This window comes from Arvicanthis niloticus, chromosome 9, assembly GCF_011762505.2.
Source record: "Arvicanthis niloticus isolate mArvNil1 chromosome 9, mArvNil1.pat.X, whole genome shotgun sequence".
NCBI classification, from domain to species: Eukaryota; Metazoa; Chordata; class Mammalia; order Rodentia; family Muridae; genus Arvicanthis; species Arvicanthis niloticus.
In genome coordinates this window covers 77444182-77516270 of record NC_047666.1, presented here as the reverse complement: position 1 = coordinate 77516270, position 72089 = coordinate 77444182, and positions in this window count along the sequence as shown.

The following is a 72089-nucleotide window of genomic DNA, read 5'->3' as shown; positions in this document are numbered from 1 at the left end:
TCTGAAAAGCTGTTGTGGCTCATGGACTTCATAGTAAGAATCTAGAAGAAAGGAATTTCCTCAACAAAAAGAAAGTTGGTTGGTTGGTTGGTTCGTTGGTTGGTTGGTTGGTTGGTTGGTTAGTTGGTTGGAATACAGGGTCTCACTATGTAGCCCTGGCTGGTCTAGAACTCACTTTGTTGACCAGGATAGCCTCAAACCTGAAACTTCTGTGCAGGCATTTCCTCCTTTTTCTTATTGCTTATCAGTGGTTTGGGTTGAGTTGGGGTTTTGGCTTGTTTAGGTTGGATGGATGGATGGATGGATGGATGGATGGATGGATGGATAGATGCTTGGTTGGTAGGTTGGTTGGTTGGTGGCTGGCTGGCTGGCTGGCTGGTTGGCTGGTTGGCTGGCTGGCTGGTTGGTTGGTTGGTTGGTTGGTTGGTTGGTTGGCTGGTTGGCTGGTTGGCTGGTTGGCTGGTTGGCTGGTTGGCTGGTTGACTGATTGGCTGGCTGGCTGGCTGGCTAGCTGGCTGGTTGGTTGGTTGGTTGAACACAGGGTCTCACTGTGTAGCACTGGATGGTCTAGAACTTGCTATGTTGACCAGGTTAGCATCAAGCCTGTATCAGCCTCTCATATGCTGAACTGGTAGGCATGCATCAATGGGTCTTTCAGTAAATTTGTTAAACACCTACCCTCACACAAAGCACCATGAAACATGCTCACTACTACCCTCGATGGTTACAGCAAACACAATCATCAAATTCCAGACCATGTTTGGGAAGGGAAGGCATAACATTTTATAACAATTATATTGTTAGAGCCAAAGGACTCTTGTTTCTGGTAGTCCGTTTAATTTTGTGGCTTTGGAGGACAAAGATCTTATGTATTTTGTTTTGATCCATCATCTTTTGAGAAAGGATTTTAGTCTATAACTCGGGCTGGACTCACACTCAAGACAATCCTCCTGTCTCAGGTACCCAAGTGCTGGGATCATAGGTATGAGCCACCAAGGCCAGCTGAAAGAATGATTTCTATAAGCCCAGAAAACATGTTAACTTTTATGATTTCAAAACCCTCACTGACTCAGGAGTGGGCTCTTTGTTATCTATGACCCACTTGTATTCATCGGGGCTCTCAAAAACACAGCACTGACTGACACTAAATAAGTACACAGAGAAAGGTATATATTTTCAGCCACTGGCTCATGAGGTTATGTAGTCTTTGAGGCCCACAGTATAGTATCTGAGGTGGTGACTGGCTGAGATGGGGTACAGTTTTCGTTCATACCTGAAGGTCAGAGAACAAGGGAGGCGCATGCTCTGAGCCTGAAGGTCCCAGAGCTCGGAACGCCAACATCCAAGGAGTAAGCCTATGCTTAAGCAGACAGGAAACTGGCCTTTTCTCTGCCTTTCTCTTCTTCCAAATGGTTTAGTGGGTGGCAGACAGAGGCAAGCCCTATACAAATTCACCTCTTTCCACTGTTGGATGATTACATAGGAGCTGACTCAAAGAAAAACTTGCTCAAAATTCCATAGCTAATGAGCCAGGGTACTTGAACTCCAAGATGTGTGTTAGTTACATTTCTCACTGCTGTGATGAAACGCCCAACAGAAGCAACAAATGGGAAGAAGAGCTCATTCCGGCTCATGGTTTTAGAGTGAACAGGCCATCATGCTGAGAATGACATGACAACAGGAGTGAGAGGCTGCTTTTCCATTTCTGAGCAGATCAGTGAGAAGAGAAGGAGGAGTATAAACACTGCACTGGCTCCCTCACTTTCTGCATTTTCTATTTAGCCTGAGACCCCAGTCCATGGGATCCCCCCATAATCAAGGCAGGTCTCCCCACCTCTAAACACACACACATGCATGCATATATAAACACACATACACACGCATCACATGCACACATACACATGCATGCATGCATACATACATGCACTTACACACATATACACGTACACATATACATATTCATACATGCACACTCACACATATGCATGAATACATACACATATACAAACATATATTCTCATACACATATACATGTACACATACAAACACATACATACACATAGATACACACATACATTACACATATGCATACATACACATATAAACACATGCACAAACACACATACTTATACATTTACACATGCACACAGACACACACACACACAAAGAAAGGTGTGCTTTACCAATGCTCTTGGAATGTCTTAACCAAATCAAGTTGATGATTAAAATTAATCATTGCTATGTATCTCTTGATCCTCTGTCAGCAGGTAACCAGATAAACACCTCTGGGTGCATACAGACGTGCATTCAAGCAGTGTCCTGATTGCTGCTGGTATTTTGCTCTCAGGATGGAGCAGACTCCAATGAGAGAAACTTTAGACCTACTCATGGTTCTCAAAGTGGGATGGGAGAAAATAAAATTCAAGAGACCTAAGTAACTTTTTGCTGAAAATCTTCCAATTCTCCCTATGGTTTACCGGCTCCATCATCCAGCATCACCCACCAGCATGTAGACTGTCTTAATTGAGGTTTCTATTGCTGCGATGAAACACCATGATCAAAAGCAACTTGGGGGAGGAAGGGTTTGTTTCAGCTTGCATGCACCATTGTAGTTGTGATGGTTTGTATATGCTTGGCCGATGGAGTGACACTAATAGGAGGTGTGGCCTTGTTGAAGTAGGTGTGTCACTGTGGGCATGGGCTTTAAGACCCTCATCCTAGCTACCTGGAAGCCAGTCTTCTGTCGGCCTTCAGATGAAGATGCAGCTCCTCCTGCACCATGCCTGCCTGGATGCTGCCATGTTCCTGCCTTGATGATAATGGACTGAACCTCTGAACCTGTAAGCCATCCCCAATTAAATGTTGTCCTTATAAGAGTTGCCTTGGTCATGATGTCTGTTAACAGCAGTAAAACCCTAACTAAGACAACAGTACATCACTGAAGAAAGTCAAGGAAGGAACTCAAGGCAGGAGCCTAAAGGCAGGAACTGACACGGAGGCCATGGAGGAACACTATTAACTGCTTTGTTCCTCCTGGTTTGCTCAGCCTGCTTTCTCACACACCCCAGGAACACCTACCCAGGAGTGGCATTGCACATAGTGAGCTGGGTCTTCCCACATCAACCCTTAGTGAAAACTTATCTATAGACCAACGTGATTAGAGACAATTTCTCTACTGAGGTTTCATCTTCCCATATGAGCTGTCAAGTTGAAAAAAAGCTAACACCCCCCCACACACACATACATATTCAACTCAGATTTTCTTAGCTCTAGCCATAGGTAGAATCCAATGTCTCTACCTAAAAATAAGTTGATGATATTGTCGAGATTTGCTCACTAGTTTGTTTTGTTTGCAATGGCGACTCAATTCTCGAGTTACATATGACCTTTGCTCATCCCCGTCGCCATATTTAGCTGCACTCTCTAATAAGTGATAGTGTCTCTGCTCTATAGACTTCCCATAGCCTAGAAGCTAGGTACTAGGCTTCTTTACTGCTCTGAAAACTAGTAACAGCTTGGAACATAGTACGACTTCACATTTTCTTTCATTGAATTACCTACTTTGAGGCTTCTAATGAATATAAACCAGCATCCAGAAATGAATCACTGTAGATGCTGTCAAACTGCAAGCTTCTACTCTCCTCTGCTGTGTGGAGAACTCTTAAAGAGCTTCCTTTAAACGGCACTTACTGGCCTGGAAAATAAACATGTCTGCCTAAGTGTAGATTTATCCCAGAGAGTCAATTATGGAACTCGAAGCACTTGAGTTATTTCTCCTCATGAAGTCATCTTGTTTCTTAAAGCACTACTGACTTTTTTTTTTTTAATCAGACTAATTCATTATATTTGACCTTAGAAAAATGATTGAGAAAAAAAATTAACAGCAAAGAAACTTGGTAGAAGAAAAAGCAAACAAAGTGTAAATGAGAACGGCATTAGGAGGTGGAGTAAGAGTAAGGAACTGTCCAAGGTGAGCCTCGTAAGAGCCACAAGCAGGGGTTTAGTCTATGTGAGCACGTGAGAGGATACATTCTTCAAGGCAAGTTTCCAGGATTACATAAATATGGCTCTGATTCAATGATAAGACCAGTCATCACAAGAAGATACGGATGAGGGAAATATAGTAACACAGACACAAGAGTAAACATCATGGCATGTGACTTTTTTAAAGTGGAAGAAGCTGCCTGATTTAGGGTGACACTCAGGATTCTATGTTCTTAATTTGTTTTCTGTGTAGTCAAACTAACTGGAAACTAAAATCACCTGTTAATCTAGTGATAATTGTCCTTAAAATCCTTCGTAAGTATGTCATAAAAAATAATGAGAAAACTCCTTGTACTGTAGAATAGTTTATATAAAACCTTATTTAGAGCACTAAAAGTGGTCACTATCTTCACAACTTAACAAATATTTTATTGTCCCTCTTGAATGCTGCCATTACCTCCAAATATTAAACAACAACAACAAAAAAAAAAAAACAAATATTTTCATGGGCTGAGCAGGAAAAGTCACTGGCTGCCAATCCAGAGGACCTGAGTTCAATGCCCAGGACACACAAGGTAAAAGGAAATGACTATCAAAAGTTGTCCTCTGACCTACACACACACTACAGAACACACACACACACACACACAGAGAGAGAGAGAGAGAGAGAGAGAGAGAGAGAGAGAGAGAGAGAGAGAGTAAAATGCAATAACAATAAATATACACTTTTAATCTGCTAGCAATTTCATATACAAACACACTAACTGACCATAGGTTCATTTTTTCCAAATCATATGTTTTCTGAATTCTAAAATACATATATTGAGAAGTTTAGAATGAATTATAAACATTTCACCCTTGTACTCGTATATTTTTCATTCTTTACTAAAAAGACAGCCAAGCGAGGAGGAGTCAGGATGGCAGCTGAGAAGCAAACAGTAATGACATGAAATCAAAACTGCTTGGGGGCCTGGGCGGTGACTGAGTAATGCCTGGAAGTTCAACATGAGACAGACATGGCCTAGGAGAGACCTGGAGACACTGATTTCCAGAACAAAAGAAGGACGCATGCAGTTCAGCACTGGTGAAAGGGAAGAGCTGAGAGAAAGGGGAAGAGGAAAGCTGTCCTGGGCAAAACTGGCCCAGAAACAGAAGCAAAGGAGAAGGCAGCCAGGCTCAGCTGCTCTGCAATCTGCACAGCAGATGAGTTCTCCATGTGAAATGTTCTGCTTTGATGAGTAAGTCTGCCTTGAGCAGGTCCTGCCAACAGCTTCTGCATTAGGAACCTACAAACACTGCCACACTGTCCCAATCAGCATCTCCCAGCGTAGCCCCAGCTGAACGCCACTGAACCGAGCTCACCAAAAACAAGATGCAGTGGAGCTGTCATGGTGATGGAAGAGAGTGAAGGCCACTTGGCCTTTAAGACCAGCAGCTTGAGGAGGAACTTAGCAGACTCGTGCAACGCTCCTCTGTTCCTGCTTATCACTGCTGTGGAGAAACCACTCACTGCTAGAATGAAGGTATTTGTAAAATCTCTTTTGGAAGAGACTATCACACCCAAGGTTGAATATATATATATATATATATATATATATATATATATATATATATATACACACACACACACACACACATATATATATATATATTTTTTTTTTCAGGAAGGAATTGTTTGGTTGACAAAGATGGCCCTGGAAGATTGTGTATTTTGTCTGACTACATTTGAGTAGAGTTTGTCTTTCATTTAGAGATTTAGTGCAGAAAGAGAAGTCTTCTGTGGCTGCCAAGAATAATCATTAAAGAATGAACGAACATTTTGTTGACCATTCTAAACATACGTAAAGTGGGTGACAATGGCAGAATTAGTCACCTTCATCAAGAGTGCCTATCCCGTGTATGCAGTGCTAGAGATTCTATGATTAGACATTACTGTGACAACTGTTGACTGATGAACTGCTTCAAAAACCAGTAACTGTGTATGGGCTAATCAAACATATGAACTATTTGTCCTGACCTTTCAGAGATATGTGTACAGTACCAATTAAGGGCAATAGCCAGGAGAGCTGAGACAGGGTTTACCACAAGGCTGTACCTATGCTCCGTGAGCTTCCAATCAATGGCACCCTTTCTCCTCTAGCCAGTAGTAGTGGATCCAAGAGCCAAGAGGTAGAAAAGACAATGGTACACCTCGCCCATAGTCACCCCAGTGACTCACAAGATCTTTACTTCCTGTTCCCATGACCTTCTTCTTAACTAGCCTAGAAGTCTTGATTCCAGATGAGGATGGTTTTCTGCCAGGAGGCACAACAAACGGTCCATGAAGTAGAAGCTAAGATTACCACTGGCTGCTTTAGGCTCCTGATACCCTTGAGTCGGTGGGGTAAAAAGAGAGTTACAGAATTGTCAAGGGTGACTGATTCATATGCAGCGGGAAGCTGGACTGTGCTTCCACAAGAGAAGCAAGATCGATTGTGGCTGGGAGCAGATTTTTCAGGGCACTAGTTCTCAACCTTCTTAACCTGTGAGTGTTCAATACAGTTCCTCATGCTGTGTTGACCCCCCCCCAACCATAAAATTATTTTTGCTGCTGTTTCATAACTGTAATTTTGTTACTGTTATAAATCATATGTAAATATCTGATATGTCTGATGGTCTTAGGTGACCCTGGTGAAAAGATCATTCGAACCCCAAAGGAATTGTGGCCTACAGGATAAGGACAGCTGCATTAGGGTGTCATTTAGTGTTACCACATCCTGTGATAAAAGTCATGGGAAAATACAACAATTCAACTAAAGCAAGATGATGAATATCCCAGATGCTTTACAGATGAATGTGTGGGCTATCCCCACAGGCAAAGAAGCAGGACCTGCTGAGGTACTTGATGAGGATAGATGAAATACAGAACGGATAATAGAGAAAGTTAGTTATTAATATCTTCTATGGCCACATAACCATATAGAAAACATTATTTGTGGGGTTTTCTCTATGTCTTTACCACATAATATAACATTAATTGGGATAATATCAATAAACATTATTAAGTCATTATTATTGGCTTTAAATAATGGACAATTAAAAGACTAAATATTCCTCTAGGGACTTTGCCATCTAGTCTGAGGAAAGTAAGTTGCATTTTTTTCAGGTACCCATGGGATTGCTATACCATCTTAGGCACAATTATGACCTTGTTTTTGTCTTCAACTAGAAAGTAAGCATTACATATGGAGAGGTAGTTGGGTGTCAACTTGACAAAGGGTGGATTTGTGATGGCTAATCTTGATTGACAACCAGATTAGATCTAAAATCAAGAAGTGTCTCTCTGGGAATGTCTGTAAGTATATCTCCAGTGAGAATTACCTGAGGAAAAACTCTTCCCCAGGAATGGGTAGCACTTTCCAATGGCATCACAGATACAGAGACCCAAAAGGAAAAGCAGTGTTTGCTTGCCTGCTAGCTTTCACTTCTTGCTACTGAGTGCATCTATTCTGAGGTTGCAGCAGCACAAGGCTCACACTGGCCCTTCTAGTCAGGTGTGTGCTTTGTCAACCTGCTTTTCATGTAGGCTTCCTGGGTTACCAAGGACACTGGGACAGCTCAGCTCTCAGAAGACATTAACTGAATCTGTCCAGGGTGGATCCAACACTCAGGAATTTTGACTCAATGCTATCTTCTACTAGAAAACAAAAAAACAAAGCTATTTCACCAGCTCCAACTCTAAACCACTTTTACTGATCACATGATAAGAGATGGGGGGGTGATGAATGGCTCCATCCAGCCTTTCCTTCTCCAAAAAGTACAAAGCCCAAGGAGGAACAAAGAGAAGTACAGAATAACAGGAGTAGTAAATATCCATTCTTATCTATACAACCACCACAATGTAAAGAACTGTGTGTGTGTGTGTGTGTGTGTGTGTGTGTGTGTGTGTGTGTGTATTATACTGTTTCTTTTCATAATGTTTTTGGGGGTTTTTTGGCCACAAAACTTTCTTTACTTGAAAAAAATTTAAAAAACAAAACAACAACAACAAAAACATTGAAAGAACTTACAATCTCAGTGAGAGAGGAAGTGCCTACACCTGCTGGAACTAGATGCCCCAGGGTGGGGTGGTACCCAAGCAGGGCTAAGGAGTAAACAGGAAGAAATGGCCAGTCATATTTGGAGAGGTACCTGACCTCTGTCAGCCTGTTGTCAGTCTTCCCAACTCCCGTCCCTGATTTATACATATAAACACACTGCACAGTTTCCTAGTTTTACTGAGGGATTCTCTCACTTTTAAAAACAGTCTCATATATTTGATAATATAGCTTTATGGCAGAATGCTAAAATCATTTCTCTTGCTATTTCACAGACCTTGAAACATTATGGATACACGAGTATTCAGAAACGTGGGACAACAAAACATGGCTTCCAAGTAGACGCAGAACTGTTTGTGTTAGAGTTTAGTGTGGAAACCAAGAGGGGAAAGAATGTGGGTATTGTTTTATATAACTGATTAAAAACAAATGAGAGACAAATAAATAAAATTTTAGTGGGTGTGCCAAAAGAGACAGTGTCTTGACCTGGAAGGACAATTGATTTGCAACTTCTGTGCCGTCATCTCTTTCTACCAGACAGCTCCTTTAAATTTTGTAGCAAAACAAAACACCACCAAAACCCTGCAAAATTGAAGCATATTGCTCTGTGACTTTCTAGGGGAGATGTGAATATCTATCTGCCCCAGAGAGAACACCAACGATAGACCAAGGAAATGATGTCACTGAAATCTGGTTTAGTGGGCCGGTGAGTTTCTGGAGTTTGCTTACAGGAGCAAGGATGGTTCAAAGCATCTGTATCGTGAAAAGCATGTGGATCATGAAAGCTGGACCCCTAGAGTTCCCTGCATAGTGTGCAGGCAGCTCCATAGCTGAAAACTCCTCTGGCTCCAGTGGTCGTTACAGCTTGTGTAATTTCAGGGTGGGGTCCTGTGAACCTTAGAACTATATGAACTTCCTGCATCTCTTAAATTTCAGTAACTTCCTGATCCTTACAATCCTCTCACCTTTCCCCAGGAGAGATTGTTTCAGTTAGGAGGAAATAGGCATGCAGTGTGTATGCTTTCTTTTTAAGCTCCTACATAGACTCTCTGCCTAAACTGACCATTTCTTTCCAAGCTTCACTGACTCAAGTACAGATGTGCAACTTGTTGGACCAGGGAAGAAATATCCTGTAACGGTGTCCTTCCTCATAACACTAGTAGGCAAGTCTTCCTTTGCTCTTTCTTGATTTCCTCTGCTGTAACACCAGACTCTACTGGAGTCTTCTTCTTATTATGTAATTCTGGAAAATACGAGCTCAGACTGGGAATCCCACAGCAAACTGAAATCTGATCTGGCTATGAGCTTTAGGGAGTGGGCGCATTATATGTGTATTTTTCCACCTATCTTTTTCTTTTTTGGACACTGGGTCTTACCTATGTAGCACAGGTTAGCTTGATATTTCCTACATAGTCCAACTTGGCCTAGAACTTCCAATCTCCAGGATGCCACGTTCTGGGACTGCAGGTGTATGTCTCCATGGTCCTGTCACTGTTCCATGCTTGGTTCAAGTTAGTTGTGTAATCCTTTCTTGTTCCCAGTGGCTGGTTGGGCATGAGCTGGTTACATGGTTCGGGCCAATGACATGTGAATAGAGGACTTCCCGAGAGCTTTGAACAAAGGTTTCTTCAGCTCTGAAAACCTTCCTCCTCCAGGGGCAACTAAGGGCAACATCAATAGGATGTTTACTTTGGGAATCTCTTCAATAGTCCTCACCAACAGCACAGAAGAGGGCTTCTTGTGTTCAGTGTTGGAGTTTTTATTAGCTGGTCTTTGGCTCTTGGAAGGACAAAGGTCTGGGCTCTAGATATAAGTTGTTACCCAGGGCTGCTCTCGATACATGCGTGGCCATCCATGGTGCCTACAACTCTACAATGTTTTTTTAATATTTTTGTTTTTCTTGTTCTCTCCCTTTCCTAATAATCATATTCTTTTTATCCCCTTTTATGTCCCCTCCCTCCCCCAATCTTCACTCTTCACCTTTCTTTTTCCCATTTAAGAAAATTTATTTTGTGGTTTCCACTTTCCATGTTCTTCTCTCTTAACTGTTTTTTTTTTTTTTCCTTTCTTATTATTTTTTAAATTGGGACCCATCTCAAGGGGAAGCTCCAAGGTCTGGCATTATTGCTGATGTTATGGTATGCTTACAGATAGGAGCCTAGCATAGCTGTCTCCTGAGAGGCCAAACAAGTAGCTGACCAAGACAGAAGCAGATACTCATACCCAACCAATGAAGTCAGGGTTGAATTAGGGGAAGGTTGGAAGAAGCTGAGGAGGAGGGCAACCCCCTAGGAAGACCATCAGTCTCAACTAACCTCTCAGACACTGAGCCACCAACCAGGCAGCATACGCTAGCTGATATGAGGCCCCCAACACATATACAGTAGAGGACTGCCTGGACTGACCTCAGTGAGAGAAAATCCGCCTAACCCTTGAGAGACTTGAAGCCCTGGGGAATGAGGAGGCCTGGTGGGGGACGGGGGATAGGGGATAGGGGGTGAGAATATCCTCTTGGAGATGGGGAAGGAAGAATGGGATGAGGAACTGTTGGAGGGCAGAAGGGGGGATAATTTAACTGGACTGTAAAAATAAAAGATTAAAGATAATAATAATAATAACCACTTCTCTGGATTGTGTAATTTCTGCCCCCATGGGCCTTACTGGAATTCCGTGTCATCCTGTTGGACTTAATTTTTATTTCATTTCTGCACCTGGATCATTGCTATTTGCTGCTGTTAACCACTGTCTCCTCTTTCTGTGCAGCACTGGTGATTGGATGAAACATTTCAAGCCAATTTTTTAGAACCTCTGCATCTGAATAAAACTCCCAAGCCAGCTAAGGGTTGCTCAACAACAAACCAACCACTGCTCAACATCACTAAATAAATAAATTCCAAGAATAGTGTTGAGAACCGCACTGCCCCACGCTTTGGGGCTAAGTGCTCTGGTCAAGAGAGAGATTGGGGATGGAGGGGCAAGAGACGTGAAGAATGGAGACAAGACCGGGTGTGTGGTCAAGTCTGGTTACTCCTTTATTTCCCCTATTCTCTAGTACAAGGAAATCCTGGGTGTTTATAAGCACAAGCAGGAGAACACAGGTGAAGACATTTTACCACATACACCATGCAGCTGGGGTCACTAAACAGCAAAACAAGCTATGTGGGATAAACAAGATATTTATCAGAGTGTTCTTCAGCTGTTGTAGGCTTTTGAAAAGCAAGTCTCTCATCAGGGTATATGGCTCCAGATGGCTGCAAAGATGATAGCTGCTTTCTGCTTAAAGTCGGCTCCCAACAGATTAGGAGTGACTAAAATTCTAAGCAATGACCAGGATGCAAGCAAGCATAGATAAGGGGATCCTGAAGACATGTTCCAAGACACCACCCACTACTGCAACAGCAGACAAACAAGATGACTACGGATCCCAACACTTTGAGGGGTGTCCATATAAGTTTTCCCATAGCCTTTTAGACTGTACGTGGTTAGCAAGGGTAGAGTAGTCAGAGACTGCATATCACACGTGCCCCACTATCTATACTACAGCTACATAATATGAAGGATGCAATCCATTCTTGGGAAACCTACAGAGAAGCAGAATCCTCTGGCTTTAACACAATAGACAACTAGGCCATCACACAACAATTACTAGCAAAGAAGTAACAGGGAAAGTACAGTACAAAATACAATGAGAAATATGCTCAATGCTTTGAAGAGATCAGACATCCCAAGATACAGGCAATCAGTGAGTGCTAAGAAAGAATCGGTTTTCTCCAGGTAGAAATACCCTGATAGATTATCCAATGCCTAGTGGTCATCCCAAAAATTATGTACATGACAAACATTATATGAACTCTGTAGGCTGTGTGTGTGTGTGTGTGTTTGTATGTGTGGTGTGGTGTGTGTGTGTGTGTGTGTGCGCACACGCACGTGCACACATGTGTGACAATAATAATTAAAGGAAAGACTACGCATTTGAGAGGGAGTTGGGAGGACACAGAACGTATTGGAGTGAGGAGGGAAAGCATTTCCCTGAAAGGATTTCTCATGTGGATGTGGAAGAGCTATTGATACCAACAGATGCAGAGAAATTTAAGAACTATGAAAAAGCAAAGTAAAGTGATTTTTCCAAAAGTGGATAATTCCCTAGTATCCAAAGATGCTGACTTGTATGAAGTGCCAGATTTAAAAAATTCAAGCCACATATTCTTCAACAGGTTAGTGATTTTTTTTAAAAAGCTGAGAATTTAAGGAAAACAACACAGGATAAGGAAACCTTCAAGAGGTTGAAAAGATGGCTTTAGTAGTTAAGAGCGTTTGCTGCTCTTCCAGAGGACCCAGGTTCAGTTCCCAGCATCGTATGGAGGCTCACGAATACCTCTGAGTCCTATTCCAGGGGATCCAATGCCCTTAACTCACACAAAACCTTGTGAAACAAAGCACATGCTAACACAAATAAGATGTGCTATGAGCAACAGAATGGATTTGACAAATTTCAAGTCACATTAAAAAAAACAGTATTAATTAAAAGCTGGGAACTCTTTACATTTGTGTTGCTGTTACCTAAAGTCTTGGGTGTCAGCAATACAGACATATTTTTTATTTTAGTTTGCACAAATACTTTTTTTGGATTTTTTTATTTACTTTTTTGAGAATTTCATACATGAATATTGTATTTACATCATTTACAGTCCTTCCCCTCACCCCAACACTTCCTCTGTGTCCTCCCAACTCCCTCATAAATGCATAACCTCTCCTTCAATTTATTGTTGTTACACACACACACACACACACGGGCACACACACGTATACACAGCCTGCTGATTTCATATAATATTGGTCATATGTGAATGATTTCTGGGATGATCACTTAAGATTGAATAATCTATCAGGGTACTTGTGTCTGGAGAAAATTGACTCTTTCTCAAGAGTCAATGATTGCCTGTCAATTTTAATCTAAGAGTGGGACCCTGTGAAATTCCCCCATGCACAGTGGCATATCAACTGATGCTCTCAGTATGCAGGTCTTATTTAGGCAACCATATTTCCACACTTTTCTAAGACTGAGGAGATGGCTTAGTGGGAAAGAGTAGTTGCTCAACAAGCATGAGAACCTGAGTTCAAATCCCCAGCACTCAGTGCTCACATATGACCTGTAATTCCAGAGATGTGGATGGGGTGGAGGCAGGCAGTCTGCTGGGAACTGCTGCTTGACAACCCTAGGTTCAGTGAGAGAACCAGTTGAAGCAGAAAGTAATAAGAAAGACACTGGCTATCCTTCTTAGGTTCCTACACAAGCACATGCACACCTGCACACCTATACACCTATACAAACACACACACACACACACACACACAAGAGAAGGAAAGAAAAAGAGAATCTCTTTTCTAGAAACTCCACTATAGAATTTATTTTAAAACACACCCACTGCTCATACTCTTGGAGAATTTGACACTAACACCACCAGCTGCTGGGTGCCAGCTGCAATCCTCTCTCTTTGTCTGGTTGCTGTTTACTGTCCTTTTCATAAGTTTTAACCATTTTAGGAAGACAGGAAAGAACCATGGCTTGTCACTGTACAGGACACATACATAGTTTATTGATCCATATATTTTTTAAGCATATATAGGCAGAGACAGGCTTGAGAAAGAGTATGACATAAGGAGAAGGGAAAGGATCCCTGGGAGAAAGGGTGCTGATTTGAATAGGAATGGGCCCCATAGGCGCCTAGATTTGAAGGCTTAGTCATAAGAGAGTGGCACTATTTGAAAGTATGACCTTGTTGAAGAAACAGTGCCACCGGGGTGGGCTTTGAAGTTTCAAGGGCCCCAGCAGGCCCCTAGAGAGTGATACTCTCTCCTCCTGATGCCTGCCAATCCAGATGTCGAATTTTCAGCTACCCCTCCAGCTCCATGCCTGCCTGCAGCTGTCTTGACAGTAATGGACTAAAGCTCTGAAACTGAAAGCCAGCTCCAAGTAAATGTTTTTCTTTATAGCAGTTGCTGTGGTCATGGTGTCTCTTCACAACAATGGAATACTGACTAAAAGAAAGAAAAAAGAAAAGGCCTTTACCTGGGAAGAAGCAGGGCATGACATGGGAGAGGGAAGATGCCACACAGGACCCGTAGAAGATGGTTATGAGGACCCACTATGCCTAGCCTCATTGACAGTCTTCACCAGGCAGCCAAGATCTAAAGAGCCATGGAGATTGGAGAATTCTTTCAGTCCAGGGAGAGGTTAAAAGGATAAAGGGTAGATAGCTTTCTAAGAGATAGCAGTGCCCCAGGACCCACAGGGTAGAAAGAATTGACTCCTGCAGGTTGCCCTGCTCCTTATGTGCATCATGACCCACATCACACACACAGGCAAACACACAAATTAATTTTTAACAAAAGAATTAGTTTAGAATAATAACAATAGGTCAGGTATGGTGGCACAAGTCTTTAATTCTAGCACTCAAGAAGAAGCAGGTAGATTTCATGGGTTCAAGGCCTTCTTGATCTACTGAGCAAAGTTCACAACAGCCAGGGGCAACACGGTGAAACTTCACCTCAGAACAACATTAAAATTAAATAAATAAAATAATGATGAACATAAGTAACAAAGATTTTTTTTTCCATGCAGTCTGGGCATGTAAGTCACAGAACACTTCTCTCTTGAAATATGCATGAGTTATATACAACTTTTCCTACTATCTACTGACACCCAAGATCTATAGAGTGTTTTTAAATTATTAAAAACACATCTATAAAACATCATTTTGAACACTAAGTATTCTCTATGAACTATACTTACAGTATACGCTTGTGGCTACTGCCTCAAGATAACCCAGAGAAGAGTACAAAAGTCTCAGGAGCTTTCTAATGTAACAAAACACATGTCAGCAAAACACAGAAGGCTGTGCATAAAACACAAGTAAAGTAGACAGTACTATCCATGGACTTGAAGGCAGATTCATTGTGCCAAAATTTCCACAAGCATATTTTAGTTTAACATAAAATAAAGAATATTATATTTTTCTATTTATTAGATTTATTAAGGACAAAGAGATGTTATCTACAGAGTTAATCATCTATTACCAAACACGTGTCAAATCCTGGAGGAGACACAGACTTCAGAGGCTGTGGGGCTATGTAAGAGATAGTAAAGACATTGCACGCCTCTGCATACAAGTTTATTAGCACAGAGTCAGAACCATACATGATCAGAAGGAACTCAGAACACCAATCATGTACTCGGACAATCATGAACTCAGGGACAAATCTTAGACACAGGCAGGAGGCCAGATTAGTAAGCTGTCTCCCTTACTGTGATTCTTGGCTTCTGATATTTGTTTGCTCTACCGTATGAATCAAAGATCCAGAACACTATGTCTGAGGAGAAGGGATGATTGTTAGTAACCCTCTCTGCTGACTTGGAGGTAGAGGCTACCTCAATGTGTGACAGATCCCAAACCGCACACTATACATGACAACGCACTCACAAGACGCATTAAGATCCGGAAGCTGGGAACATAGAGGGAGGGTCAGTGTCTCTGAGAAGCCCACCTCACTGCTGCTTGATGTGGCCCTATCATTTCTATTCCACCCAAATGAGGGTGAAAGCCAAGGAGTGACCACAGAAAACGAGGTCAGTCTCCAAAATGGTGGGGAAGTAACGCTGGCAGTTCAATAATCTGTAGAACTGACAATATGTCTCACAAGAAAATTAAAAAAGTGTAGAGAAAGTGAAACTCAGTTGGGAAAGAAGGGGGAAGTCTCATTTGAAAGACAGTGTCAGCCCGGCTTTCAAGGAGCCATAGCTTAATAAAGGGGAGAAATAAGTTACCTTTTTACTGTGAAAAGAGGTTCAATAGTAGCTCTTCAGATCTGTTCCTGGCTTGAGGAGCCACCATTGGCCAAGTTGCCTGGGCCACACAAGTGCTGTTAGATAAGGGTCATCTATCCGAGGGTCATGCTGCAGCACGTCCACGGGGCTCTCCAGCCAGAGCAAACCAAGGCACAGAAAGTTCCGGTGTTCTAGCTGATGGCAGCTCTGTTCCTGAGCACTTGGAAACATTCCAGACTTCACTCATTGTCAGATCTACATGCTTTTAGCACACAAAATCTCTAAGGAAGACAACACAAGATGGAAATCTAAAGGGTACATTTTCTATAATATATTAAATGTATGAAAGATATTTTTAAATGATGCAAATAGTCTAAATTAGGTTCTAGATTTGAAAAGAGAAACTATTTCAAAATTCAGATCAGTGGGCTGAAAAAATATGTACATGTATACACATATATGCACACATGTACTTACACACCAATATATGCATATGATGTATACATGTATATACAAACACATGTGCACTTACACAGGGACATATACACTTCACATGTATATATATACATACCTATTCACATGTATACATACATACTCACATGCATACATACATACTCATTCACATGTATATATACATATATACATACATGCATGCACACACATAGACACATATGCAAAACAATGTAAAGGGAGGGTCAATGTCTCACCACTCACATATACAAAATATGGAGCTAACAAGTTCTATAACATTTCAGGGACCAAAATCAATATGCAGCAGGGCATTGTGGAAAGGAAAGACAGGCAAATTTCTGTGAGCTCAAGGCCAGACTGGTCTACATAGCAAGTTCTAGAATATCCAGGGCTATATAGAGAAACCATGTCTTAAACAACAACAAAGTCAGCATGCAAAAATCAGTTCTTTCTACATCAGCTATGAAAGGTTGAATGTGAACTGGACCCCAGAGGCTCATAGTAACTTGGACCCCAGCTCATGGTGCTGCCTGCGAGGTGAATCCTTTAGGAGGTAGAGTCTTTAGTATGTGGGGTTGGGGTGGGGTCAAGGGAGGCATTGTGAGGTTTTATAGCTGGACCCTGTTCTCTCTCTGTGTCTCTCTCTGTCTCTGTCTCTGTCTCTGTCTCTGTCTCTCTCTCCCTACCTCCCTGTCTCTCTCTCCCTACCTCCCTGTCTCTCTCTTTCTGCACTCTGACTGCTGGGAGTCCTCACACTCCTGCATCCACGTCTCCCCAACATGATGGACTGTTACTCAGGAACTGGAGCTAGAAGAAACTCTTCCTCTCCTCCCTGAGTTGCTTTTGTGGAGATATTCTATCACAATAACAGAAGGGAATAAAGAAAAACAAACAAACAAACAAACAAACAAAACAAAAACACTAGGTTAGAGGCAGATGGATCCAAAAATGAGGAACTAAAAACACAAGCCACAGACAAATGAAAATGCTTAAAGCAAGTTCCAAACCTAGAGGTTTGACTTCAAGGCCAACTGCCACCTCTAGGCCTGGGATTTTATACAAATTAACAAGCTCAGTGTGCCTCATTTACATATCTGTAAAGATGAATAAATCACTCCCTACTTCATAGGATCATAATGAGAATAAATCACAAAGGCTTAGTAGAGTCACATAACACAAGCATTCACTCCATGTGAGCTATCAAAGAATTATTTTAAGATTTACTAGCTGGGCAGTGGTGGCACAAGCCTTTAATCTCAGCACTTGGGAGGCAGAGGCAGGCGGATTTCTGAGTTCGAGGCCAGCCTGGTCTACAGAGTGAGCTCCAGGACAGCCAGGGCTACACAGAGAAACCCTGTCTCGAAAAAACCAAAAAAAAAAAATTTACTTATTTTTATTTTCTGGGCATTGGTATTTTGCCTGCATTCATCCAGGGAACAGTAGTCACAGATGGTTGTGAGCTGCCACCAGGGTGCTGGAAAATGAACCCAGGTCCTCTGGAAGAGCAGCCAGTGTTCCTAACCGCTGAACCATCTTCTCTCCAGCCCACAGAGGATTTTTAAAACAATGTGTAGAAGAGAAGCTAGAAGCCCCAAGCCCACATCCCTCCAGCTTTACCAGCGGTCCTGGGAATTTTGGCAGCTTGGTTCTTGTTCTGGTGTACAGTCAGGGCTCTGATGCTTTTCATAAACTTTTGTTTGGCTCAGTCACTTCCATAGCAAACCATCATGAAGTCCTGGGAATCCACCTTCCAAGTTGCTCCCCTGTCTCTTTTCTACTCAGTCCCCACTCTGGTTCTCTCCTTCCATCATGAGGGTCCTGGGGATCAAACTCAGAACATCAGGCTTGAGGCAAGCACCTTACCCATCGAGTCTTGTCACTGGCCTGTGTCTTATAAGATTTTCATTCTATGATTAAACTCTTTCATGCACCAAGTTCTATAGGTTTATAAATACTGTCAAATCCTGGGCATAAAAAAAATGTTTTATTACTTCAAAACATGGCTACTGTACCCATTTCTTCTCAGTATGATAAACCTATGCTACAGGATACTGAAGTATTTTAATCACATATACATATGCATGTATATAAGCATATGTCAGCACTTACGAGATAGGCTTGGGTCTTTGTTAGGGTTTCCCATTATTGTGAAGAGACACCATGACAAAGACAACTCTTATAAAGGACAACATTTATCTGGGGCTGGCCTACAGTTTTCCGCTATTATCACCATGGTGGGAAGCATGGCAGCATCCAGGCAGATATGGTGTTGGAGAAGGTGCTGAGAGTTCTACATCTTGATCTGAAGACAGCAGAAGCAGACTGTGTGTGTCACACTGAGCATAGCTCGAGCTAGGAGACCTTCAAGGCCACTCCCAAAATGACACACTTCCTCCAAAAGGCTGCACTTCCTAATAATGCTATTCCTGATGGCCAAGCATTCAAACACATGAGTCTATGGGGGCCATACCTATTCAAACCACCACAGCTTATAAAAACTGTTTTATTTATAGAACATCATGAAGACAAAATATCATAAATTTGAAAGTAGACACCTAAGCCAATGGAACAGAAGAGAAGGTCTAAAAAGAACCCCAAGCAACACAGCAGCATATGTCAGTGAGTAAAATGTAAGTCCCTAAATCTCGTGGCACAGGGACGAGGAGTCACTGGCTGGGAGGAGGGAAAATTTGATTCAAGGGTGTCTCAAAAGTTCCTCAAACCACAGTTTCCAGACGCAAACACAGCTGAATTTCTCTATAGCTCCAGATGAAGCCATTCTATGAAGCTACCAAAATCCAAAAGCCATAAAGGGAAAGTTAACAAATTCTACCACATACTTTGAGAAGCCAAAACACAGTCACAGACCTGATGACTGACATATATAGATAGGTTATAATTCATAGTAAAAAAGCAATATCCTGAAGCTTGTGCAGAGGTCCTTGATATGAACAAAGTTGAAATTTAAAGCCACACTGATACACAATGTGAATGAGACAACTCACCTGGCATTCAAACGTGGCCGGCCACTGATGCTAAAGGAACAGAACATCTACTCTGTTGACTTGTGTCCACCTCACCCTATGCCAAGCCATTTACCACAGCTGTCAAATTTCCAAATGTATTTCCTATCTGGCAATCTCAGTTATATGACTTTATCATACAGATAATGCCCCCATGGACCAGACTATATATGTAGGACATTTTTCCCTTTAGCATGGTCAGTAGTGGAATAAGGAGAAACAAGGCCAGTGTGTCCCTCTGATACATTCACTTATCCCTTAGACCGTGATATGGGAAGACATGTGAGACTTGTCATTACAATTACATAAATAAATAAAAATTAAAGAAGAAACAAACTCTGGACTAGGGAGATGGCTCAACAGTTAAAATGCATGCCTTGTAAGCATGAGAACCAGAGTTCAAATCCCTACCACCCACATAAACACAGAGGGGATCTGGCAACTTGCCTATGATTTCAGGAAGATGGAAACAAGATCCTCAAACTAGCCAGATAGGAAGACTAGTCATACTGGGGTGCTCTGGGTTTTATTGACAGGCTCTGATTCAATGAGTAAGGTGAAAGAGTGATTGATAAAAATTCCTCACATCAACCTTGGGCTTCCACGCACATGTACATGCACACACATGCCTTTACATGCAAATAATGCATACACATAGAAACCGGAAAAACTAAACTTTATAAAGAAGGAATGAAGTGTGAACGTATGTACTCATTTTTACTTGCATTTGAATATTTCAAGGATACATAAGAAACCAATGAGAAGAGATAAAGCAGGTGTGGCTATAAACCGACTGATGGCAAGTCAGTTGAGGACCCCCACAGGCACTGCTTCCATATTGAAATGGTTTTTGTCTGAACATAAGAAAATAGTACCTAACCAAAAGTGTGTTGAGCCACGTTGATCTGTTCTACTGCATACTACCAACATACAAACTTAACTTTTAACTCAAATGTTAGATTCCTAAATCGTCAATGGACAAATAAAGTCACGTTTAGTAGAGACACTAACTAAAGCAGATGGAGACTGGAGAACTAAAGGTATGATGGAGGAGCCTTCTGTACATGTATGAACGCAGAGGCCGGTTCTCTTCTTGGCTACTGAGAATAATATTAAAGCAGACGTGGTTGTGAACATGCCTCCATGGTGAACTGATGACATTGTTTTCTTGTTCTTGCTTGCTGGCTGTTTGGTGATGTGTTTTTCTCTGTAGCTCTGGAACTTAGCAGGATAGCCTCCATCTCTGATTCCCTAATGTGATTATAAGCACACGCTACTATGACTGGCTTCTATTTTTAATTGGGAATGGGGGAAGCACCTCCACACTGTTTCCAAAAATGGCTGAGCTGATTTACATTCCCATCAGTCATGTGTAAGGGTTCTGTTTTTTCTTCGTCCTCAACACTTGTTATTGCTAGACTTTCTCATTGCAGCCATTCTTGCTAGAGTGAAATGATATCTGTTGTGGTTTTGATTTTGATTTTTTTTTGGTGTTTATGAAGGTTTATTACTCAACCCTTGCATAGCTTCTTCTTTGATGTCTGTAGATCCATTGACCACTTTCAAAGAGATTATTTGAGGTTCATTGTTATTGGGTTCTGGGAGGTCTCTGAGTAGTGACCATTTTCTTGTACATATTTTTCCCATTATGGTGTTTTAATTTTTCCTTGTTTTATTTGCTGTGCAAAAGATGTTTAAATTGATATAATCTCAGTTGTCTAAAAGCTCCTCACCTCTTCAAGTGCCCTGATGAGCTCCCTCCGTGCTCTGGAGTTCTCTTCTGTAGTCTCATTTCATCCAGCCCCCACAGTTAGGTTTTAACCCTTTTGAGTTGATTCTTTATCTGGTGAGATATACTTGTCTAGTTTCAATCCTCTGTGTAGAGGTCTCCAGTGTCCAGCACCATCTGCTGAAGAGAATGTTGTTTCTCTAGTATGTACCCTCAGCAATGAGACGCTTGGTGCAGAATCATATGTTCACTTCCAGATGCTCCTTCTGTCTCACTGGTCTGCATGTCAGTCTTTATAATAAATCCACCCTACTGCAATGCTAAGTCAGATAATGCCCCTGTCTTGTTTTGTTTTCAATTTCTTATTTGGTTGTTTGGTTGGGTCTTATTTTTGGTTTATTTGTTTGGCTGGATTTTTCTCAAGTCAAATTGCTTTGACTACTTAGGATTTCTTTATATAGATTTTTAAATTGTTTTCTTTCTGTGAAAAAAAATGACACTGATATTCTCATAGGGACTGCTTTGAATCTTTCTGCATAAAGAAATTTCCTTTTAAAAGTGTACCTAATTATTTACATCCTATTATTTCTGTAATAACAATACATCTTATTCAACTAAAAATTTTTAAAAGAGAAGGAATCAAAGGAAATTGGCTAAACCAAAAGCAGTCAGGGAAGTGGAGGGAATTGTGCCTGCTCCAAGACCTAATGCCTACGATCAATTTCAACAACATCGGTGCATAAAAAAAAAAAAAAAAAAATGGTAAATGAAGCCAACCTCCTTTAGCCACAAAGTGGGAAGAGAGAGAAGAAGGCCTTCTCCTTTAGGGAAGCCTTTCCCATCAAACCACCCCAAATGATGGCAATAGACCCACCAAATCTGCCAGCACTCAGAAATGAAACACAAACACTACAGACACTCTAAAGCAGTTGTGCATCTGGGAAAAATAAGATGGAATGGGTGAGCTGGTTCTAACCAAAGTTAAAGTGCTAAAATAAACCAATTTGTGGATAAAATGATGGAGGAAAGAAAACATCACATACCAGAAAAGTTACGCTCAGGACACCTTAAAATACAGGCTATTTCCCAGAACTCTTCTCCACGTCACAAAAAAAAAACAATGTCATAATTATTGAGATTTAAAGTCAAGTACAGTAATGTACACATGAGAGGCTGAAACAGAGGGATTTTCCTGAGTTCTAAGCCAGCTGGGACTACAGGGCAAAACACTAGCTCTGTCTCAGAAGAGAGAGGAGGAGGGGAAATAACTTACCCATCAGTCATTTCCCACACTGTACAAAGCCACAACTCAAACTGGACATTGACCTGATGCCTATCATACAGACTAAGAATCACAAAGGCTGAGGACTTGAGGCTGTGCAGATTAAATGCCTGAAAGTGAATCCCAGCACTTCTGCCCTGGGCTGAGCCACCGAGAACAACTGCTAAGCCACTCTGAGCAGATGTTTCCATTATACATTTGGACCATGATAACGAAACCTTGATTTACTCTGCAGTGTTACCAAACAAGTTAAATAAATTAGTACAAACCATGCCCTTGAGAGTGTTTACACACATAATATGACATAGACTCACAAATATGAATATCACAATATCATCAGAACAATGATGATGGTGGCGGCGGTGGTGGCAGCTGTGGTGGTGTTAGTGGTGGTGGTGGTGATGATGATGATGATGATGATGATGATGATGATGATGATGATGATGATGGCTATTGCTAACATTCATGCTGTAGGCTATTTTCTAACAACAGCAAATAATTAAACACTCCCAAGATGCCCCTGAGCCAATAGGAAAGGTTTATCTCCAATAAGCTTAACAGAAAATAGAAAGGAAAGAAGTACGTTGTAGAAATTTTCCTACTAAAAACATTTTCATGCTGAATGGAGTCTGCCTATTGAGGCAGAAGTCATTACGAGGAACAATGAAGTTAAATAAATAAGTTCCCGTTGTCGAGGAGAGAACATTATTTGACTCGGCCTGTTAAGGGCGATGTACTAACATTTGATTATTACACTTTTCTTTGTCTTCTTTTACTGGCCCCCAAATTTGTAATTAATGTTCCTTCTTAAAATATGTAGGCAATAGCAACCCAGTCATGTGGAACATGAGATTCTTTCAAAGCTGTCTTTGCTACTTAAAAAAAAAAAAAAAAAAACAAAAACTTCCCATCTTAATCTGAAAAGTTAAGTAGCGTAGTAATAAGATGTCATCCACGTTAAAGTTAGATGTGAAAAAGAAAGAACTGTTGTCCCCATCCAGAGGTTGTATTTCCAATATTTCCAAGGCACTGCCTTGTGAACATTCAAAACAAAACAATGAAGACTTCCATTGAGGATAGCAATATTTTTTAATTTATTTATTCCTTTTACATCCCAATAGCGGCTCCCCCTCTCTGCCCAGTACCTCCTCACACAGATCCTCCCCCTTGCCCTCTCCCCCTTCTCCTCTGAGAAGGGGGATCCCCCCCCATGCACATCACTGCCAGAGGAGGCATAGAGGATGACAATATCTTTAAACAAATTACCTATCATACTTTTATGTGATGATTCAGCCTACAGATATTATCGGAAGCTGGTACATTAGAAATGCGTTGTTGCTAAGTTCCAGACTGGCCCAGTGATCGGCACAGCCCTCCTTTGATGTTTATACAGATCGATGCTTGGAATTATTTGCCCACTTGACTGCAGTGCCACTTACATATGTTCCCACATTAAAATATTTTCTTATTTCTTGTTCAGTATATGCCAGACGTATCTTCTTCGACCCTGAAAAATTATATACCACACATATTCAGAATCATGTAGGTATCTATACAGTCGCTCTTTTCGTTGCTATAATCAAATGCCTGACAAGAGCAACTTAAGGGAGGAAGGTTCGTAGTTTGAGGGCTGTAGTCAATCGTGGTGGCAGGCAACTAGAAAAGGTGTCAGGAGCATGAGGCTGCTGTTCACAGTGTGTCCATATTCAGGAAGCAGAAGAATAAGGACAAGAAATGGGACCAAGCTATGGCCTGAAAGCCTACTCACAGTGGCCTAGTTTCTCCAACAAGGCTCCATCTCCTGAAGGCTCTGCAACCTTCCACAATAGCATCACCCACTGAGGACCACGTGTGCAAACATAAGAGCATCTGGCGATGCTTTGCATTCAATTCACAAGGCCACAGAGAAATGGTGGAAGGGAATCAACCCTACCATCAGTGAATGGGAAATAAAGATGAACTTCCAAATGACAGACATTCCAATAGAGCAAAATATTAAGATGCTTATTGTTTGCCCGTGGTAAATAAAATTATACTTAAGAAATCATTTTATGACTGGATAGATTGCTCAGTGCTTACAAGCACTGTCTGTTCTTCCAGAGGACCTGTTCCCAGCTCCACACACAACACACAGACTCACATGCAGGCAGAGTAAGCATACGCATAAAATAAAAATGAGTAAATCTTTAAAATAATAAAAGAAATCATTTTAACTCTATAACATATCAACCTCTCCTGGTGTTGTCTTTTATTTCAAAAGGATTACTTTTTAATTGTATGCATATCAGTACTTTGCCTGGATGTATATCTGTGTACCACATGCATACAGTGCTCACAGGGGGGATGAGCAGAAAAGGGCATCAGATGCCCCGGAACTAGAGTCACATACCATTGGGAGCTGCTATGTGGTTGCTAGGAATCAAATCTGGATCCTTTGGAAGAGCAGCCCGTGCTTTTAACTCCTGAGCCATCTCTCCGGCCCCTCTAAGAATGTCTTGGCAAGTTTTTAATGAGGCAAATTGATACATGAGAGAGCCCCAGATGGGCAAGGGGAGGTGCAACCTTTACCTTATGTTATAGTTGGTATCTCACCCGCTCTGTGTCTTCTGCCAACGCCTTTTATTGCAATGAGAAGATGGGACCCAAATTGGTAAAATAAGCATAGCATGAAGCACAAGGCAACACCCATGATCTTGCAAGCTTTCCTCATTCAACTGAAGAGCACCGTGTTGCTGAGAAGGTTCTATGCAAGGATTGTAGAAATGTGGGTACAATTTCATCACATGGTAAGGACTTACAGTCTGCTTTCAGTGATAGGAAAGGAATTTTGTGCAAAATTCAGCACATATATGATAGCTTCTGTGTGTCCTCCTCTGTACCACATGAACTATACATGGTTTCAGTCCATGTTCTTTGTACCTAAGCTAGTTAATATTCTTGCTAGCGATCGGACAAGCTGGAGGTTGAGTCTCATTTGTCACTCTGCCTACACAACTCAAAACAAGTTACTGAATAGCTACAGACCTCACAGTCTTCACACTTAAAACAAGAGGCTAAAAAGAAGAAACAAAAGAGTTGGGCCTGTGGGTCCTTGATGACAATCACTGCACTTGGAAGTGGAGAAGAAGGCTCAAGAGTTCAAGGTCATCCTTGGCTACATATCAAGTTTGAGGCCAGCCTGGGCTGTGTGAGACCCTGTCTCAAAAAGAACAAAACAAAATTAATAATGAAATGAAGAACTCAGTATTAGGTGAAAGGGGGGTTGGAAGTTTGGATCATGGCTTTCAAATTCTTGTAATTACACTCAAACATACCTTTATTGACCACAATAATAGGAAGGAACCATTACAATCAACCCATTTTTTGCCAACATGAAATAAATCTGTTTATCCCAGTAGAATAAAATCCTAAATCCTTGCCTTGAAGGGATTCAATACACTCGGAAAGCTTTTTTTCTTTTCAAAATATGCATCTTGCTGATTTTGAAAACCTTGTCCATGAAGAGAGTAGTTGAGTTGCTTTAAGCAGCAGAGATCAGATGAACAAGGCAAACAAGGCCAACTCTGTAACCCTGTTGATTCAACTTTTGAAATACTTCATGTACATGTGGTCAGATACTGTCGGGCCCTTCCTGCCAATGCCACCTGCAGGCACTGTACATTTCTGTGTAGCCCCCTGGTACATGGAGCACACATCTCAGCCAGAATGATTTCACCTGCATGCAGACCAACGTAGTGCAAATCAGAGTGGCTGCTGGTCACCAACGGCGAGTGTAGCTGTTCCTTCATTCATTGCTTTGTGTGTTTGTTTGTTTTGTGCAAGTTTGGCTTTAGGGAGTGCTATGGAGTTTCATCTCAATCCTACTACCAAACTGGTGGTTACTGGTTGCAAACAGTTCACTTTTTGTCACAGGTCACAATCTGATGGTCAAGTGTTCACTCACTGTGGTGGTTTGAATGTGCTTGGACCATGGAAAGTGGCATTAAGAGTTGTGTCTTTTTGGAATAGGTGTGTCTTTGTTGGAGGAAGTGTGTCACTGTGTAGGCTGGCTTTGAGGGCTCCTGGTACTCACGCTGCACCCACTGCCTTTGGATCGAGATGTAGAACTCTCAGCTCCTTCTCCAGCACCATGCCTGCCTGCACACTGCCGTGCTTCCCACCATGATGATGATGGACTGAACCTCTGAACCTGTAAGCCAGCCACAATTAATGTTGTACCTATTAAAAGTTACTTTGGTCATGGTGTCTCTTCACAGCAATGAAAACCTCAACTAAGACACACACTCTTGGAATTTCTTTCATCTTTCCAGTTTGCTTTGAACACTGAGCAGCCATTGTTCTTTAGAGACTTTTCATAAAACTGTAAAACACAAGTTTAGACCATTGCAACCAAAGGGTTATTGTCACCTTCTGGTGGCAGGTGGCTATCCTCCACATCTTCAAGCCCCTCATTTCCTTTACTTAACTCCTTGACCCTCCACTGCACTGCACAGTTGTGAGCGGTTCCTGAGCCAAAGGTGTTACTGATATTGAGAGTCTTCCCTGTTGTTTTATGACATAGCTTGAACTCCCATAAGAAAAGGAAATTGGCTTCAACTCCAATGGAGGCTTCCTGCTCAACCACAAGCCACAATGGCCACCAAAACTCCAGGTAGGCCACCATCTGTGGACTGCCCCCCACTCTCTGAGTTATACTTTGGTCAAAATGTAATGTATGGGAGAAGAATAAACAAAGATGTGTGTGTGTGTGTGTGTGTGTGTGTGTGTGTGTGTGTGTATGTGTATATATGTGTATGTATGTGTATATATATGTGTGTGTATATATGTGTGTATGTGTGTATATATGTATATATGTGTATATATGTGTGTGTGTATGTATATATACATAACATATATGGAAATTGCTCAAACTTCCTTTTGCTCTAATATTACTTCCATAGTATATGATAAATATAAAATAAATATCAAGTAATAACTCATCAGCCCAGAAAGCACAAAATGTGAATTTAAGTGAGGTATAACTTTACTACATCTGAGAATGTATTACAGCATCAAATGGCAAACTTCAACAATGCAAAAACTACAGTTGATTTTGCACCGACCTGACAGATCCATACACTCACAGAAAGAGTTCCATGCCAGTTTGCTAACAGCAAAAATAAGTGGTGGAAAATTGGCGTGATGCAAGCCCACCCAACCTGTGATGCAGAAAAGCACCCCAGTGCTTTAGGCCAAGAGCTAAAGGTGTGCATGTCTCCTTCATTTCTCATTTGCAGGTGGCTTGGGACCTCAGGGTTAACCTTGTTTGCTTCATTTCCCTCATCCATAGAATACCATTTCTGCAGGGATATGAGCTAAGGCACACAGAACTACGCCACAGTTTCACCTAGCAACAGCTGGTTGCATCTTACCATGTAGCCATGGTCTCTACGGGCAAAATACTGGACGTGTCTGTGGTGGTTGGAACAAGAACCGTCCCCAGAGGCTTGTGTTAAGCTCTTGGCTCCCGGTTGACCGTGCTCCTTGAGGAGGTTTCTGGAACCTTCCAGACATGGAGACTTACTGGAGCAAATATGTCACTGAGAACGGGTTCTGAGAACACCATTTCCAATCCACTCTGTTTCTTGTTGTCGGTTGAAAATGTGAATTGTTAGCTTCCTGCCCAAGCCACATGATGCCCTGCCTCCGCCACCACTATGGACTCTAACTCTGGAAACTGAAGGCAAAACTTCTCCTTCTGTAAGTGTCTTTATCACGGGGGCGGGGGGGGGGGAGGTAACTAATACACTCTGTGTAAGTATGTTGACTTTGTGGAGCAAGGTTAAAACAACACAAAGGAAAGGGTTAAAAGGACTCACGAGACTATAGGGTTTAATTTTTATGTCTCTGTATATCTGTCTGTGTCTCTCTGTCTCTCTCTTTCACTCTCTCTGTCTCTCTCTCTCTCTCTCTCTCTCTCTGTGTGTGTGTGTGTGTGTGTGTGTGTGTGTGTGTATTCATGTGTGAACATGCACAAGTGTGTGAAGGCTACATGACAGCCTCAGGCATCACTCCCAAGCATGCGCTCCATCTCCTTTGAGACAAGGTCTCTCTCATTGGCCCGGAGCTCTCCAGTTAAGCTGACCACTGAGCCTGAAGAATCTGACTGTCTACTCTTCCCCAACACTGCGATTACACGTATGCACTGCCACACTTGGCTTTTTGTGCGTGTTTCAGAGGTCATATTCATATATATTTGCAAGGTAAAGGCTTTACTATGTAAGCCATCCTCCTTAGCCCATTATTCTTTTAAGAAAAACAGAGGAAGCGATGAGATGGCTCAGCAAAGACAGGCACTTGACACCAAGCCTAACAACCTGTTTTCAATGCCTGGAACCCACACAGCAGAAGGAGAAAACCAAATCCTGCACGTTGTCCTCTGACCTGTACATGATACTAAGGCGCAGGCATCATACACACCACACTCAGACACTGAATGACTAAATAAAATGTAATTTTTAAAAGGTTGAACAAGAGAGATAGTTATCAGAGGAAAGGTTAAAACCACTCACCAGATTACAGGGTTTGATTTTTTTATGCCTCTGTCTCTGTATCTGTATCTGTATCTGTGTCTCTCTGTCTCTCTGTCTCTCTGTCATCTCTCTCTCTCTCTCTCTCTCTCTCTCTCTCTCTCTCTCTCTCTCTCTCTGTGTGTGTGTGTGTGTGTGTGTGTGTGTGTGTGTATGCATGGCCAGACTCCTCTGTAACCCCAGCACTGCAGACAGAGGGAACAAGGGGATTTTGACTTCCTAGCTGTCAATCTCAGTCCAAGGTCAGTAATATATCCTGTCTCAAAAACAGGACACCTGACCTCCTCTGGCCTCTGTGAGCCTACACACAGACACAGGCTTACATCCATAACACACACACACAAACACACACACACACCTAAAAGCTGTATAAATCTCATGTTTCTTCCACAGTTATGGATAACTAACAGTTAACTATATCTGCATGCTAGCTAAATCCACACTGGAGTGAGTAAGTGCAGAAGCCCACCTGTAGCCAAGATTGTTAGTTCCCAGGACCCTGACCAGTCCTCCTAATGCCAGCAGTCCTGGTGTGTGCTCCAGGCCCACAGTGTGTGCTCCAGGCCCACAGTGTGCTGAAAGGCATGATCTAAGAGAACATTCTTTTCTCTCTCTCTCCTCTATCCACTAGGGACTCTATTAAACTGGGCTTCACACTATGGAGAAGTAGTGCCAACTCAGAATTCTGCTAAGCAGTCTGGCCACTTGCTAATTCAACTAGCTGGACAAGGCATTAATTGTCTCATTTGTTTGTTTGTTTGTTTGTTTTTCAGGTTCTATTCCTCTTTGGGGAAACCTCTCTAGTTTGCATGTCACCCCTGCCTTAGTTTCCTGGGTTATATGGCTTCTGTTTTGCATGTTTTACATCCATCTCAATGTCATTTTTCTTGCTTTTGCTTTAGACATTTTATGTTTAATAATTTCTATACCCTCTCCCCCGACCACACCTTCCTCTATGTCATGACCTACTGGGTCTCTTTAACTTTTTAATCTTCTTAGGTTTACATTTTTATCCATTTTTATTCTTAAATTCTATAAAAATTTGCATTATTCTGTTATAAAGTTCTCCTTTGGGTTATTCAAATTACCTTAACTTACATGTGATTCTTGATTATTGTGCATTTCCTTATCATCTCAAAAACTTTCATTAGTCTTTATATAATATTTTGCATTCACACCACCAGAGAAGAGTGGGCAAAGTGGTAGTCAGAGTAGACATGTCGCTGGGACAGTCTAGACAAAAAACTCCCAGTAATGTCCAAGAACCCTCCAGTTCTACCAACCTCTCCTACTTATTTACCAAAAGACCTCCTGTCAAAATGTGACTCATTCCACAAATATTCTACTCTGCAGTTGCATGACAGTTTATATGCTAACCTCTCTTCCAGGGAACATATGGCTATCCTCTAGTCTGATACTGTCTAAATCGCACATCTATCCTGAGCATGCGCAGACTGTTCACCCTTCATCACTCCCTAGACAAGTGTTGACATAGCATTTGTGTTGTCTTGAAGTAATGTGGCAGATGTCTACAAAGACCATCCAGTGTGCTGCTTTCTTCACTAGAAGTTGAGGAAACTCTCAAGAGAACTCAGCTAACCCTCAGTGGAGAGTGTCATCCTGTTTCATCTTAAGTCAGGTTTGCTTTAACTAAATGACACAATAAATGCATAGTAAAGTTAGGAGCCATGTGGTTTATCTAATCTATCCAAACCAATGAAAAAATAATGGTCTCTCAACTCAGCAGATTTATTCTATCTCTTTAAGGATCTCAAGGTAATAGAACACAGCTGAGTTTGGGTTTTCCCCTCTTTATTTCACTTCCTCAAAGAGAGACACAAAGCTGTTAAGGAAAAAAAAAAAAACTGTAGCTAGCTCTCTTGACTTGAGCCAACTGTTCATTATCCTAATTTTCTGCAGTTTTTTTTTTCCCATTCTGTTTTTTTTTTTTTCTTTTTGGGTCATCTCCTCCCTGAATCCCCAGCCTACTGTTACACAACCCCTATGATTTATTCCCTCATCCAACCTTAAATACCCTGAGCAAAGGTGAAATCATCAAACTGTGTCTAGTCACTTGACAATGGCCAACCGTTCACTCAGCTGTCAGGCCAGGCATCGTCTAAGCCCTGCCCAGCTGTGCTATCCGCCTGCCTCAGTTGACTTTATTCTGCCCAAGCTGCAGCTAGAATCCCAGCCACTGTGATGCTCCATCCTGAAACCAATACATTCCTTCCATCCCTCCATCCTTTCTCTCATGGTTGCTCAGTATTCAGTGTTTATGCTTGGCCAGCCCCATATCAGATCTGCCTCTGCCCCTCAGGAATAGCCAGGAAAACATTGTTCTAATGAAGTCAGCGGAAAGTTCGTGGGCTTATCCAAATCTTATCCACGCTATTTATAGTCCAAGAAGCAGGAATACAGCACTTAAGAGTTATGTGAGCTTCTCTGAGTAAACTCCATCTTTTGTAGTCATTAAAAAAAATACATAAAATTTCAAGATAATCAGGGCTTCAGACACTTCCAGAACAATGTATCGCCACAAAGGCTATTGCCACCATAATACCTCTACATACTATAAACACCATGTATTCAGCATGAGCCCTAAATGAATACAGATCGGCTCTATTCCCACAATCTGTTTGAAAGAGTAAGAGAAAAGCTCTATTTTGAAAAAGAGAAAGCTCCAAAGAGCCACATCACAGTGGCTTTTCTCCATGTCTATGTGCACAAAAGTGAAGTACTGAAGGTGTTCTGCCCTGAGCCAAGGGAGATGGGAACCGCTTTTCAACTGCAGTCATTCACACAGTCATTCACACATAGCTGGAGTTTACCAAAAGAGCTTACAGAATCTCCCACGGAAGTTTTTAGGAATCAGTGAGACGGGCATTTGCAGGAATTAGCTGATGATAACTTGAATGTATTTTTTCAGCAGCAAGAATTGAAACAACTCAAGGGTTTATTTTTTTTTTCCACGATGCTATTTCCTGGCTGGAAATTGAAGGTGGGAAAAGAAAAATAGAATGAGCTTGAAGTTTGTGGTTTTATTATTGAAATCATTTCCTCAGGTTAAATGAACTACTACCTTCACCGTTTATGGCATTTAAATATTCTCAGGACTCCGGGATATTTGTCATGTCCTTGCCAACTGGGATTTGCTTAATTTCTGACTAATTTCTGCTTAGGGTTGCTCTGAATTAGGCAGATGGTCTTGGGCTCTGGCTCCAGCCTTATTACTTCCAGTCAAGTCAGAGAACCACAAGACTAAGCTACCACAGTAGACTGACGTCTATTGTTCAAGGACATTGTGGCTAGCCCAGACACTCTTTGATTCTTGAAAGCAAAATTCAGAGTCACACAGAGAAGGCGCCTCAATGGCTTGGAAGTGGTTACCTTGTCTAATGAAAATATCTATGCAAGCCAAGTGTGGTAGCACAGGCCTTTGATCCCAACACTCAAAAGGCAAAGGTAGGCAGATCTCTGTGGGTTTAAGGTCTCGTCTATGTAGTGAATTCCAGCTCAGTTGAGACTACAAAGGGAGACTCTGTCTCAAAGACAAAAACAAAAACAACAATAACAAAAATGTATGCAAGTAACTCTAGACCGAAGGATTAGTAAAGTATAGACATGTAATGACTGAATTCCAAATCCCAGGGGAAACGAAACTACAAGTGAACATGATTTGTCCATTCCCAGGACACCAATTAAACATTCTAAGCTAATATAGGAACTCTACAGGGAGACCAACAGAGTCAACTAACCTGGACCCCTGGGAGCTCTCAGTGACCAACCAAAGAACATATAGGGGCTGGACCAAGGCCCTAGCACATATGTTACATATGTGCAGCTTGGTCTAGATGTGGGTCTCCCAGTAACTAGAGCAAGGGCTGTCCCTAAAGCTATAGCCTTGTCTGGCCTCAGTAGGAGAGGATGTACCTAATCCTGCAGAGACTTGATACACCAGGGTGCGGGGATAGTCAGGGGGAGCACCCTCCAAGAAAAGAAGGGGAGAGGGGTGGAGGGAAAGACTCTGTAAATAAATAAATAAATAAATAAATAAATAAATAAATGTTTAAAAATTAATTAAAATGAATATATATATATATATATATATATATATATATATATATCAGTAAGGGGAAACTGAGTCAAGGATTATATAGAATTCAGCCTTTGAGGGGACCATCAGGTTTGAATCTTGCAGAAATATAGTGGGCTGGGCTCCACAAACAACTTTCTTCTTTAAGAATCTAGAGGGACTGACAAGATGGATCAATCAATAAGGCATTTGCTGTGCAATCATGAGGACTGGGGTTCAATCTCTGGATTTAAAAAGCTAGGCGTAGTGAGCCAATAATCCCAGAGACAGGTGAGTGAGTCCCTAGGGCTCTCAACAGCCAGCCTAACCTAATTGTTGAGCTTCAGGCCACATGACCTCTGAGTTTGACTTCTGGCCTCCACACATACACTTACACATGCACAAATGAGCACACATATCAGAAGGAAGAAGAGGAGGACGAAGAGGAGGAGGAAGAAGAGGAGGAGGAGGAAGGAAGAGAAGAGGGTAGGCAGAAGTAAGGGAGGGACAGAGGAGGAAGAGAGCTGGAGAGAAAAGGAGAACAGGTCTGGATATAAAATTCCTCCTAAACGGTTCACAACAATGAGTTAACTTTAAATCTCCAGTATCCCCAAAACCCTGTAGTCACGCAAGTATTTCTTGAAGTATTTCTTGAGCAAGTTATTAAACAGCCAGACCAGAGCACAGCTTCCCGAAGACCACTACAAATAGCTACATTTTCAGTTCACCGGATGCCTGGGCTGAGATGACTCTATTTCCGAATTCCTTCTCTAGAGACGAAGAACTCCTCGGAGGCTCCTCTCAGGAACTCTGGCCCAAGACAGTAGGGACTGTCAAGAAGAACGTCTCTGTGAGAAACGATGACAAATCTACCGCATTCCCAGCCCACTGACTAAGGAGTAATTTTGGCCAAAACATCATGTCTCTTGGTACTTTCAGTATGCAAAACATTCTAGAAGCAAAAAAAAAAAAAAAAAAAAAAAAAAAAAGTAACTCTGATAAGTGGGAAGGGAAATGAGTTGACAAATCTTTCACGAAAGTGACCTTACTGCTGACTTCCCTTGGACACAGCAAGCAATGGTTAAGCTACCCATGGCATCTGAAGGTGTGGGCTGAAGCCTGCAGGTGTTCTGTCTCTTCTCTGTGTGTCCCTGAGTAAGTCCTTATTTCCTCTAAGACTCGGACTTTCCACTTAAAAAGAGAGATGGCTCAGCAATTACTGCTGCATCAGAGGACCAGAATCTGGATCCCAGCACCCACAGAAGGCAGCTCACAAACCCCTATGATTCCTGCTCCAAGGGACCCTATGCACTCTTCTAGAGTTGTGCTAACATGTGTACACTTGTACTAGCGTGTGCGTACATGCATGTGCACATAGACACACAGCTGGGCTGGTTCCTAGCACACATGCAAATGAGTATGCATGCGCATGCATATACACTTTTGTTTACATTTTATAGGAAGAAGAGGACCATGGAAAAAGAGACAACTGCAGGACACTCGCGTGACAGGATTGCTATGGAGATGAAGACTGTGTCAAAGTTCCTTATAAAGTACAGAATTTTAATTAGGGAAGAACTTCCATGCATATGACTAAATACCCTTTACTTCAGTAATTGTCAGCTCAGTGACCTTTTAAATGTCACTCAAGGGGCTGAAGAGATAGCTAAGAGCACTGATTGCTCTTCTCAAGGTCCTGAGTTCAATTCCCAGCAACCACGTGGTGGCTCACAACCATCTGTAATGGAATCCAATGCCATCTTCTGGTGTGTCTGAAGACAGCTATAGAACTCAGATACATTAAATAAATAAATAAATCTTTTTGAAAGAAAGAAAGGAACGAAGGAAGGAAGGAAGGAAGGAAGGAAGGAAGGAAGGAAGGAAGGAAGGGAAAGAAAGAAAGAAAGAAAGAAAGAAAGAAAGAAAGAAAGAAAGAACACAGTAAATGTCACTAATATTCACCCACATTCACCCAGAAGTTAGGAGTAGTATCCTGAAGCACAATAAATGTAATATTCCCAAGACAAAGAAAGCCACATACCCGACAGTACAGAGGAGGCCACACCCGCACTGTGTGTGCTTGGCACCAGCCTTGCTCACAACAGCCTGTCCATTATATACATTAGTAGGTAGTCTATGGTTTTTCAAAAACATCCTCTAAGAAAAAGTGAAAACTTTCATAAAAACCAGATATCTATGCAAACAACTTGTGTTCCTTTAGCTTTAAAATGTCTTCTCTTGGGATGGGAGTTCATTTCTTTCCTGACCTATACTAAAATCATTTCCTCTGAAGTGATGGGGGAAAAAAAAACCAAAAACTCTTATCTAACAACTGCTCTACAGCAGCACTATGTAGAAACAAATTAATATTTACTGTGAGTCTGCCATGGGCTAGGCTTTATCGCTCAGCCTTTTGTGGCATTCGAAGCTGACTGCTCACTGGGGAACTAACCCTGCTTCCGGCTCTGCAGTGGACAATTTTCTCAGTCTATAACAGATTCTGACAGCAGTCGTGAACAATGCCAGTTGTCACCGTGACAGTTAGTTTTAATGGTCAACTCCAGACAGTCGAGAATTGCCTAGGAAAAGAGTCTCAGTAAGGAATCTCCGAGACTAGGTTGGCCTGTGACATGGAAGTGTGAGGGACTGCCTTAATTATATTAATTGATGTGTGAAAAGACCCAAAAAGAAAGTGGATGGCTTCATTTCCTTAGCCTGGGTCCTGAAGGATGTAAGAGAAAGAAAGCAGACATTTAAAGATGCGAATAGCTGGTTTTGGTTCGTCCACTTCCCTGCTATGGTGGAGTCTAACCTGGAATCACACGTTAGCATAAACCCTTTCACCCTTTGCTGCCTTTTGCTAGGGTGTTTTATCATAACAGGAATGAATGGATGGGGCGGGGGGCAGGAGCCGATTGAGACTTCCTGGAATTCCCACAGTGGGGTTGAGATTTGGCATGCCAACAAACTTCTCATTCCAAATATGTCTAAATATTAAATGAATCTGTAAGAAAAAAGGTTCGCAAAATTATTCCTAGAACATACAACTATCTATACCACAACCAGATCCATAGGTCCAGTTTGTATCTTTCTCAAGACAAGAAAAATACAAATCTGGACACATCTCTAACAGTGCTACCACACTTGACCCCACTGAACCCCCCCTTAGTTGTATTTTCCTCATGTTTGGACTTGGATGGTGTTCTTCAGGTTTTGTTAGAAATGGGTGCCTGCTCTATCTTGGGCTAGTAACCCTGACAGCAAAGAAAAGATACCCAATTTGACAAAGTGCTTCTAGCTTTTGGATCTGGAATACGGCCTTCTCACCTAATCAGCTGAAGAGTGTTTGTCAGATAATCATGTCTCAGCCATCAGTGAAAATGCTTACCATGAACTGGATCTCTTTGTCATTATAACGTGTGCCTTTCCTTTGTAGCTGCCCAATGCCTTACTGCCTTGTGATGTCATAAGCTTAATAATGGCAAAAGCACATACAACATACATGCACACATAAACACATCACATTACACATGTACACACATATACATCACACATGCACACACACATATATATCACACATACACACACATGCATTGACTAAACGTCTGGGGCAGAAAGGCATTATCTGAAAGGGTTAGTAGATGCTCATACAACCTGCAATAAAAGGCACTTGAGTGTTACCAGCAGGAGTAGCAATGCCTGATAAATTTTAAACATAAGCAAAAGGCTATCTGACTTTGGTATTAAAAATAACATTGTTGCACACACACACACACACACACACACACACACACACACACACACATTTGTCTTATCAAAATGTTTCTTGTGGTTTTCTGCCTATCAAAGAATTCAAGTCAAATTCTCCAAACTGGTCATCTCCCCTGAGAACACAGCCAGGCGAGCCCCTGCATGCAGCTACTGTCACTCACTCCCACGGTCTTATTCCACCTTCACAAAACCAGAAGTGACAAGTGAAGGTTCCTTGTATTCCTGAGACTCTCTCAAACTGCCTTTCAACAAGCATCAATGCCCTACCCAGATGAATACTTCTCCCACTGAAAAATAACTCACCAGTGAGTCCCAGTTAACTATCCTGAGACAAAGAGTAAGAAAAAAAAAAAGTGCACAGAAAAAAAGATGGTTGTGTTGATGGTAGCATTTCAGAGGCCTTGTGAGAAATAAAGCTACTAACCCCTCACTCACTAGTGATTAATATTATTCAGATTATATTTTAGGTTAACTTTGTAAAGGTAAGGTGGATTTAAAATTAGGTTTATCTGGGTCTGGTGGTGCACACCTTTAACCCCAGCACTCAGTCAAGGCAGGTGAATCTCTATGAATCCAAGACCAACATAGTCTATATAATGAGTTCCAGGCCACTCAGAGCTACACAGTGAGACTCTGTCTCAAAAGAAAAACATTGGGTTTGTAAAAACAGCTGCAGATCAACATTTCCATTCGCACAATAGCCTTTCTCCATGGAGCTGTTGTTACTTTATGTAAGACAGTCTTCGCCGCAGTTTTTCTCACTGAATGAACAGGCTTCCTGTCTGCTGTGTCTCTACAAACAGCTTTTTCTCCTCCAGTGCTTCACCCTCTTTCCCAAACTCCTTCCTAGGAATGGGTCTCCATGGTGATAACTCAGGACACATTAGCTTTCTCCCAGTGAGATTTGCAGCGTCCCTGGAAAATGGCAACAGGCGTTAGCTTCCCCCTGTGGACAGGCTACATACGGTCATCCTTTCACACGAAGTTGAGACAGAAAGATGAATTGCCCTTGTGTGTGATCTTTGGCCCAAGGCTCTGGAAGTTCCTTCAGTGGACTTTGGTAAGAAGCACTTAGCTAGAATTCTCTTTTCTTGTGAATTTTCCTCTGCCATTTCTGGGTTTCTGTCATCATCAGCAAGTGTGTCTTTTCTCTTAAATGAATGTTGGCAAATCTCACAAAGATGAAACTTTCCTTCTGAACATTCTGAAAATGTGTCAAGGTACTATTTCCTAAGCTCAAATTTCTCTTTATTGGTGAACAAAATTTTATTATGACTATGCTTTCTGGCTTTTAAAAAAAAAGTGTGCAGTTTTTGCTTGTCATCTTATTATTTTGTCTGACATGCAAAAAAGTAGCATAGTCTTTTATATAGGTGATATATTTAATATCAAAAAATGTAAGGTAGAAAAGGCAATTAAAGTATTACTGTTTTTGTTAAAGAATAGAAAGCAGGGGCTGATGAGAGGGCTCAGCAGGTGCTTGCTGCCAAGCCTGCTGACCTAAGTTCAATTCCTGGGAGCCACATGGAAAGAAAAGAGAACTGACTCCTGTAAGTTGACCTCTGACCTACACACACACACACACACACCACAGTATGCATGCTTCCTTACACATACACATAATCTCAAATAAACAAAAAAAAATACAATTTTAAAATGGTAAATAATAAATACGCAGAATTTAAATCTATCTTGGCACCTAGCAGCATGCTTTCTGCCTTTGTTGCACTTCCGTATTAATTTTCATAATCAACTCATCCGTTTACAAGCCATGCCCATAAGAGAACATGAGACTCTGACTACACGGGTCCACGTGGATAGTAGGAGAACATGAGACTCTGACTGTGTGGACCCACGTGGGTAGTAGGAGAACATGAGAGTCTGACTGCGTGGACCCACGTGGGTAGTAGGAGAACATGAGACTCTGACTGCGTGGACCCACGTGGGTAGTAGCGTGGGCACAGTAGAATCTTCTAAGCCGCTGACTCAGAAAAGCCTCCTGTACGTACATCTTTAATTTTCCTCTGAACCATCCCATCGTTTTCAGGGTAGATTCCCTGCATTTCTATCACTGAATTCAACCCCAGGATGGGGAGGAGAGTGACAGAAGGAATGTGCTTAAAAGGGGGAGGCTTTCTGTTAAAGTCTTCTACAAAGACCCATACGGTCCATCCTTGTCTCCACTCTCACTTAAAGGTAAGAATCACATATCCATACCCAGCCTGGACGCGGACCAAACACCACCATCCCTTCCCAGTTGTCTGCCCAGTGATCTACAATGGTGCTGCAAGAGCTGACTCTTGACTCTTCCTCTGAGACACACAGTAAAACCAGGTAGACACCTGAATGAAATCTCTGTATTTAACTCACTGTGAAAGGTTTTGGTTTACTTTCTTTTAATTAACTTTAAGAATCACTAATTTGGGGGGCCAGGGAAAGGGCCAAGAGGGTCAAGGCTGTGTAAGACTCATGACCCAAATTTGATCCCCAGAACACACAATAAAATCTGGAACCCACATAAAAACTCAAATTGATGTGATGTTTCTAGCACTCTACAGAAAGGTGAGAGGTAGACAGGAGGATGGACCAGCTAGCCTGGGATACACCTTGCAGCATCAGAAACAAGAAAGACAGTCACAAGAAGGTGAAAGATGAGTCCTCGGGAACACACACAAGTGAGAGAAGGGGTGGGGAGAAGAGGAAGTAATATGAACAAAATTAAAGTTTTAAAGAATAATTTATTCTGGAGTTGTGTGGTTGTGCACTATATAACTGGTCTCATGCTGGCTGTATAGCTGTGGGAAAGACCAATCTGCGTGTCATACCAAGGCTATTTTTTTTAGGGTCTTGAAGGCTCCTTTTGCTGAGATCACCTACTCTTCATTTAACTCTGTTGAAGCATCCAGTGGACAACATCAGAAGGCTCCAAACTCCACCCTCTGATGATGATAATGGCACCACTTTTGAAGCTGTGTCCCATGATGAGCTATGAGGATTCCCCTTGTGTGCACACACCACAGAGGACTCCATTCTTCATACACAAGCTCAAAGCACCCTGTTTGTTTCTCCCATAAACAGCTCTTAGCCCAGTGGTCTGGAAAGTGAACTTCAAGAATTGCTCTCTCCTGCCCCACCTCTTGGCTACCGTGTAAGTGAACTCACTGCAAAACCTACTGTTTAGTGATGGGCACAAGATCCCGTGGGCAAAGCCAGCCTCACGTGGTGTCAGCAGCACTCTGTTCAATACCATGCAACCGTCATTCCATTTATTTGATTGTTGTTTGAGTTTTTGTTTACTTTGGTTTGGTGTTTTGTTTTGTTTTGTTTTGTTTTGTTTTGTTTTGTTTTGTTTGTGAGTCCAGATTTTTCCTACAGCCCAGGTTTGACTGGAACTGACTACAACCCAGGTTGGCCTCAAATTCATGATCCTCCTGCCTTTGACTTACAAATGCTGGTGTGGTGGGCATATGTCACCATGTCTAGCCCCTCTGTGGTCTCTGTACAATACAGTTAATGGCTGGTTTGTTTCCTTGCTTACTTTCATAAGCTTTCTAAATAGATGTCTGTTGAATGAGAGTTTGATAGAAACACTGGCACATTCTTGTGACTGTATACATATGCTTGTCAATCAAGAGTTCAAGGAAAACAGTGTCAGGAGAAAGAAAAACAGAGTGTTTTGTCATTCACAAATAAAGCTCAGTTTAGACATGCTTAGAAGTATCCACAGAGGAACACCCATCTCTGCCCATCTGTCTTTTCATGGAGCGTTTAGGACACTTGCAAGTAAGGGAATTTTGATTTTATTCCCTTTGAATCCATCCCTTTCTTTTGCTAAAACCCATTAAGGAAGAACTTAAATTTGCAGCCTCTGAAAACAAATTTTTCTCTGTGATTAGTTTTCGTATAGAAGTTATATTATGGTAACAAATTTATATCAGTCAATACTTTCTTCCAAAGGATAAAGATTCTATTTGGGGGCCCCTCTGAGCCATAGCTGAAGAATTTTTTAAAAGGAGCATTAGCTAGCCAGGCAGTGGTGCACACCTTTAATCCCAGCATACATGAGGCAGAGGCAGGTGAATCTCTGTGAGTCTGAGGCCAGCTTGGTCTACAGAGAGTTTCAGGACAGCCAGGGTTATAGGGAGAAACCCTGCCTCAAAAAAACTAAGGGAGGGGGAGGAGGAGGAGGAGGAAGAGGAGAAGGGGGAAGAGGAGGAGGAGGAAGAAGAGGAGGAAGAGGAGGAAGAAGAGGAGGAAGAGGAAGAGCATTCCTACAGTCTCTCCAATTATGACATAACTTATTACCTACCTCAAAAGGTTGTACAGGTTAATGTGATCCAATAACTTAAATTCCTTCCAAATAGGAATGTAAAAATAGCCAGTTATTTCTTACTGGTCTATTCACTTTGACTCTTTTTATTTTAAAAAAAAAGAAAATAATAAGGAATTGAAGCCTGTTCCTCAGCAAGAGCAGTCAGTGTTCTTAACTGCTGACCCATCTCTCCAGGCCCCTCTGCCATTTCTTAAAAAATAACAGTAAGGTATAAAAAATGTGTTTCCCTGTTGCTTGTGACCCCTCGGGGGCAGGGGTAAGAAAGTGCAGACTCAATAACATAGACTCTGGGACTCAGGCAAGTAGCAAAAGCAGACTTGTTTGTTGTAGAAACTAGGCAAAACTTTATACCCCCTCGTAGCAACTCATTGGCTCTCAAGTAGCCAGATGTGATGCTGGCTTTTCCTCCATCGCCTGATCTAGTGTCAGCAGTCTCTAGCTGGGTGGGCAGATTCTAGGTTGGCTCAGGAAGGAAGTACCGGCAGGACATATACTAGCATTGTGGCTGGGCATGCTTGGCTAAATTCCTCCTGCATTTCCCTTTTGACACAGCAATCCTACTAATTAAATACTTCCTAATATATCAAAAAAAAATTGAAACAGGGTCAGATCTCAGACTTTCAGTTTGATGCCCTCAGCTTCCTCGGTGCTAAGATTAACAGGTCTCACTATCATACCTGACTCCAAAATTATCTTTATATCTGAGCATGTTACTGCATCTTTTAGAAACACAGAAAGAAATGAATGCTCCTGATAATGAGGAGATACTTAAGAAAATTATGATTTAGCCACATAATACCCTGTGAGTATGAGAAATACACAGATACATTTCAAAGAATTTTATAAAACTAAGAGTTTATGTTGTACATGAAAAAATGGACTAATACTGTTTACACACTATAAGCTAAGATAATTAAAAGGAATTAAGATGAAAAGGCTTAACAATAATTTTCCACAAAGGGTCAACTTAACCTCTTTTAATTTTCCCAATTACCTATACATTTTTATTATGTCCCTAGTGGTAAAAGTAATCAAATAGATCTGGAAAATGCTGGATATGGTATTTGATGTTAATATTCTCTAATTGTGAAAAAAAATGGACGCACAGGTGTTCAAATTAAAGTTTCACTGAGATGAGTCTGAGGGGCCAGAACAAGGTGCCAAACCAATCAAAGATTCCCTGAAACCATAGGCTGATTAGAAGCTGGAGATTAGGAGGGTTCTCAGGTTTGATTTCTGCTGCTGTGGTAAATATCATGACCAGAACAACTTGGGGAACAAAGGATTAATTTCATTTTAACAGTCATAGTCCAGTCAAAGCAAGAGAGAAACTTGAAGCAGAAACCATGGAAGAATGCTGCTTACTGGTTTGCTCAGTCTCACTCTCAGCTAGTTTTCTTACACAGCTCAGACCCATGGGCCTAGGAATGGTTACGTCCACAGTGGGCCAGACCCTTCTACCTCGGTTATCCATGAAGAAAATGTCCCACAGACTAATCTGATCTCTGCAGTTTTTCAGCTATGGTTCTCTCTCCTCAAATGACCCTGGGTTGTATCAAGTTGAAAGCTGCAGCAGACCATGACAGACAGGGATATTTGTCGCTTTGTTATTTTATTACTTAGGTAATAAAAGAACTGGACTTTCCCCCTAAATTAGAATTACCAGAGTCTGTCACACACAAAAAAAAATTACAAAGTATAGTTTGAAGCACAACAAGTGCATGCATGTATCCACACAAGGAGTGTTCTAGTCAGGAAAGAGAATGCTGCCAGTACTACAGGAACCCAGACCAGATGTTTTTTAAAGGGTTTTCAGGGAATTGCCTGACCCTTCACCTCCAGCCAGGAAACTGTCCCTTTAAACGGATGCAATGCCCCCTGCTGTTGGGAACACTGGCACAAGAAGAAGCTGGCCAAGATGTCTGTTCAAGAAATTATTTTCTGGGAATTTTTCAGGGCAAAGAAAATACAACTGTGGAGTGGGGAGTATTTCTCTTGGACCAAATGTTTGGAGTGGTGTGAGAGACAGAACTATATGGGGAATTTTGAACAGTAAAAATGCCTCTGGAAACACGAGTAAGTCTCCACAGAAAGAAGTGGGAGGTTTTTATTCCCCAGGGAAATGAACAAAGTATGGACATACTGGTTAGAAATGTGTTTGCTCAAGTCAGAGAAACTTCAGTATGGGTCCCATCTGTGAAGAAACTACAAGTTTTCTTATAGCAATCTGTTGTCTATGACCATAATAAAATATCTGAGGCTGGTTACATATAAAGACAGGAGAGTATTCAGCCCATAGTTAAATGGAGGTTCAAGAACATGGCTGCCATCAACCGTGCTCTGGTGAGATGATCATAAAAGATGGTATTCATAGTGAAAGCATGGGTGACAGAGACCATGAGTTGAGTCAGGGGATCAGAGTAAGAGAAAGAGGCAATATTGTTTTCTTGTAACTACCACAATCCCTTTCAAAGTCTGAATTCCCTCCTTAACCTCATACTAGATTCCTCCGATTTACAGATATAATTTAGACAGGGTCTCACTATCTGCACTGGATCTCCTGGAACTCACTGTGTAGATCAGGCTGGTCTCAGCCCACAGAGATCTGCCCACCTCTGTCTCCTGGATACTGGGATTAAAGATGGGTGCTAACACGCTGAGTTTCAGACTGCACCTCTTAAAGAACCTGCCACATCTTAACATGGACACCCTGGGACCCAGACTCCCAGTGCATAACCACTTCCCATGCAAGGAGGAATTAGCTTTAATGTCTGCCACGTGAGGGGTTACCGATGTCACCTCCACAGTGCAAGCTAATAAAACAACCTAGTGCAATTTCCTCCCCCCACCCCCACCATAGAACAGGTCACAGACAGAGAGGAGAGACTGGAGGCTCACTGGACGGAGGGCAGGAGCCATTGCTCAGCAGAGACATGCCGAAAGCAGGAGGAGGGAGACTTCGGTTTTGAGTTGTCTCACTGTTCTATGAAAACTTTGTCTCTCATAACAACTTTGCATTTTACTTTTAGGGTTTACATATTTTATGTTACTTAAGACTGTAGAGAAATTCGTTCGCTTGCACATATTATCAGGGGCACACTGAAAAATCCATCGAGGAAGAGTAAAATAAAAAGAAGTTGCTTTCTGATGACATCATCTCATCCAATTGTGGTCAACACTTGGGATGTGGCAGGAGTGTTACTGTCACTGATGGATGGAGAGTCAGACCAGTGTGACTCACACCTCCAAAAATACTATGGGCACAAGAAGCTCCGCTTAATAACATGATCAATATTTGAACACAGGAAGTCAGGAAAGGGTCCACGGGTTTCCGTGTCACTTGCCGGAACACTGAATGGTACATACAACCTGTGGTGGTTAACCTTGATTGTCAGCTTCCTGGGATCTAGGATCAGCAAGAGATAAGCAAGCTTCTTGCCTGCCTGTGAGGGATTGTCTACATTAGACAGAGGTGAGAAGACCAAATCTAAAAGTGGACAGTGACATCCCACAGGCTGGGATCTTACACTGACTAAAGAAGAGAGAGGTGTGTTGTGGGTAATATTTAAAAAGCAGTGCCCAGTCCAGCTTGATCCCAGGCAGCCACCAGGTTCCCGCTGGTTCTCAGCTGACACCTGGGCTCCAGCTATCTAGAAACACCAACCCTGGCACCCATGAGATGCCAGCGTCGGGGATGGCTCTGCCAATCCGCCACGTTGTATCCACAAAGCTCCGCTGAACCACAGACAATACCCGCCATCATGGTACCCAGTACAAGTGAGACTCTTAAAGCTTAATAATTAACCAATGGATTTATATATTTGGAAATGCTCAAATAACAAGATCCCCACAAAATTAGAGTTGTGTGTAACCCAATTACCTAACCTTGATATTTCTAACTACCTTAGACTGCTAGAGACACTCGGACATCTTCTCTCTCCTCTCTCCTCTCTCCTCTCCTCCTCTCACTCCTCCCCTTCCTCTTCTCATCTTTGCTCCTCCCACCTTAGCTCCTCCCCAGTTACCGAGCTTTATTGCAACTGTAGCATGGGGGTGGGGGTGAATATCCTGCTACAGAGGTGATCACCAGCTTCTCAGCTTCTGACTGATGCAGTGTGACCAGCTACCTCATGATCCTGCCGCCATGGATTCTCGCCTTGGTAGACAGTATGCTTTAACTATGAGCCAAAATAAACCCTTCCTTTGGGGTTGTTTTTGTCAGATGTTTTCACAGGGATGGGAAATGGAATCGATGGAACATGTATATAAAAGACGAGGAAGGACACAGTTGGAGCAGCTTTCCATGTCACAGCATAGTTCCAGAGACCAGGCACCTGCTCTCTGATATACCTGCCAGACTTCTCCATGCAGCCTCAAAGCAGCACATCACACACACACACACACACACACACACACATCCAAGTGAGCGTCCTTTCTGGGCTCTGACATTGCTCACACTGTTGTAGTGACTCTTGAGGAATGTACCACCTCAAAGGAAGCAGGACAGTTAACATAAATGAAGAATCCCTCTAAGAATAACCAAGAAGGTAACTACTCTTCCTTTGTTTACATCTGGAAACAGGCAATCTGAAACTTGGCGATCATGAGAGAATGGGAAATCTCAAATATCAGACACAGGCTGTCCATTATCCTCCGTGGGCAGGGGAAATTAAAATAGGTTCTTAAATGTCAAGCTGGGGCGTAGCTTGTGGTTACTAGAGGATCATAGCTCTACACAAAGTGGAAAAGTCAAAAATAAAACTGGCTACTCTAAACCTTTGCATGTGGCATGAGGAATTAAAATTTCATTTTCATAGCTATGAACCAAGCTCTACGTATACCCTAATATGTAAGGCCATGTGAAGGGCATTAAAATTAACTGAAATGCTATAGATATTAAGAGTTCCTAAGAGTTCAGCATCAGAAAGAGCCTTAATCATTTTCTTCCACCTCTTAATTCTCCACGCTGAGAAATTACTTGGTCTGAAGTTACCTAACTAACTAGCCATGAAGATAAGTCTGGAAATCCAACCAAGAGGCTGGAGAGATGACAGCAATTAACACTGTGTAGTGATCTCACAGAAAATACATGTTCTGTCCCCAGTACCCACAGTGGGTGGCTCACAACCTCCTCTAAGTCTGGCTCTGGGTGATATAACGCCCTCTTCTGGCCTCTGTGAGCACTGCAACTCACATACAGATACACACATACTTATCATTTTAAAGGGGAAAAACAAAAAGAAATCCAGCCTTTGTACTATAGTAGAGACTTTGCACCTAAATTCTATACAGCACTTGGCTGCTTCAGAAATATTTCAGAAACTCCCTGGGGTTAGAAAGATTTTTAGAATTTTCTTATATAATACCAGGCTGTATTATCCCCTCCCTACTTCAAACTAAGCAAGTATTGAGTGATTATCCCTGGCAACATAATCAGAAGTAGAAAGGCAGGACATTTTGGGTTTGCTTGTTCAGATTGTTGGCCCTGTGGCTGCTAAACTTGAGGCTAGCATCTCCAAGAATGGCCACACGCATGAGCAATGCCTTCTGACTTTTACACAGAAGGTGAAAGGACTGGTAGCTATTCACAAAGTGGATTCCGTTAATCTGCCCTCTAGTTGGAAGAGATACAAAGAAATCATTAAGGAAATAATAACCCACAGGAAGAAAGTTGACTGTAACTGCAAAATAAGTGCACTTCAGCCAACTTCTTATTGTAACAGCAGTGACAGTCTTTAGCCAAGTGCTAACATGCCTGGCTTATGAGAAGTCACTCTCATAATAAATTTTAAAAAGAAAGAAAGAAAACCCATTTGGGCTGGAGAGATGGCTCAGAGATTAAGAGCGCTGGCTGCTCTTCCAGAGGTCCTGAGTTCAATTCCCAGCAACCACAAGGTGCTCACAACCATCTATAATGAGATATGGCGCCCTCTTCTGGCATACACACAGAATGCTGTATACATAATAAATAAATAAATAAATAAATAAATAAATAAATAAATAAATAAGGAAAACAAGAGAAGTCACTTACAAAAACAGCAAGCCTAGAACTATCCTGTCTGAGGCTCCAGATTGCTTCCAACCAACAAACTTGCTCAACTGGCAAACCCTTGTCCCTGTCCTTCTCTTCTGGTGAGTCCCTATTGTCAACCTGACACAGTCTAGAGTCACCAAGTATGACAGATAATCATGGTTGTCAACTTCACCACACGTGGAATCAACAGGCAGCTGGGCACAGCAGTGAGGGAATTTCTTGATTAGATGGGATTGGGTGGGGAAGATCCATCATAAATCTGGGTCACATCTTTTGGGTGTCAGCCCACAGAAAAGGGCACAGAAAAAGGATGTTTGGTTTTTGCCTGATGGCCCTCACTCTCACTTGGCAAGTTCATCTATCCTGCTGCTGAGGCACCCACATCTTCAGGATTACAACGTAGACTGAAGATCAGCAGCTCTCTAGGAATCCTCTTGGACTCCAGCACCAGATCAGGACAGCTGAGACATCCAGTCTCATACACACTGAACGATTACCAGATTCTTAACTCTTCAGTCAGGAGACAGCCACTGTTGAACTATCTGGGAGCAACCTATAGGCCTCTCTACTGAGTCCCCGTGTGTGTGTGTGTGTGTGTGTGTGTGTGTGTGTGTGTGTGTGTGTGTGTACACGTTTCCAAGCCAAGCTGCCTTGCTTCTTTCAAATCCTATGCATATGCCATGATTTCTAGACCTCTTTGATCTGTCTTAATTTGTACACGAGGATAAAGGCAGATGTTATCTTTTGGGTATTGAATGTCTTCCCTCATCCAAATTCCCATGTGTTAAAATTCATGATCCCAGGAGTGCTACTGGGAAGTGCAGGCTGAGAACAAATGATGCAAAAGAAGCTAGCTGCAGCTTAGGCAATGTGCAAGGCTCCGTGTTCTGGGAGCACATGAGAAGTACGTGGTATGGCACTAGTGCCAGTCACAATCCCAAAAGGAAGCACCTGAATTCCCTAACTCTCTATAAAACCCTGAACACCTTAAAACCCTAAAAGTCACAAATCCTGAATCTTGAGATTAGAAAGGATCAAAATCCCTAAATTCTAAAATCTCCGAAATCACATTCTGAAAGATTAAAACCCCACATGCTGAAATCCTTCAACAGCCCAGAGCTGCCATGCCTGGGGAAAAGCTTCTGTAGAAGGCATAACCAGATGTATTCTTAAGAAGGGATTGGCCACACTTTGTCTCAGTTTTCTACACTACCATCCTGGCTAACAAGTGTCCAAGAGCTTTCAATGAATTAAAATTTTATTTGCCAGGAGAGGTCAGTTAACCATTGACCAGCCTGAAAACATGAGAAGACACTTGCATTGCCAGTCACCAGAACTGTTTCTGTGTGTGAGTGTGTGCAGGGTGTGTGTGCATAACCACACAATGGCATGGGGAGGAAATGTCATAGAAGTGTCTGTGTTGGTGGACATAGAAACCAGACCGGAAACACCACATCAGACATGGAAGCGACGAGGCTGGAAGGTGGCTCAGAGCTTAAGAGCACTTGTTGCTCTTGCAGGTGAACTCGGATTCGATCCCAAAACCCCACAGGGTGTTTTGACACCATCCGTAATCCCAGAGGATCCAACACACAGGCGCGCACATGGTGTACATGCTTGCACACGGGCAAAATATCCACATATGCAAAGTAAAATAAATAAGTCTAAAAATATTTCTAAAGAAACAAAACCAACGTGTTCCCCGAGCAGAGCCTACACCCTGCCAGGCAAATAACAAGGATGTGTCACAATGCAAGATTCAACAACCAAGAAAGCTGGGCACCTGTCACAGCTACCGTGTGCAGTGGCCCATAGCCTGTCCTTGTCATTCACATTATCATCTGCCAGGTGAGCTGGTTTGTTTTTTATTATTATTATTCATTTCACCCCACCCTGACATACCCATCTCCCAACAGCCTTTTCTTTCTTAGTTTCTATCATCAGTTTAAATTGTCTGCATTGATTTTTAAAATTTACTAGGCTATGTATTACATGTTTCTTATTTCCAACAATGTGGGTGTAGATTACATAAAAGCGTTTTGAGAGTACTGTCTTCAGTTTACTTTCTATTGTTGTGATAAAGACCGCAACCAAAGCAAGTTGGGGAGGAAAGGGGTTATTTTACCTCACAGTCCATCATTTAAAAAAAGCCAGGGAAGAGTTCATGCAGGGCAGGAACCTAGAGGTAGGAACTGAAAGATCCATGGAGGATCACTGATAATTGGCCTGTTCCCCCATGCCTTCTCACTCTACTTTCTTAGTACCCAGGACCACCATAGTGCCTAGGAATGGCACCACCCACAGTGGGCTAGCTCCTCCCACAGCAATCATAAATCAAGAAAACACCTCATAAGCTTGCCAATCTCGTGCAAGCATGCTCCCAGCTGAGTTTCCCTCTTCACACATGGTCTTAGTTTGTGTAAATTTGAGGGGGAAACCTAAGCAACACAGCAACTTATTGGCCACAGCTCCTTCAGTTCTTCCCTCTCTGGCAGCTTTCAGCAAGCATTAATTCACTTCCTCTTCCAGAGTCAAACCTGTTCTACTTGTTGCACACACAGACATCTGGTGTGTGGTCCTCTATGACTGGCAGCTTACACTCAATCTGGTATTTTCAAGGTTTATCTGTGCTGGGCATAGCCCGTATCTATTTCTTTCTCTTCCTGGGTGAAAGGCTCTCGCACTGTATTGCTACACCACCTCTTACTATCCACTGATGAATACCCGCACTGTTACCCTCTCAGGCTGTGATAGAAAATAGTGCTACAGACAGTTAAGTAGGGGACTCTGAGTAGACATGTGTTTTCGTTTCTCTTGGGCAAACACTCAGGAGCAGAGTTACTGAGGCTTCTTGGAGCTTGGTGCTGGAGGAACCCCGAGGCCCAGATTTCAAGTTGGCCATATTACTTTTCATTCCTACCAGGCTTCAGATTTATTTTTTCTTCACATGCATTGTGTTTTGCCTGCATGGATATACTGGCTGGTTTTGTGTGTCAATGTCAGGGGCATCTCTGTGTATACACTAAAGGCCTGGAATCAGCCATAGGCCTGAAGACAGCGGTAGGCCTAACATGCATGCCTGCTAGCACCAAGTCTTGGTCTCTGTGTAAAAACCTTGAAACAGACGGCTAGAAGCTATTGTAAACAAGCAGCTTTGGAGGACAGTTGCCAGGCTCTAGTCATAGACCTTGTAGATAAGTAACCTCGATGGATTGTTATTATTATTATTATTATTATTATTATTATTATTATTATCCTGAACTTAGATAGGGACAAGTGAATCATAGGTGGAGTCGGAGTGACCTGTCCCCTGAAGCTTCACCCAGCTGATACTCTGTTCTGGAAGATATGTGTACTCCCCCTAAACACTTATGCTCCTGTGTCATCCCCTTCCCCCACATCCTGCCTTTTTTGTGTATATAACCCCTGTGTGAAAAAGTAAAAATTGTGATCTGATCAGCCTATAGACAGGTCACCGTTCTTTGCATCGCCTGTTTTTCCTCACTTTCTCTTTTAGGTTATCTCCCTGGACCCCTCTTTGATGCCCTGCTGGACAGGACATGTCAACTTGACACAAGCTGGAGTTATCACAGAGAAAAGAGCCTCCCTTGAGGAAATGCCTCCATGAGATCCAGCTGTAAGGCATTTTCTCAATTAGTGATCAAGGGGGGAGTGCCCAGCCCATTGTGGGTGGTGCCACCCCTGGGTTGGTAGTCCTGGGTTCTAAAAAGAAAGCAAGGTGGGCAAGCCAAGGAAAGCAACCCAGTAAGCAGCACCCCTCCATGGCCCCTGCATCAGCTCCTGTCTCCAAGTTCCTTCCCTGTGTGAGTTCTAGTCCTGGCTTCCTTTGATGATGAACAGCAATGTGGAAGTATAAGCTGAATAAACCCTTTCCTTCCCAACTTGCTTCTTGGTCATGATGTTTCGTGCAGAAATACAAACCCTGACTAAGACAATGGATGTCTGTGTGAGGGTGTTGGACATCCTAGAACTGGAGTTACAGACAGCTGTGAGCTGCCGTGTGGTTGCTGGAAATTGAACCGGTATCCTCTGAAAGAACAACCAGTGCTTTTCAGAGCCAAGCCATCTCTCCAGCCCTCCAAGTGGTTTTTCCTAATTATCACCTTTTTCCCTTTGGACAGACTTACTATCTTCACTCAGTATCTTCAATATTATGGCCCAGGATTATCAAACTTCACCTTTTCCACTACAGAATTTTGCTCCCGTTTCTAAGGGACAATCGCAGCCCTTGTCAATCCTCTCCAATCGTCCCTATTCTCCACGTTTGTCCAAATGTCACTGCTTCTCAGAGATCATTTTGCACTGAGAAAACAAAGATTCACTTGTGTCTTTTTCTTCCTCATTGAGACCAAGCTGTCATGAAAAGCGTTCTCAATATATGAATTCTTTCTTTTAAAAAAAATGATGACTTAATTTTGGCTATTTCCCATCAATTCTTTGGTATTCCTGTTGTCTTAGTCAGGGTTTTACTGCTGTGAACAGACACCTTGACCAAGTCAAGTCTTATAAAGGACACCATTTAATTGGGGCTGGCTTACAGGTTCAGAGGTTCAGTCTATTATCATCAAGGTGGGAACATGACAGTATCCAGGCAGGCATGATGCAGGCAGAGCTGAGAGTTCTACATCTTCACCTGAAGGCTGCTAGTGGAAGACAGGCTTCCAGGAAGCTAGGACAAAGTCCACACCCACCCATAGTGATGCAGCTACCAACAGGGCCACACCTACTCCAACAAGGCCACACCCTCTAATAGTGTCACTCCCTGGGCCAAGCATATACAAACCATCACACCTATATTTTTCCTATGTTGAGTTATGAGTGACACATCACAAAATTCTAAGTCAACATTCAACAAGGTTACATAATCCCAAATTCAAGAGAGTATATTCAGTTAATCCTTTTGCATTTTAAATATTGGGTCTAATCCTTGTGACATGATTTCTGTTCTAATAATCTAACACCAAAAGCTTTTCATCAAGTTCATATTTTAAGTAAGAAGATTAATAACATTTATTTTATCAAAATAAATGTTTTTTTATCAAAAATTGATGGATAGAGGCTGGAGAGACAGCTCATTGGTTAAGAACACTGACTGCTCTTCCAGAGGACCCACGTTTAGTATCCCACACTCACATGGCAGCTCACAGCCATCTACAACTCCAATTACAGAGGATCTAAAGCCTTCTGACTTTATCAGGCACTGCACATACATGGCGCACATACGCATATACAGGCTGAACAATCATGAACATAAGATAAAAGAAATCTACATGGAATAGCATTAGTATTTTGTGTGTATGGCTATTTTGCCTGCATTTCTGTATAGGTACCAGTGAGCACCTGCTGCCTACAGAGACCAGAAGAGGGAGTCGGATTCCATGGAGTTGGAGTTGCAGGTGGTTGTGAGCCGCCGTGTGGGTGCTGCAGATAGACCTTGAGCCCTCTGCAAAGGCACCCGGTGCTTTCAACCACTGAGTCATCTCTCCAGACTCTCAACAAAGATCAATTGATTGTCCTGACAATTTCAAAACAGAGTCTAACAGTTATTTATCATTACTTTGGCCTAATTTTATGATTCATCTGACCTACGACTGAGCTACGGACACTATGAGTCAAAACACTAAGTTGTCCCCTTCCTTTATTGATACATTGAGAGCTAAAAAATTAAACAAAGCTATGAAGGAAGCATTCAAGTCAGTCAGGTCACACTAGCCTGGTCACACTAGCCTGGTCCCACTAGCCTGGTCCCACTAGCCTGGTCACACTAGCCTGGCCACACTAGCCTGGTCACACTAGCCTGGTCACACTAGCTGCAGTGGTCAGTCTTTGCCAGGCATGGAAGACGTAGGTGTTAGGACTTAGGCTATATGTGACATCTCAGAACCTCCAAGTTCCCTCAGTACCATCTGCATGAATCAGCTGTTGACCTATTCATTCATTCCCAGACCGCAACACTTTTCTGCATTCGGAGAGAAAAATACAAATACAAGTACTATCAGACATAATTTCAATCTCCCATTTTTGATTACCTAATTAAAACCCAAACCACTTCTTTCCTTAGCAGGCTTAAAGTTGTCTGCATATAGTAAACTGCACATAGGGGCCCTCTCAGCTTTTCTAGAGGGAGCGACAACATACATGTATCTCAGCCCATGCCTAAATGTAAAACTGGTTGATGTTTGCAAGTTTAAGTCCAGTCTACTGCTCTGAAATTTGTCTTCCCAAAAGCTTATGCTTCCCAAAAGCATGTGCTAATTCATAATGAACAATCATGACCTTGTTTGGTATCTATCTATCTATCTATCTATCATCTACCTATCTATCTATCTTACTCATTTATTCATTCATTCATGCTTTACTTATAATAGAATCCCATATGCCAATAAGATAGGGGAAAAGTGGCAAGTTCTCAACCCTGAATCAAGAGTTACAGGCTATGGAAAGAGCGAGACTCTTCACCAAGAAGAAACTCTTATCAGATTATCCAAACCCAACTGGCATCTACTTGTTTTATTCCTTTTTTAATTTTAATTTTAATTTTTCTTTACTTATTCACTTTATATCCCACTCACTGTCCCCTTTCCAGTCACCCCCTCCCAGAATCCCTCCTCCTCCATTCCCTCCTTCTCTGAGTGGATGGGCCCCACCTTGGTAGCCTGCACTCTCACACATCAAGTCTCTGTGAGGCTAGGCACATCCTCTCCCACTGAGGCCAGACAAGACAGCCCAGCTAGAAGAACCTACAGGCAATATTCTACCTACAGGCAATAGCTTTTGGGATAGCCTGGACTCTTTTAAGACAGACAGAGCAGCCACATGAGGACATCTAGTGGCAGCCAAGGCCCACTGCAGTTATTACTTCCTTGTCAGGCTCCAGTCCTCCTTACCATTGCTCCAGTTAGACTGAAATCTAACTAGAGTGAAATCTGGACAATGCTGTGTTTGCAACCGCAAATGACCAATAGAAAATGCTTGAAACCAAACAAAACTATTTGAACAGAATCTTCTTTTTCCAGGATAACAGGATTCTAGGCTTTGAGCTAAGACACAGAAGTCAAAGAATAGTTTTAGAGAAAATAATCTTTCTGGAGCCATTAAAGACTACGATAAACTAATTATCCTTTATGTTGTAGAACATTAATTTTAATAGCTCTGCTTTATAAAACAATATGACCATAATAGGGAAACTAATAGAAAACTAATGACTCACACCACAGTTGAGATTATTAAAATGAAATTACAGTGAATCTTAATTAAACTACTCAATATCCTTAAGATACTTTACGTGCCTTTTAATTCTCTTCTTTAAAATGCAGTGGAGAGCTGGAGAGAGGCTCGGTGGTTAAAAGTAATGGCTGCTCTTTCAGAGGACTTGAGGCCAGTTCCCACATGCCAGGGGCTCACAGAAACAGAGAGAAAGATAAAAAATAAAATGCAGTGGGAATCGAGAAAAAAAAAAAAAACAGACTCCATCGTAAACACTATCTTTCCCATTGTCTCTGGTGCTAGTGAACAGAAATAACTGCTTTGCTTCACTGTTGAGGAATTCCTGGAGAGCTGGGGGATAAAATAAAGAAAGAATGGACATTTTGACCTGGGCTTCAGACAGGACAAGGGGAGGCTACCACTCAGGAGGGTGAAATGTTCCAGGCCATCCCAGGCACCCAAAAAGAATAAGTATATTTTGTATTTTCATTTAGTAGGTTGGTTTGGTTTGGTTTGGTTTGGTTTGGTTTGGTTTGGTTTGGTTTGGTTTGATTTGTTGGTGTCAGGGTCCCTCTATGTAGCTCTGTCTGGCCTGGAACTCCCTATGTAGGTCTGGCTGGCCTAAAACTCACAGGGGTCCACCTTCTTCTGCCTCCCAAGTGCTGGGATTAAAGGTGCACACCACCACACCTGGCTGCATTTGGTATTTTAAGTTGATTATTGGCCTTGGTCATTTGGAAAGAGCAGCTGGAGACCCTGCTTAAACATGAACTCTTGAATGAATACTTTTTCATCCAGCCTCCAATACGTAAATACCACTAGAGACTTCCTAGCAATGCCTACAACTCCTTCTACATGCATATTTCCAGGACCAGGGTTTGTCACTTTCCCTAAACCCATCACAAATTCCCACTTTGGGCTGACATTAAGGATAACCTGCATGCTCTCAGTCAGTTCACACTTAATGAGAACACGAGGCTTAGACTCGGGATTGCTGTCCCGTTATTAAGACATCTTCAGAATCTCACATTTCACCGATGTGGTTTCTGCCTGATCCAATGCTGCCTTTACTCTCGACACTCCCAGCAATCAAAAGATCTGGCTCTTGTTTTAACTGAGGAAGACTTGTTGCGGCCCGAGCTACCCCACGCTTGGGGGCCAAAATGTCTCGGACTGCTCTGTCAATGTTGGAACCCTCACTGCCAAAAGCCTTGGGGGCTAAATTGTTAGAGCCTGCACTGCCCCAAGCTGCTCCAGTCCTCGGGTCGGGGTTCAGCAAGAGAGAGAGTGAGGACTGACGTGAAGAAGCGAGACCAGACAGAGTGTGATTCAATCCCGTTTATTCTTCAGTCTCTCTTCTTAGTCCAAGTCCCAAGTCTTGAGTTCCTAGTCCCTAGTTCCTAGTCCCTAATGCCTCCAAGTTCCAAGTTTCTACTCTCAGGTTCAAGTGCCTAATACCTAATAATTATTCTTCCGAGCTCTCTAGTCCAAGTGTCTTCTTTCTCAATGCCTAATTCCTACTCCAAGTTGTACTGTCTGAAGTGTCTGATTCTCTGTTCTCTCTTCTGTCTGCCTCTCGCCTTTTATATGTCTCACTTCTAAGCCACGCCTTTAAGCCATGCCTTTAATCATGCCCTTAGGTCTTGTCTCTAAATCTGATCTCTAAGTCTCGCCCTTAAGTCACACACCTTTAAGTCTCACACACCCAAGGGAAAATCCTGGGTATTTAAAGCAAGATGTTATCAGAGTGTGCTCAGCTGTTATAGGCTAATGTAATCAAGTCTCTTATCAGGGTATATGGCTCAAGATGGCTGAAAGGATGATAGCCGCCTTCTGTCGGCTCCCCACAAAGACTAAAATTGTTAAACCTCTCTTTCCATTCACTCCCAGATCACAAGTTGATCCAGATGTTATGCAGCTAACTCTTGTATCCTGAACTGTATGGTATATGATAAACAGATCTGCATGCTATGTGTATATAATTAATTTACATAACAATCACATTAAGTAGCACTGATGTTAAGGCCACCAAATAACTCAGCTAAATAGACAGAGGAAGAGCAGCCAATGGTTACCTGAATCTAGGCCTTACTCTTGGCAAACACTCACCCTTGGTTCTCCTATCTACTATTCTTCTTTCTGCTTACCTTCCATGATTCACTTGTCAGTTCTCAGAATTTCAAACAAGGCCTCATAGCAACCCACTTTAGTAACCCTTCCTCCTGATCTCTAGATTTAGCCAACATCCTGCTAGATAGATGTTTTTAGAACCCCTGGTAATGGAAAGGCTTTGTGAGAATAACTTAGACCCCACAGCTACAGCTAGCTTCCTCCACCTGCAAAGCCCTCTTTCCTTTCCTACCCCTCCCCATCCTTTTTTCAGAGTATATAACCTGTGTGAACAATAAAAATTTTGCCAGCTTGATCAGACTTCTTGACATGCTGTGCCTTTTTATTTTCTTATGCATCTCAGTCCTCTCCACAGGGTCTAAGGGTCCCACTTGATTGTCCAGCTGGCCTGGACATAGACTGGGAAGATGGCAGAAATACATAGTATGCTAATACACTTAAGGAGAAGGACACAATAGTTGTGAAAATTTGTTATTAAGAATTCATCTGAGGGTCATCAAGATGGCTAAGCAGGGGGCAATGCTTGCTGCCAAGCCTGATGACATGAGTTCATTTCAGGAACCTGCATAATAGGAGAGAACCAACTCCTGAAAGCTGACTCTGGCCTCTCCATGTGTGCTGTGGTATATACACACTTGCACACACACACACACACACACACACACACACACACACTAAATATGATTTGTTTCAAAAATCATTTGAGTAGGAAATCTACACGTCTCAATGTTTTCTCTTATGTTTTGTCTCAAAATAGCCCACCTGCCTATATTTTTCTCTAATGTCCATATCCAATAACAACCATAGGTAGAACCTTTTTGATTTGTAATCTAAGGTTAAACTAGACTTTGGAAACATATAGGATAACAAAACCATCACCATGCAGAGTAACCCAGCCTTGAACTCCTGACACAGTGTTTGCCTTTACCTTCTAGATGCCAGGATTATGGGCATACACCACCAGTAGCCAACTATGAAATCCCTCTATACAATAAATCTGACCTCATAATTTTCTCTCAAATGAAGAATAAAGCCTATGCCTCACCTTGCAGTTATTCTTGTAGCAAATTTGATTCATGCATAATTTTTATACATCAAAAATATCCTACAAAGAATTTGAAACCATCTAACACATAAAACACACATAACAAAATTATGAAATATCAATAATAATACATTACTGAGTAAAATTCAATGGATAAATGCAAAAGAGATGAAGTGAGAATCTAAAACATATATGTATGTATGTGTACATTCATGTGTATATGTGTACATCAACACGTGTATGTATATATGTATATATATGTATGTGTGTGTACATATGTGTGCATTTTTGTGTTTGTATATCATGTTCAGATATATGTATATATATATATGCATATGTATATATATCTACATTTTATGTATATATATGTCTACATAGGTGTGATGTGTGTGCATATATGTGTATATACATGTATAATATCTGTGAGCATATTTATATGTGAGTTTTCATAAATATGATGTGCATGCATATTTATATGTGTGTACAGATTTATGTATATATGCATATGTGTGTTCACATGTATGTGTGAGCATATTTATACTTGTGTGTATCTGTATGTACATAGATGTGTGTGCATATTTGTGTGTGTGTGTGTGTGTATACATGTGTGTGCATTTTTCTCCTTACTCAGGTAGGAAAAGGAAAAGGCAATTAAACTCTGGCTGGAAAATAGTTTAGCAAGTAAAAGTGCCTGCTGTCTACAGATGACCCAAACTCAATCCCCAGGACACACATGGTGGGAGAATTGACTTTCCCAGGTCACTCTCTGATCTCCACACTTGGACTGTGACACACACTATCACAAACAAACAAAAACAAACTCTGATTTTTTTTTTAGGAAAGAAAGATAGAAAAAGATTATAGTCACTTTTTGTTGCTGAAAAAAAGAAACGCAGAGATGTGACAAGGTGACAAGGTGCTCAGAGTTTACACCAGCTTCCCCCACTCCCACCCCCCACCCCCGTCACGTGGAGCAGAGCGGGACTTTCTCACAGTCTTCCATGGTGGGCACTGCACCACGCTTCAGCCCCGTCTTTGACACAGTCCTGATAATGTCAGGGAATTATCAGATTTCCTAAAGAAGTTCCTGTGGCAATCCTCCAAGAAACTTAAGAACACAGCTCAGTGGGGGACAGCAAAGAGGGGGGATGGAGGGCATCTGCATTCTTGTTTGTTCAAAAGTCTGAAAGCTCTATCTCCCCTGCTTAGACAGACAAGCAGAGGACAAAAGAATCCAGGGCGGGGGTTCCCCATCCCCTCACGATATGCTGACCTGTATATGGGGTACATTTCCAGAGTACACATTATTATTACAGTTACTTTTCCTTAGTGATGACCAAAACACCTAAAAGACCAGCCTAAGGAGGTCTCACACACACACACACACACACACACACACACACACACGAGTAGGCGGGGCAGAGAAGTTAATGCCATGTTGTCCAGGAAGCAGAAGAAGGGATGCAGGAATCCTCTGGGCACAATACAGCCCCACCAACACACCCCCTATGGTGGTTTAAATGAAAAGACTCCCCATAGGCTCATGTACTTGAAGACTTGGTTCCCAGTTAGTGGCACTGTTTGTGGGGGGTTTAGGCGGTATGGCCTCGGCAGAGAAAGTATGTCATGTGAGATAGACTTTAAGATTCTGCTCCTTCCAGTTTGCTCTCTGTACTTTGTGTTTGTGATGGAGATGTGAGCTCTCAGCAACTTCCTCCCACTGTCATGCCTGTGACCTGCTGCCATGCATCCCCTCTGTGAAGGAGTCATCCCTGTGGAACTGTAAATCTGAGGAACTTCTTCTCTAAGTGGTTTTTGGCAACAGTGTTCCATCACAGCAACAGAACAGTAACTAATCCACCCCGGGACTTTTCTCCTACAAATAGACCCCATAGCCTGCCTTTTGCCACCTTATTAGGAAATAATGCCCCATATAACAAATCCATGAAAGATTAATCCATTCATTATCTCAGAAATAAAATAATAGTGTCCAGAAGTACTACACAGACACCCCCAGAAATGTGCTTTAGTAAATCCACTAGATATTTCTCAATCTGGGCCATTTGACTGTTAGGACTAACCAAACTGGAGCTGAAGAGATGACTCAGTGGTTAAGAGTAGGTACTGAGATACATACATACGCAAATAATTCAGAAACAGAAGATATTAGCCATCCTACCCAGCATTCTTAATCCAAAATCTGAAACTGAAAATGCTCCAAAGAAGTTTAATGCCAATGCAATGCCACAAGTAGAACATTACACACTTCGCTTCATGTGGGTGTAGTCAAATTGAGAACACACTCAAATATTGTATGGGATCACTTTCAACCACTAAAAAAGGGTGTGCTTGTGAAACACCATGAATGCTGTGCTCACACTTGGGTCCCCTCCCAAAGTATTTTGTTACGTGCATGCAAATATTCCAAAATCAAAGAATAATTACCCAGACACTTGAAAGTCTGCGAAGGTCTGAGAGCCAGTCCTGTGTTCATCTGGGCCCCACGTGGTCGCTCTGGGATGGATTCCATCTCATCCTCTTCAGATGCAGTGGACCCTCGGTGGCAGCATCTCACTGAGGTGGAGACACAGAAGCAGTGTATCCAGCAGCCGGTGCCCCAGTGGATGGAAAAGTCTGGGTCAGAGTTGGAGAATAGGGCTCAGGCCTGTTTTGTGAACTCTGTTGAACACCTCAATGATATAAGCCATTCAACTCGAGTCAACTGGGACAGACCCAGATTCCAAACCCAGCTTCTCAGAAGCCTTTCTGACTGACCCTAGCATTACACTGTTGGGAACAGAGTTCAAGAAATGAAAAGCCATTGGTCCAAGACGTTTGTCCAAACATTTTTTTTCTTGCAAATGGTCATTGCAATGAGTCACTGGCATATATGTATATGGATGCACATATGTGTGTGCAGGTGCTTGTGTGTGCAGGTCCATATATGTGTGCATATGCATGTGTGTGTGCAGGTGCATATATGTGCAGGTGCATGTGTGTATGCAATCCATATGTGTGTGCATATGTATTGTGTGTAGGTGCATGTGTGTGCAGGTGCACGTGTGTGTAAGCACATGTGTATGTGCAGGTGAATGTGTTGTGCAGGTGCATGTGTGTGCAGGTACATGTGTGTGCAGGTGCATGTGTATGCAGGTGCATGTATGTCTGCAGGTGCATGTGTGTGCAGGTGCAAGTGTGTGTGCATATGAATTGTATATACTGGCATATGTCTGTGAGTAGAAGCCAAAGGACAACCCAAGAGATTTTTTAATGTATATGAGTGTTTGAATGCATGTATATATGTAAACCAAATGCCTACTTGGTGTCTACAGAGACCATACATAAGAGCACATCAGATGCCCTAGAACTGGAGTCACATACAACTGTGAGCCATAATATAGGTGCTGGGAACCAAACCTGGGTGTTCTGCAAAAGCAGCCAGTGCTCGTAACCAATAAGCCATCTCTTCTGCACCCACTTTATTTTCTGAGACAACACCTGTCACTGGCCTGGAGCTTGCCAATTCGACAAGGCCGGCTAGCCAGTGAGCTACAGGAATCTACCTCTCTCCACCTTCCCAGTCAGGGACTACCAGTATGCACCAGCACCTCTGGCGTTTTTTTTATCTGGGGCCTAGAGAGGGAACTAGGGTTCCTTGGGCCATCTCCCCAGACACACATCACATCATATGAACTACTAAGACTGATGTACCGAGAGTGGATTTGCTTCCGCTTTAAACCAGAACCCCTAAATGCTCATGCAAACACTGCAGCATCTTGTAGTTCCCAAGCTAAACACGTGTCCTACAGTGCAGTACCCTAGGAGACAGCTCCAATCAGTGAAGGGAAACCTTGCACTGCATCCCTAAGTTAGACTTAGAATTTTAGTCCTTTTAGTAGCAAGGATAGGACTGATTCTGAGTAAATTTTCTACAAAAGGGGTTTTCCCCTCTAAAAATTCATCACCACATATCAACCGCAGCTGAAACACATGTCAGCTAAAGAACATTCCCCCCTACGTAAATACAGTTTATAAAAAAAATTAAAAGGAACAATGAGACTCCATATGGAGAAAGAAGACAATGGAAATGCGTTCATGAACGATGCCAGGGATATGTGCACAGCTATGCTATGTAACTTCTTTGCTGTCTGCCCAGAATTATGAACAACACCAGAAGAAGACAGCAAGACTATTCTTCTTGACTAAGGGGAACCTGCTACAGGAGCCATTCAGTTGACAAACAAAATAACTATCTTATGTCAAGTTCAAGACCAGGGTAGGGGCTGAGAGAGCTAGAAAATTCCAGATCTCAGAGGACAGGGACTCTTGCACATTCTGGGAGCATCAAGAACGTGGTAGTTGGAGCTGTGTCGTTATCTGTGCGTCTTGTATGCCTGGGGCCATGGATTTAGTCCCCAGTGCTGAGACAGAAAAGGTGGTTATTACACCCAGAAAAGATGTAACACATACTCAAAGGTCAGACATCTAAGATACACATGAAAAATAAACATAAACATGTCTTCCAATCCTGTAATCGAACCCAGTCCTTATTGCTGGACCATTTTCAGCCATTTAACCCTTAGAGAGAAACTCCTGAGAACAAGGCTACATTGTAATCTCTCACAGAAAAACATCCCTTCCTTGAAATCAACCATTTCCAGGGATTCCGTTTGCCTTCCAGATAAGAGAACTAAGAACTGGAATTCCCCAGAGGGTGGCAGCAGAAGCCAGTGTCAAGTCACACCCAAGTTAAAGACCAAGTTAAAGCTGATTGTGGAGAGTTGAGATGTTGCAGACCCAGACCCAAAAGATCTTGGGCTATCTTCCACCCCATGAACAGCTATCCATTGGCCTCTGTGCTTCACCTAACATCTTTGTGACAATCAAGTAAAGTCTTCTAGAATGTATTAACTTACAGACCACTAGATTCCAACAACCCAGAAACTAAACAATGTCGTCCAATAGCAAAAAAGATTCCACCAACAATCTGCAGGCTCCATTAAAGTATTTGAGAAATTCCTTGGCTTGGGATTTTCTTGAAGAAGTAATTTCAGGTAGGAATCTAAATCTTAGGCTAGAACAAAGTAGTTTCAGGCAGGAATATACATCTTAGGCTAGAACAAAGAAGTAGGCTTCAGACATGAAAATGACTTTGGGCTAGGACAGGGAAGTAGGCTCAGATATTCTGGTCATCCTGATAAGCCTTTAGAAACAGTGATCACAGCCTTGTTTGTTCTTTGACTATTTCTGTTTATTGTACTGCTAGTCCCTCAACCTAGAACTGACCTTAACACTTGCATGTAAATTAAAAAGGCAAAAAGGAGGAGGAAGGATGGGATAGGGGGCTTTGGGGGTGGTTAGGAATGGGGAAAGGAGATAACATCTGAAATGTAAATAAATAAAATATCCAATAAAAATGTAAATATAAAAAAAATCACAAATCCATTTCTACATTAGAATGTTTTATTTGGGGCAACCTGAATCCATAGTCCTAGGCTATACTCACTCATATTTGACTAAAAAATAATCCCTTGGGTTTGGATTCATATTTACAAAAAGAAAGGAGAGAGAAATGATCCTTTATTTCCAGTGAGATGATGAGGGCTTCTTATTTATCAATGGAACAGAAATCCATTATGCTCCAGGAAGGTCAGATTGTCACATATGCCTAGTCACCATTGTTCCTGGGATGACATGACATCTGCCATTGAGTGTTCATGTTTCAACAATATCCAGGTGCAAGGAAATGAGGGAACATTCTAGAAGACAGTGCTCAGAGCTGAACAAGTGGAAAGGGACTGTGAGTCTGACCAGCTGACTCTTGAACAAATCACATGTCCTCATCAGAGCCTTAATCACTTAGCAGTGTAAAGCAGGGCTGAAAGCAAGACCCACTAAGCAAGGGCTTTGTGTACAAACTAAGATCTCATGGGAGTTAAAATTTATAAACTCTTAGGTGTTGTCAGAGTTCATTAAGATTGTTCAGTAAGCCACTATTTTATCTTCCTCAAAGACTGGGACTTTCTTGGTAGCAGGCACAAATATCTCATTTCTTTTACTCCATACAATTTCTTTACCATCATCATAATATATATGCATACAGCTGCCCAAAAATTCCCTGGACTTGGTATTACAGGAAGTTATAAGCCATCCAACATGGGTGCTGAGAACTCAACTCAGGTCCTCTGGAAAGGCAGAAAGCACTCTTAACCACTGAGCTGCCTCTCCAACCTTTCACAGTTTTTTTTTTTTTTTTTTTATGTCTATGGGTGTTTTGGCTACATACATGTGAACGCACTACTTGCATGCCTGTCGCATGTGGAGCACTGAATCCCCTAGATCTAGATTACAGTTTGGGCTGCCATGTAGGCACTGGGAATGGAACCCGGATCCTCCAAGTGCTCTTAACCACTGAGCCATCTCTCCAGCCCCCACATTCCCAATTTGTTGATAGATGATTTTTTTTAGAGTGTGGTAAAAATGCTGAAGTATAAAACTCAACTCTCAGCCTCTTCCATGGGTCAGTGGAGGTGTCTGATCCCAGTTTCCTGCACTCAGATTTATTTTCTCACAGAACAGGAAGTTCAGGGTGGGGAAGTTCTTAGGGCTCACTGACTGTACAGCTAAAGGTGCCATTAGGGATCACCGATCAACTTTATCCAGAAACTGGGCATGACATGACAGCCAACAACTCCTACCACATAACCCTTTCCCCCCCCCCCTTTGCTCTTCAGTGTGAGAGGGCATGCTTGTGGAAGACTCTGGGGAGCCTTAGCTTTCCGGGGACCCCCTGAATAAACCACGCAAAAAGCAGAAGAATTTTAATGATACAATGCACTGGGGCCGCCCTGCACCCGAAGGAGAGGCGGTGACCCCGGGTAGCCCATTTGGCCAGTTTTTATAGTTTTTAGGTCAGCAGCCATTATGCACAATGTGGTTGATAGAACAGTGTGACATTTTAAACTAATTGGTCTTTAGGGAATGAGATGGCAAGGACTTCCCTTGTTTGCAGGTGGCAAGGGTTGGTCCATCCTGAGGAATATGTCTACTTGCCCTGGGCCTTCCCCACCAGCAGGTGGGTTCCCTCTCCTGTGGTCTGAGGAATGTTAATCAGGTTCTCCCAGCTGGCAAGTGTCCCATGACCTTGCCAAAGTTCCTGAGCTGACCAGGAATGTTAATTAGCCTTTCCCTTCTGGGGGTGGGGGCACAAGTGTTCTAAAGTTCCTGAGCTGATCTTTTTACTTGCTGAGCGTAGACTAGTCCCAGCCACCTCAGCACAGCGACTGGCTGAAGCCTATGGCTCTCCAGCACAGCACAGCCTTGGCAGTGCTCTGTGTGTGTGCAGGAGTTCGTGTGGATGTGCACACCTGTGTGTTCCACCTTGAGTGTCATTTGTTGTTTGTTTGTGAGAGCATTTGGCCTGGAGCTCTTCCAAGCAGGCTAGGTTGGAAAGCCAATTGGTCACTGGGGGGTGTGTCTGTCTCCACCTCCCCTTCACTGAGATTCTGGGATTCCACCATCTCCAGCTTTTGATAACAATAATAATAATAATAGATTCTTGAGATTAATTCAGATCCTTCTGATTACAGAGCAAACATTCAACCAACTGAGCTCTCTCCCTAGCCCAGAGTATTTTATTTTTGATATCCATTTATCAATCCTGAAGACTCTCAGAATTCAGTAAGCCAGGGTAAAGTGGAGACCTATTTATTTTTTCCAAATGGAAAAATGCTAGCTCATTGAAATCATGATATATTCCTACAGCAAACGGTGGGGGGTGCTTAGAAAGCAACCACCAGACTGGCACAGTGAAGAATACAGAGCCTCACTATGTAAATATACACCAACATTCAACAGAGAAGAAGACTGGGTTCACTTGCTACTTAAAGGAGGCCCTTCGTTCCTAAGCACGTCGACACACACTACTTCTAGCTGTCCCAAAATTAACTCACTAATAGATTCTAACTAGTGATCATGGAGACAATCTGGAAGGTCCTCTACCTAGAGTGAACTTATGTCTTAAGGGTATCTAGCCTTCTGTCTTAGAATCCCATTTGCCATGAGTTTGAGAAAGTTGTCATTAGTGTCCCCTTTCGTTCTCAGTAAGAGCTGGACGGTACGCTTGACGTCTAATGCAGACTGCCAACTTCAAAGGATCGAAAATTATCCAGGTTTATTATCAAGAACTATGCCAAAAAACACTAACAAGCTTTGGGCATTCTGCAAGTGAGTCTTCAGAGGGGATTACCTGAGGTGGGGCGATCCCTCATATGCTGCCCCAATATGTGAGCAGCATCCTTGCCTGGGGTGAGGTCCAAGACTGAAATAAAAGTAGGAAGAGGACTGCATCCCTCAATTCCTCCTTGCTTCCTGACTGTGGATGCAAAGGACCAGCCGCCTCAAGCTCACATCAACGTGCCCTTCCCCACAGAATAGGCTCTTCCTCCCTTTAGTTGCTAATGTCAGGTCTTCTGTCTCAGCAACAAATAAAGAGTAGATATATTTTTGCATTTGCAGAGAGCTGGGGGCCTTTAGGATGAGAAAGGATGATAAATCAAAATGTCTTAGAAATGGAAGAAAACTGGGACCCAGGAAGTCACTCCCGGCACGGAACACTGGTTCCTTCCAGTCTGGGCCAGAGCACTGAGCAGACCTTGGGTGGCAGCTCTGCCCCCAACATCCAAGAACCCAGAGGAAGCAGGGATCACAGGCACTCGAACTCAGGCAGTATCCTAGGTAAGCAGACAGCAGGGCCCGCCCTAAACAGGGAGTAACTGGGAACCAAAAGGACCCAGGAAGTCACTCCCCACTCCTGGCCCGGAACACTGGTTCCTTCCTGTCTGGGCCAGAGCACTGAGCAGACCTTGGGTGGCAGCTCTGCCCCCAACATCCAAGAACCCAGAGGAAGCAGGGATCCCAGGCGCTCTAACTTGGACAGTGTCTTAGAAACTAGTTCTCAGATCTGAGGCCTAGATCAGACCTCTGCCAGGTCTGCTATTGTGTGGACCCCGGATTCCACCTGAGACATACTGGAAGGTCCACTCAATCCAGATCCACAGAGGAACAAATGAACTCAGAGCTTCAGACAACGTATCCTGAGATATTCTAGAGGAGACACTGCACCCAGAACAGCAGACACCTAGCTGGACCTTGGAGGCACCATATCCTGAGGCATCCTAGAGGTACCACTGTAATCAGTGCAGCTGGAAAAGATCACAGAGACATCTGGTCCCCTAGGAGATCAGACACAAGCTAGATAACTAGAAAGACAGGCTTCAGTCAGAGACAGCAAGTACAGGCAGCACTAGAGTTAACCAGATGGCAAAAGGCAAGAGCAAGAATGTAAGCAACAGAAACCAAAGTTACATGGCATCATCAGAACCCAGCTCCCCCATCAGAGCAAGCCCTGAACACCCCATCACACCAGAAAAGCAGGAATCAGAATTAAAATCACTTCTCATGATGATGATAGAGGGCTTTAAGAAAGACATAAATAACACTCTCAAAGAACTTAAGGAGAGCACTGGTAGACAGATAGAAACCCTTAAAGAGGAAACACAAAAATCCCTTAAGGAATTTCAAGAAAATGCAACCAAACGGGAAAAGGAATTAAACAGAACCATGCAGGATCTAAAAATGGAAGTAGAAACAATAAAGAACTCACAAAGGGACAATACCCTGGAGATAAAAAACCTAAAAAAAAGATCAGGAGTCATAGACACAAGTATCACCAACAGAATACAAGAGATGGAAGAGAGAATCTCATATGCAGAAGATATCATGGAAAACATTGACACAACTGTCAAAGAAAATGCAAAATACAAAAAGCTACTAACCCAAAATATACAAGAAATCCAAGACACAATGAGAAGGCCAAACCTAAGGATAATAGGTATAGATGAGGGGGAAGACTCCCAACTAAAAGGACCAGTAAATATCCTCAACAAAATTATAGAGGAAAACTTCCCTAACCTAAAGAAAGAGATGTCCATAAATATACAAGAAGCTTACAGAACTCCAAATAGTTTAGACCAGAAAAGAAATACTTCCCGCCATATAATAGTCAAAACATCAAATGTACAAAACAAAGAAAAAATACTAAAAGCAGTAAGGGAAAAAGGCAAAGTAACATATAAAGGCAGACCTATAAGAATTACACCAGACTTCTCACCAGAGACCATAAAAGCCAGAAGATCCTGGACCGATATCATACAGACCCTAAGAGACCACAAATGCCAGCCCAGACTACTATACCCAGCAAAACTGTCAATCATTATTGATGGAGAAACCAAAATATTCCATGACAAATCCAAATTTACACAGTATCTCAACACAAATCCAGCACTTCAAAGAATAATTGGTGGAAAACTCCAACACAAGGAGGGAAACTATAACCTAGAAAAAGCAAGAAAGTAATCTCCCAAAAAACCCAAAAGAAGATAGTTACACAAACATATCTCCACGGATGTTAGCCCAAAAGCTTGGATTGGTGAAGACTCAACCCACAGACCACATGAAGCTCATGAAGAAGGAAGACCAAGAGGGGATGCCTCAGTTCTACTTAGAACAAGAAACAAAAATGCTCAAGGGAGCAAATAGGGAAACAAAACATGGAACAGAAACTGAAGGAGGGGCCATCAGGAGACCTTTCCACCTGGGTATTAACCCCATGTACAGTCACCTAATCTAAACACTGTTGTGGATGGCTGGAAGTGCATAATGTGAGGAACATGATATAGCTGTCTCCTTAGAGGTCAGCCAAAGACTAACACACTCAGAGGACAATGTTCACAATTAACTACTGATATGATCAGGGGTTTCCCAATGGAGAACTTAGTGAGAGGACTGAAGGAGCAGAAAGGGTTATTGACCCCAGGTGGAAAGCAACAATACCAAACAACCAGAGCCCCCCCCCCAGGGTCTAAACCACCAGCCTGGGAACACATAGGGAGGGACCCAAGACTCCAGAGGTATATGTAGGGGAGGATGGCCCTGTCGGACATAGGTGGGAGACGAGTTTCTTGGTCCCATAAAAAAAAATGAACACACAGTGGGGGGGGGAATGATGTGAGGGTGGGGAGAGGATAGTGGGGGGGGTAGGTGCGGTCACTGCCTCATAGAAGCATGAGGAGGGGGATGGGATAGGAGGTTTCTGGGTGGTGGGAGGAAGTAGGCTTAGAGGATAAAATCTGAAATGTAAATACTACAACCAATTTTAACAAGCGGGGAAAAAAAGTTTTCAGAACCAACATCTTTAAAAAAAAATGTTAGCCCCCTGGGGGTGGGAATTTTTTTTTTTCTTGATACTAAAACTTGTTCTGAGAATTGTATATTGCAGAATACACAGCCTTGGTGTATCTACTCATCAAGCATACTGAGCAGACCTGCCCAAACCTCTGATGTCCTGGAATTCCATCTGGATTCAGTGAAGACACAGCATTAGAGGCTTATCAACTTACTCTTCCCCCCACCCCTCTTCTAAAATCTCAACGCCCTTAATCAGCTTGAAGAAGTTAAAGAAGAGTCAGCGCCCCTATTCCCTGAGCTTGGGGACTAATGTGGTTAATAATGGTCTGTCTTTCTAGGGACAAGTAGTGGTTTTGTTGGAACAGGGGGGATTAGCTAGGACTTACTGCATAGCCATAACCTACTGGTAGAAATCTGTATAATTATTATCAAGATGAAGTTATAATTTCTTAAATGGTACAAAATTTACTTTGATCTCAAATTTAAGGTTTTCATTGGTACGAGCTCCTTATTAATATAAAAGTGAGATGAATATTGATACGCTCATGGGCATTGTGCCTGTATAACACCTTTAGGAATACAAGGCCTAGACCCAACCCTTTTTTAACCTTTTTTAACTGATTTGGGACGCTTAACCTATGAGTTAAGGGACTATAGCAAATTCATATTTTTGAGTTTATTGTTAGGGTGTTTCCCATATTTTATTTAGAAATAGCTGAGAGGAGTTAACAGAAAACAGTCCAGGTTACCTTGCATGGATAGTTGGTTTTCAAAACATCAGAAGACCATAGAACTGATGCTACAAATATTTATATATTAATGTTCATATTGATTAGAGACCTGTCTGCTCCTGACAGCTTCCTGTCGTGGATTCTAAGAAGAAATTGAGCATCCTTGGAGTTACTCCAGTTGTGTGGTAACAGCCACTAGGCAAGAATTGCCTCTCTCCATCTACAGACAAATTACTGTCCAGAAAAGGACACACATGCAGAATAGTCGACTGATTATATCTGCCTAGACAGAGTAATCAGTCCTTAATAATCCTGCATCACCAAGGTCTGTCAGATGATTCTGGGCCAGAAGGCTGAAGATTTGATGCTCCAACGTTCGGTAGTATAGGGGCTTTTCAGGTGTTCAGAGGTCTCTATAAATTGGCTAAGTTTTAGAAGCTATGCTTTGTGCTTCCCACAATTATAGTTAACTCAGTCATTCTGGATTTCTGACGGGGTTGAAAACTTACAGCTATTTACCATAAGAGAAAAGATTTGAGTGGATGGTCGTCAGCTGACATTCATCCTAAAGCCAGGTTCAGAACTAAATGTTTTAGTTAGGATAGATGACAGAGGTGCTGGTTAGTCAACAAAAGGATGGATGGGGTATTAGGACTACCTTGTACCTCACTGGTACAAATTGGCATAATTATGCTCTAATTGTATTTTGAGAGAAAAGTTTTATTTTAACAGGAAGGGTGATGTGTAGGAGGAGCTAAGGTAGGAGGAGTACTGAGAGGAAGAAAAGGAGTAAGAAGAGGAGGAGAAGAAGGATAGGAGAAGCTAGGTGATGAAAGAGAGAAAGAGGGGGGAGACAGGGAGGCAGATATTCATGTATCTCCACCAGTCAAAGATAGTTGTTATATCTAGGTTGGTCAGTGGGTTACACCTCTGATTGAACAATTCCAAACTTATAACGCTTATGATTAACATTATTTTTTTAAAAATGTATAAATGCAAAAAGGAAAAGGGGGCATGGGATAGGGGTTTTCTAAGGGGGGGGAATGGGGAAAGGGGATGGCATCTGAAGTGTAAATAAAATATCTAAAAAAAAGATTTAATCAGAACCATTAAAAAGATTTGAGTTAAAAAAAAAGAAAAAAAAAAGAAATGGAAGAAAACTGAGGCTGAGGAGACAACCCAGTGAATAAAGCACTTTCCCGCAGTCGTGAGGATGAGCGTTTGGGTCCCCAGAACCCATATAAGGCCGAGCAGAAATTGCAGATGCCTGTATTACCAAAATTAAGGAGACAGAGACAAGTAATCTTAGGGCAGGGTGGTTAGCTAGACTATCTGGAACTGGAGAGCACTAGGCATAGCGAGACACCTTGTCTCAATATATCAAAAAGAGGGGAGCGACCAAGAAAGACACCCATGTCAACCTCAGGCTTCCACAAACACATGCGCACATGTGCACATACATGGACTCATGTGGCCACACACATGCAAATACACATGTGTATATATTATACACTTCTATGCATGCCAATGTTAAGGAAAGCAAAAAAGATAACTGAGAATGAAACAAGGCAGTCTTCCTTAGGGTTCATCGACCAGACAAAGGAGCCCATGACAATGTGGGCAGACATGGACACCAGACAAAGGAGCCCATGACAGTGACAGACATGGACAGACATGGACACCAGACAAAGGAGCCCATGACAGTGTGGACAGACATGGACATCAGACAAAGGAGCCCATGACAGACATGGACAGCAGTCAAGGGAGCCAGACACCATGATCATGAAGATGTAACTAGATGGGACCTGTGAAGCAACACTCAGGAAGGATGTTTCGGCCCTCTCCACTCCACGCTTGGCAGCCACTGTTTCCCGGCCCAAGCTGCCACTCAGGTCTGTGGGTCAAGGTCTAGCGAGAGAGAGAGAGAGAGAGAGAGAGAGAGAGAGAGAGAGAGAGAGAGAGGATAAAGGGGAAGAAACATGAAGAATGGAGACAAGACAGAGGTTCTGATCAAGTCTTGTTTATTGTGTCTCTCTCTCCTTTATTGTCTCTCTCATTGTCTCCCGTATTCTCTCCTGTATTCTCTCTCATGAAGGGAAATCTGGGATATTCATAGGCTTTTGCCATGTGCCTTGTAGGCGCGTGGATATCACATGCCTTGCAGGTGTGGATATGACGTAAGCCTTACAGGCGTCTATAGCGTGGATAGCACGTGCACCGCATGCCTTGCAGGCGTGGATACCATGTGCGCCTTGCAGCTGGGGGCAGTAAACAGCAAAACAAAATATGTGGGATATCAGAGTGTGCTTCAGCTGTTGTAGGCCGTTGAAAAACAAGTCTCACGTCAGGGTATATGGCTCAAGATGGCTGCAAAGCTGATAGCCGCTTTCTGCTACAAGTCGGCTCCCAACAGAAGGTGATGTGGGTGGATATCTGAGCTGAAATAAGAGAGTCTATAAATTCTGTCCATGATGGTTTGCTGAACAGTAGAGATGAAAAGATGAAGGGAGAAACAAAGATAGAGGGAGAGATGAAGG